The sequence below is a fragment of the Neopsephotus bourkii genome, unplaced genomic scaffold (genome assembly GCF_033783945.1).
Source record: "Neopsephotus bourkii isolate Nb327-2 ecotype Australia unplaced genomic scaffold, CSIRO-AGI_Nbou_v1 NB_196, whole genome shotgun sequence".
NCBI classification, from domain to species: Eukaryota; Metazoa; Chordata; class Aves; order Psittaciformes; family Psittacidae; genus Neopsephotus; species Neopsephotus bourkii.
The window spans coordinates 10,854,086-10,926,174 of NW_026900709.1; the positions used below are offsets into that span (position 1 = coordinate 10,854,086).

General features: G+C 38.1%; 1 protein-coding gene across 2 annotated transcripts; it reads left to right on the top strand.

Annotated features, from left to right (window-relative positions):
* Positions 1–16,893: 16,893 nt before the first annotated feature.
* LNPK (lunapark, ER junction formation factor) lies at positions 16,894–59,394 on the top strand. 2 transcript variants are annotated; one of them, XM_061380029.1, is made up of 12 exons: positions 16,894–17,006; positions 18,216–18,260; positions 19,506–19,693; positions 23,051–23,109; positions 26,898–26,938; positions 35,935–36,015; positions 36,104–36,155; positions 42,594–42,812; positions 48,704–48,809; positions 49,507–49,577; positions 50,849–51,019; positions 58,424–59,394. In XM_061380029.1, the coding sequence occupies exons 1-12, from the start codon at positions 16,980–16,982 to the stop codon at positions 58,618–58,620; spliced, it is 1,257 nt and encodes a 418-aa protein (XP_061236013.1). In that variant the 5' UTR covers positions 16,894–16,979; the 3' UTR covers positions 58,621–59,394. The 2 variants fall into 2 exon arrangements, with proteins under 2 accessions (XP_061236013.1, XP_061236024.1); XM_061380040.1 differs by having other exon boundaries at positions 16,896–17,006; positions 18,219–18,260.
* Positions 59,395–72,089: the final 12,695 nt, after the last annotated feature.

Consider the following 72,089-nt stretch of genomic DNA (forward strand, 5'->3'; position numbering starts at 1 on the left):
AGCAGAGGAGTTGTCCTTAATTTAGGGATGTTCTTTTTCCCAATTTATTCAATAAATAAGCCTCTTATTTCACAGATCCTGAGTGGCAATGTGTGAGGGCTTAGTAAATACATTTTCTAAAGATCTATCTGAAATGAACATGCTCCGCTGCCCTATGGCAGATGTGCTCACTGCACTGAATCTATACATTTTCAGAGGGGGGTTGAATATACTTTCCCCTTTCTTTGCTATTGTCTGTAGCTGTAATTGTGAATCACGTGGATCCAGGCCATGAAACTGAGATGTGGAACAAAGTTTCTCTTGAATTTCCAAGTTTCCAGTCTCTGTGAATATACCATGGGACAGAAAGTATGACGACACGGGAATGCCTATGGAGGACTTTGTGTGTGAGAAGGAATGTTTGAAGTAGGGTTGTTTGAGATGCCAAGAAGGTTAAATAAATAATAAAAAAAATATTCTGAAATCTTCATGGTTTTGTCTGTTTTTTCTGATAACCTATTAAGATTATAAAGCTCAATTTTTGACTTTTACTGTTTTCCCCTTCCGTCTACATTGGATCTTTGAGGTATAGCCAGAGCAACCTGTTATGGCAGTGTTCCCTCCTGACTGCATTTCTATCCTTTTTCTGTGTTCACATTCTTCTTTTTTGTGCTTTATTTTGTTGGATTTGCAGTGCTTTTAACTTTCTTAAATCCTGAAAATAGGGATCTCCTGTTTATCTCTCTTTTACTAAATGAAAAAAATCCCTTATATTCCTGATATAGTGGGAACCATCAACAACTTACAATCTTTTGACATTTTAAGAGAAACAGAAGAAGCCACGTGACCATTATATTTTTAATAAATCCCCTTTACAAAGTTTCTTAATTCTATACGAAATGCTCTTGGGATTATTCCCTCTAATCTCCTGAGAAAGCAGATTATTTGTATATTGCAATACCATCTTTCTTTTTCAGTATGCAGCTTTCTTTTCCAATGTTCTGCTTCAGTTTTACCTGGATGCAAAATGCTCTGATCTCTGCTTCCAGTCCTATTATATTGATAAGCTTGCCCACTCACACAAAAACTATGTCAGTCTTCACATTTTGCATTTCTTCTGTTAGGTGAATATTTTCCAGAGTCCAAGGGATGCTGAGGTACTGTTGCACCCCTCCTTCACTTCATCTGGGGGAACTGTCTGCCTCTGTGGTCAAATTTCTCCCTGGGAGTTTAGGTACCATTGTCACAAGTACTTTTTCTTTACCTTCCTCTGCAGCAAAGCTATTTAAGGACTTATTTCATAGACTTCAGAATTTCTCATAACACTTTGTTCTCAGGTTTTGTGGGAAGGAGGCCAAGATGCTGGAAGTTATCAGTGAATTTAGAGATGACTTCTAGTGTACTTATATGTAGGTAATTTACTCCCATTACTTTAATTAAAGCTATCTTTTTTTAATATCTTACCATACTATGTACATACAATGGCCATGAAATATAAAATGTGATAGGCTAAAGTTTGCCTTGGAAAAGGAAAAGCAATAGACTATTCAACTGAGAGATACATTACGTAGTGAGAAGCACAAGATTTAATACTAGCAGTATAAAAGAAGCTGCACATAAAGTTGTCTCCTTCCTCATAGAAATGTGACCTCAGAAGCAGCCTGGGTGACATCCTAACATTAGACATTGAAGTATGTCTACAAAGCATGAAGGCTAAATAGTTGCATTTCCAGAAAGCCGTAGTTTTCTCAGAGGACAGAGGTAATTTTTTGTTGCCCTAATAGCTGGCATTTAAAATTAAGGAGAGTTTAAGAAATATGGAGCAAAACCTGAACTAAATACCTGTGTAGGAATATTTATTTTGTAAAGACTGCAAACATACCTGTGATTTATCCCAGATAACTCACACTAAAACTAATAGTTAAGCTTTGATCTGCTATTTTTTTGATAGAAAAAAGAACTCTTTACCTTAATTTCAGTGTGGGTATTTCAAAGTGGGTATTTGCAAACTCAGAAAAAAAGACCTTTTCATTAGTCCATCATTTTGGAAACAGTCACACTAACCCACAACCACATGCAAATACAAAAATCCTAATGGGACTATTTTCTTACTAAGCCCGTAATAGTTTACATTCACCTAATGGCCTGGGGTTATAAGCAAACTACTCAATTAGAGAATTTAGGCTGGTTGCCCACATATTTTAGAGCAAATTATCCCTTCACAAATGCAGAACCCCCTATATAAAACGCCTAAACAGTATTTCCTGTTAAAAAAAGAAAAAATACTATTCCCTAAATTCCCACCTTAAGCCTACTAAGTATTTCTCTTTATGCTAGTGTAGCCATTTTATAGAGAAATATTTGGTTTTGCCTCACATACCTCAATCTAGACCCCTTTCCTGGAACACTTTTAACCTTGCAATCAGTGAAGAAATTCTAATGCAACTTTTTTTTTCTTTTTTTTTCTTTTTTATCCTGAGAGTAAGATTAAAAAAAAGAAGAAAGTGGTTTCTCACTTTCCCTACTGGTGATACTGGAACACAGAGGTCTTCTGAAGGCCTGGCATTTTGAAGCTTCAAGGGTAACAGATCTTCCTCTTCTAAGGGCACTCTGAATTCTGAGTTATCTTTTAGCACTTAGTATTTCTTCTACTGCTTCTTTCATTTAAGAAAGAGGTTGATGCTTTCATCTTATAAACACCCATTAAAAGTTCCTCACTTTATTATGCCAAGCTGCTGCTCCTAATTGCATGCAGCTGGGTGGATCTTTGAATTCTTGTGTCAAAGACAAAGATCTTACAAATACAGTGAACCAGATATCAATTACTCGTAACACACCTATTCTGAAATGGAGGTGTGTAGTTTTGAATGTGTACTGGGGATGGACATCTCCCTTGTAGTGTTTGACCACAGCAGGGTAAGATCGCTCAGGCCCAGAGCAAATGATCACTGTCATGAGTCTGATGGTACTGGTATAGTTTTGGGCTGTGGATGGAGTGGTTCCCACCTCTTTTCCTCGCACTCTGCCACCTGCTTAGATGATCGTGTGAAATGACTTTCTGGGAGATGCAATGTGAGCTGAAGGAACTGCTGGTTGGTGGATCTGGAAGTAGATGAGGCACAGACCCTTTGGGAAATGAAAATATTTTATGTATGAGCCATGAGTACTGTCACAATTATGAGCACCAGTGAAGTGCCCTTTTTCTTGTTTGAGACCTGGGGTAAAGAATGAGGGTGCTGCCTCTTACCCTAGGGTATTTTTGGAAACTTACGAAGTCTTTTTCCATTATTTCAGTTGAGACAGAAGCCTTGTCCTCTGGCACAGAGCTTGTAAATACCCTTACACAAAATTCTGCTCAAGTCAAAGAGCTCATAGGATTCATCTGAAGATAGAATTTAGATCACAATGTGGAAAATATATGCAACATGAATTAAGTTAACAATTGAAAAGCCTTTTGATAAAACAATGAGATAATGAAAAAATATTTGAATGCCCAAAGAGAACTTTGGAGCAGATGAGTCTACCACTTTTGATGTTTAACATTTTGAGTTCTAACTGGCTCCCCTCAATGCTTTATGTAGTCTATTCATCCTTATAAATCAGAATCTATGGGATTTCTCCACTATGGCACCCACTGCAAGCTGTCACTTTGGAAGGAATGCGTGTTATTAAATTAGATGACCAGAACAATCTCCTGCACCACTGCAAAGCTCAGTTAATACAGCAGCAATGATGAAAAAAATGAAAAAAACCCAGATGCTGTCTTGCAACTCTACAAGTCTGTAAAAATTGTGAAGGGCAAGAGTAGAAAGAATAGATTAAAATTACCAAGTCATAAGGAGTTACATGTTACAGAAGTATCAGAGGGAATCAGGTCTCAGTCCTGAGTTATGTGTGGGCCCCTACAACTGCAGAACCCTAATAAAGTTTTGGGAAAGCATGCAGCTAAAATATCCCACTTAGACTCTGGTGAAAGATTAGGATCTAATTTTGTGCAATGCTCAAAGAACAGAGAAGGTGTAAATTCTAATTTAAGAAAAACTTGTTAAAGAATGACAGACGACACATTGTAATAAAACAGTTAAGCACAGTGTGAAGCAGCAAATAATTATTTTAGAGATATACAAATGAATGTAACAAATAGATGTCAATGCACGTATTTTCTGAAAATGATGCTAAAGAAGTGTCTTCAGGAGAGCTTTAAAATCAGCAGACTGCAGGTGGCTATTCTATGAGCAGAGTGTCAATAGCTGTTCTACCAGTAGGGAAGAATATAGTCAAGAAAATTCTTAACATCACCAGGAAAAAAAAAGGTAAATATTCTTTCTCAAATGTGCTTTTTAAGCAGGATCTCTTCTATTAAGATGGAATTTCCTTATTAAAAAGTATGGTAAATTATGTTTAAAGCTAAGAATAATATCAAAGGAATATGAAAGTATTTCAGGACTCAGGATCAGACCAGAAATTCTGGAGCTAACTGGCTAAAAACAAAATGCCCAATCTCTCTGTGTGATAGAATTTGATTAAGGTTTATTGGCTTTTTACTACAATTTCCAATTTGACAGGCCCCACTAAAGCTAAAATTGAATTTCATATACAAAGCTTATGTGGTTATGTTTGTTATTAGCATTATCTCCCTAGAGATATTTGGATTTTGTTTAACTGAAAAATAAACAAGTTAAATGCTGAATTGCCTAGCTAAGACAGTTATATGATGTGGTCTTTTCCTTTCATTATAAAGATTGTGAGTTTTGGGATACATGTTTAGGAGTTTGTGGTTACTTTACTTTAAATCTAATACTGTGGACTTACAATGTTTTTGTTCAATGTTCTGCTCTTTTCATATAAAGTTCTGTGTCCTGGCCAATTTATGGCCAGACTTATCCAATAAACAAGTTTGTAGGAATGCATTTATAGATTGTTAGAAATATGTGTGGTGCCTGCACTTTTCTCAGCAATAATGATTTATTTTTACTGTTAATTTTTAGTTATATTGCAACAAAATGGGAAAATAATTTGCATATATCAGAAGATATTTTCCTAAAAAAAAAAAAAAAACAAAAAAAAAACCATGGAGATGCATATGTCAAGATTAAAAAAATACCTAATGAGTATGGGTGGGTTTTTCTGCTCTTGACATCGAAAAAGACTTAAGCCAAGCTCAAGACATTTTAAAAAGACTTGATTTTCAAAGGTTGGACAATTAGTACATTCTGAAAACCAGATCCCTTGCAGTATCTTTTCTGAGGCCACAAGACCTTTCTGAAAGTTTTCTTGGTAAATCAAAGAGTAAGCAAAAAAGCCAAATAGGAAAGCTTATGATTTGTCAATACATGTACTAAACAGTGTAATTTAGTACATTACAGACTAGGAGATGGAGTTGCACTGGAAGCTTTCAGGAATTCCAGGATGCAATTTGCTATTTGCGGGTCATTCAAGCATAAACCAGAGACAGCAACAAACTATTCCTTGTGAAAATGAAGAGAGGTTTTGATGTTTTGAAGAACAAACTGGTGAGACAGGCAGCTAATAAAATCGGAGTAAGTTTTCATTGTACTTTAGGTTAAGATATTTGGGATTAGCATCTACTTGTCTGTGAGTGAAGATAATTCAATGGCTGTGTAAAACTACTACTCTTCATAAATAACTTAAGTCACTGACAAGCATAAAGTGTTATAGCAGGTTTTTTCTGCTTTTCCAGCATGAAAGAACTGTTCTAGTACTGATAGATACATATTATTTAATAAAATAACCCAGACTTAACAAAAGGTATATTTTGCCCTAAAGCAAAACTCCTAGATTTCATTACATCTTATTTCTATTTCCTGGTAACCTCCTTTAATCTCAACAGGACTCAATTTGATGTGCTGCTTGTGCTGGAAAATAAGCCTTTTCTAATGCATTTTATTCTGGTTTATTTTACCTAAAGAACTGAAGTTAGATTTTTCTCCTTCCTCACATCTAGTCTGCATTTTACCTTTGACTCATTACATCTTTATGACTGGCCTTACTTTTCACTGGTTGATTATAGGTCCATTGGCTGATTATGGGTCAGTTTATGACTAGAACGTGGAAAGTACCCCAAATATGTGTAAAAAACCCAACTTATTGCTCTGAAACACCAGTTCCCAAACATGTTTTTAAAATTCAAGACACATAAATTTTATCTAAGCACCTCTATGTAACCAAAGCAGGCTTGGAATGACTTTGAATCCTGTCATTTGAAGTCATCAGAGTGATTACAGTAGAAGTTCTGCTTCTTGTCCATCTTCTATATGTATTTAATGATAGGGAATTTAATCTATATGTATTTAAGATAGGCAATAATTTTTTACATCCTTCTAATATAATTCATTAAAGCTCTGTTTCAGACATTTATTATTTGATATACTACAAGAAATAATGTTGCTTGGGAGTTTTGCATGTGAAAGGGTTGTAAATTCAGATCTTAAATTATCTAAACTTGAAACTGTCACAGCTGTAGTAAAGGATACTCAGTATCTGAAATATGTTCTGAAATTCTGAAAGCTTTCAAATTTCATGTTATTTGAAAAGTTATTTGAAAATCATGTATGAAAAGACTAACAGGTTATACCATTAAACATGAGCACAAAGCAACTGTTCATTGTCCTTCAGCTTGCAAGATATATACTTGCTTTCAAGGGGAGCACTAATATTTGTCATCTTTAACTGAATGAAATCACAGATACTTTTAAATGTGGATTTTATTATATGAATTGGTTTACAAGCCTGCTATTTAACATGATTGTATGAATTATGAACTGTGATTTTATTTCTTTTATAATCTCTGTAGAGCTTGCCCTTATTTTTACATGTCTATGTCTGGCATCAGGCACCTTTGAAATTGTGCCAGTAATATTAATTGTCCTATTTCTGGCCTTCTGGAACTCTGTGGTTCCGTTTGGTTTCCAACCAGAACAAAGCTTATTAGCAGATCCAGTTCTTGGTACTTTGCTGAAAACAATTTAATATGTAAATTTAATACTTCATTAAAGTTAGCTCTTGTGACAATCAGGAGTAGGAAACGCATTTAATGTAGGTGATGTTCTATCTACCATTTTGAGCAGTTAACAAAAGCAAAATATATGTACTAATTAGAACTTTCCTTCTCATTGCTTGTCTCCTCCAGCTTGACTAATAAGAAAGCACTAAAATGCAGTCAGGTTGAACAGAAATTCCTGCACTTGGCTGTGCTCTGTACACACGCACACAGCACCCTGAAAGGGAGGCTTGCTGCAATAAGAACAGCACGTTCTCGTTTGCCCCTTGGATTGTATTTACTTGGTTCCAAATTCCATTATTCTTAATCAAGTAAAAATCCTCTTAAGGTCAACAGGAGTTTCATGCAAATTACTTTGTAATTTGGCCCTCATTTGGTTGGGTTAGCTTCCACTTTGCCCAGTAGGCACAACCATATTAAAAAGGCTACTGGAAAGAATTCTTTATTATATTTAGCTTTGAGGAAATAGATGTTAATAAAATTTAAGGATGTATTTATGTGTTTATTAAAGAGGAGTAATCCTGTTGAATCAGAACTCTAATTTGTTTAAAGAGCAAACTGCTCCAGAAAGCAAAGATAATATAGCCAACTTAGGTACTAGTACAGCTCAAATACTCTCAGTAAGAATAATCATGTTTTCATTTGGAGACTGCAGAAAATTGATTTAGTATGTTTTTTTACAGAACATTGAGTTATTGTTTATACAGTCATTTTTCTAACTATAAACATATATTACTCAATACAACCATGAAAGAGTCAGAAGCTTGAAGTCATGCCATCAGGGAAGGGAATGTACTTCTATGTGTGTAATAACTGTTTCTAAATCTTCATACACAATTTGAAGCATAAGTTATCTCAAATAGGAAAAAAACCATCTTCCTGCTTTTCGTGACAAGTTCACATCAGGATGCTTCTGGTTTGTTTGTGAGATCTTAATGATAGGATAAACACATGCACTTCATTTTTTTTTATAATAAATGACTTCCTGATTCATTGTGCCACAAAATAACCCAAAATTTAACCATGTTCCTAAACATAGTGTCAGAGATTACAGCACTCAAATGAAGATGAGACTGCCATTCCTGCTTTAAACTTGATGGCTTTTCAAGTATGGAAAAGTTCATGCTCTAGTGTATCAATCAGAAGGTTTAAGCCACTAAGATTTTTTTTTTATTTAAAGCTTTTAAATATTTACATTTTTCAAAAGATCAATAATCATTAAATTAATAATAATAATAGTAATGATTGTAATAATAAATAATAAGCAATAGTAATATAACAATAGCAACAGTAACAATGACAGTAACGGCAATGGCAATAGCAAGTAATAGTGATAATAATATTAGTAATAATATTTATTATTATTAATCAAAAGCAAAGGTCTTAATCACAACAAGCATACTTTATGGAATAGAAAAGTTGATCTCAGCTTCTTCTGCTGATTGTATGCAACTGTTAGAAGATTTTTATATGAGCCATTCACTTGAAATTTTTGATCTGATGGATTGTATATTTCTTTTTGAGGTAATAATTTATCAAGAAGAGTCAGATGCAAAGGACTTCATGAAAGTCCTGCAGCATTCAAATGCCCGACATGATAAAATACTGAAAAGCTCAGGGAGTAAGAGGTAACTGTAAGAATAGAGGCATCTGACACTCCAAATATTACAGTTGTATCAGGACATCAAAAGAAGCATATACTGTTATGTATAAAAAATTAAATCGAAGTTATAATGTATTCAGTGCTGTTGTTGAAGAGTACATTTCTGTAGAAAGTACTCTGCAGAAAGTGCTTGCAGAGTATGATGTAACTCAGTGCTGTTGTTGCAGAGTACATTTCTGAAGCATGTCTTCCCAAAATATGTCCTTAAAGTCACCTCACTTAAGAAGTTCCAACCTTTTTGTATGCTCTGAAACAATTAAAATGTCACAGATTAAATACAATTTATTTGGTTAATCCATTTTTAAGCATTTCTTTCAGTTTTCAATTTGTATCTATTTGCCTTGTGGCTTCAGGCCTCAAATCTGCCTACCTCACCAGTTCCCTCTACAAGGGCTCTAAAAGTCTGTTGTCATCTAAAAAATTTTCTCCAGCTCTTTTCCCACTCCCAGTCCTAACTGCAACTTACAATAAAGTAAGACAAGAAAATAGTCTGCAGTTGTGGCAATCAGTCATGTCAGTTAAGAGTAAAGTGCAGGTCTGATGTAGTTTTTACTACATATATGCTCACAAAAGGAAGCTATTAACTACATGTGTATTTTCTTCATTTTTTTTTTTAAGTTTCTATTTTTTTTTTTTACATGAAAGCTGAATTGTGCAGGACACTCGGTGTTCATTACTATGTAGTTGTCATTTATGAAATGCCAGCATGCACTAATTCCATTAAAAATGCAGAGGAAATAGAGTAGCAGAGTCCAGGCCTCAAGACACATGATCCGTTGTTGACTCGATTCAGTTTTGGTTTACACTAACACCACTGGCTGCGGGATGTTCAGCTGAGGATGGGATGTAAGGACACTGCAGCAATTCAAGCATCGACATCAACTTCATTCCACCAGTGGCAGCAGAGTAGCTTTGCAGCTGGAGAGCAGAGTCATAGTGAGGAGTGCCTGCACTTTGTCCCTAACAGCTCGAGGTTGCTTTAATCATTGAGGTGCCCACGGGGCACAAGGAAGTGGTCTGAAGTGTAGCTGTGCTCTTGAAGAATCCCCTGTGGTGTACAGCAATGAGCACAGAATAGCTAACTGAAACAGAGTAGAGCACAGTACCAGAGTTTTAGCCTGAGCAATGAAGTATACAGCAACACCTTGTCCCAGACTGCATGGAGCAACACTGTAGTCATAAAACTGGTGAGATGGCAGCACAGGCCTCAAGACCACAGTCAATAGTGGAATGGGTAGTGGAGTTTGTGATCTTAAAGCTATCTATGTACCTTCATTTTTGCAATCATATCTGCATTTGCAATGTAAACAATGGTTCTGTTTCAGCATTTAAAATTTCCCAGCATCCAAATGAGTTAAACTACATGGACTCACTAGCCAGAGAAGTCCAAAAGGGTCTACTTTAAGAGAACGCTGAATATACTTTGGAAGGCTAAATAAAAAAAATTCAAGTAAACACAAAATAGCAACATCAAGCTTGTAGGGGCCCATATATTTATTCAGAAAAACAAACTGAATTACTAGGCTACATATATTGGTAACATACATGTGTTACAAATGTTGCCATGGGAAAACTCTTCTTGAAGGTAAAACATTCTTAGGCTGTGAGACCAAAACATTTTAGAATAAGCTAATTACTGATTGTTCAATGTCTGTATATAGAGGGACTGAAAATGCTAAATGCTTTCTTTGATGCTGAGGAAAATTCTGAAGATATACTGTCCTATTGGAGTGGTTATGCAGAATCAGATTAAGCACCAGTTCCACTAATAATGAAGGATTTTGAAGGGAATTTATTTAAGAGTTTTAAATACTCTGTAGGGGGCAGTTTTGAACCAGATTAATGAAAATTTTAAGCTGACTGATTCAAAGTTATGGTTTTATACTCAGTTTTATTACCGTCATCAGGTACATGGGCATCATTTCTTGTAGGTAAATCTTGGCTCTGAAGCAAACAGGTAGCTGCATATAACATAACATCATAAGCTGATAGACTTAGTCAATCAGTTCAGTAACCTAACAATACTTCTTGTTATTATACTTTTAATGTAAGCAGCGATTAGAACTTCATGGAAGAGGCCTGCACAAAAAATAGTTCTACAACAGGGCCCAAAGACAGAAGTCTGTGATCCCCTTCTTAATTCTGGTTCAGCTCTGAATCAGGACTGGCTTTTGTGGTGACTTTAAAATGTTTATGAACATTCTGGAAAAGAGAAAGAAAGAAGCTTCATGGAGACATCAGTATTGGCTGCAGCATTTCAAAAAGCCTTTAAAGCTAGTAGTGTCATGATTTGGGTTTATTTTAAATGGATACTATGCCAGACCATGGAAAACGATGCTAGTTCACTTAAATCATTGAAGATTTAAATCAGCTTCTCTCCAGCAATATACCACTTAGAAGTATGAAAACCAGGAGCGGACCATAACTGTATTTCATCTGAAACCAAAAAGGAAGACATCCTCTCAGCAGAGAAACAGTCATTGCTATAAGGATTTAAGTAGATGTGGCTCTAGAGTGCAAACTGAAGAGAAGGAGAGGCTCAGTCACTGTGTCTTTTTTCACTTGGAGAGGAAGGTGCAGCCTAGGTCTCAATGAAGAAAACAAAGCTGTAGATATAGGTGACCTTTGAAAACGGTAGCAGGGCATTTCTAGTATAGTCAATGGCTCTGCACTGACTGCCATTATTGTGCTTTCAATGAACTTACTTGAAGCCATGATTAGCAGCTAAAGTTGTTACCTGGCTGATATTATAACTAGGTAATAATGTAAGGCAGAAAGATTCACTCTGAACACTGGCAGAAGCTAAAAGGATTAATTTCCCAATGTCAAAACTAAGAATGAATGTCTGGCAGATGATCAGACCCAGCAGCTCTACTGCTTAAAGCTTGAACCTGATTGTGTTGCCTGGAAAGGTGGTGGGATACCTTGTTTGTTCTCCCCTGGCCTAAAAGCCTTGCCAATTCCGTTTAGATTTGAATTCTTTTTAAAATTGATGCACTGGGTCTGGCTGGGAGGGAGCTGATTTCCTTCCCAGCAGCTCATATGCTGCTGTGCTTTGGATTCTGTTACCAAAACACCACTGGAAACACAGCGATTCTTTGGCTATTGCTGAACAGCAATAGCACTGACACTTGCACAGTGTCAAGGCTTTCTCTTCTTCATACTCTGCTCCCTTGGTGAGCAGGCTGGAGGTAAGCATGAAGCTGGGAGGGGAAACAGCCAGGACAGCAGACCCAAATTGGTCAAAGGGATATTCTGTACCATATAACATCATGCTTGGCAATAAAATCAGGGTAGCAGAGTAAGAAGGTGGGGGGTTTTACCTTTCAGGGTAGACAACTGCTTGAAGGCTGTCTGGGCATCAGTTTGCTTGTGAGAGGTGCTATTTCCTTGCATAACTTTTTCTTTCCGTCACTTATTAAACTCTCTTTTACACAGTCGATAAGCTTTCTTACTTTTACTCTTCCTAGTGTCTCCCTCATCCCGCTGAGGGGGAGTGAGCAGGAAGCTGCATGGATGCTTTCCTGCTGCCCAGGGTCAACCCACCACGACTGGAAAACCCCAACATTTACAGGCTACACGGCTGAGGACACACAGCTTCTGCAAATAAATGTTAACTTCAGGATACTCTGAGGCACCTTCTTCCACATCTGTGGACCTGCTGCTACTTGTCTAGCCACAGCAGTAACACCTCTGAGCAGGGCAGTGGAGACCTTGTGAGAAAGGCAAGGCAAACAGAGCAAGTATTCTCTGTTCCTCACTCCTCTCGGCATGGGACAAGCGATGACAGGCACCAGCCAAGAAACGACACTGGAAAACTACCCGGAGTGAGGGCACTGTTACAATGGCAAATACAGAGCACTGCTTCACCCCAAGTAAGTTCAACAGTTGCCTACGGGAAGCAGCGAGCAGGCACCTCCTGTGACCCTCAGGCGACTCAAGCGCCCGCCGCCGGGAAAACACATCCAGCTCGGCGTCTGTCAGCACCCATTTCATCGGCAGAGGCTGAACATCAGCGTCACGAAGCTGCTGCGAACCTCACACGACAGCCCGACCCTCCTGTTCCTACGTTTTGGTGTTAAAAACTCTCTTTTTTCCTGCAAATCAGTATCAAAGAGAGCCGCAGTAACGACTCGCCCCCCCCCAGCCCGGCCCGGCGGCGCAGAGCTGACCCCCTCCAACACCGGCCCGCTTTCCGTCAGCTCGGACGCACCGAGGTCTGAGACACAGTCAACAGCCACCACCCAGGCCCAACGGTCCGCGGCTCGGGCCCACCCCTGTTCCAAAGCGCCTCGCGGCACGACGCGCTGATTGGCAGCCGGGCCGCGCATGGCCTGATGGGAGCACCGTCGGGATGCCCGGCCCCTGTTTCGGCGGGTGGTGGCGGGATGCGCGGCCCGAACTGCGACAGGTACGTGAGGGCGGGGGAGGAGCGGCCCGGTCCGACTGGATCGAGCGACTCCGTGGCAGAGACCGGCTCCGCCTTGGTGGGGCTGCGGCGGCAGAGGGGCTTCCGGCGCTGCCTGCGACCCGGCTCAGGCCCCGCGTTTTTGGGTGCTGAAGAGAAGCGGGGCTGCCGGCCGATGCACCGCCTTCACCGCGGGCAGCCGGGCGGCTGCTTGGGAGCGGGACGGCGGCGGGGCTCAGTGTCGAAAGTGGAAGCCACTGGCTGCAGGGTGGGGGTGGCGCTCTGTTTCACTGCTCGCCCTGGGGCCGAGGGAGCTTTGGGGGTTCCAGGGCGGCCGGTAAGGCAGGCGCCGGGAGCTGAAGCTGGCCTTTGCCGCCGTCCTCCCCGGCAGCGGGCCATCAAGTTTGCTTCCCGGGCAGCTGGCTTTCGCGGGCTTCAAAGCAAGGCTGGGCTTCAAAAAGAGCGCCTGACCCACCCACTCCGTGCTCCGCCGCGTTGGGGTCTTTGTGTGGGAACCAGTTTGCCTTTCTAGCTAAGGCTTTGCAAAGTACAGGACCTCTTTGGGATGCCTTCCGACAGAAACAGCTAAAAACGGACTGAAGAAAATTGAGTATCTTGTTCAAATTGATAGGTTCTAGGACAGGCTACGTGGTGGGTGATGCTCCTGGTTTTGTTTTGCTTGTTTCCTTGTCCTTTTATGGACTTTTCGTATTCACTGTGGAAGTTTCTGGGGTCAGTAAATTGTGTGATAGAGTGAATTTTCGGTGGAAATCTTGTGAGCAGAACTGGAGATTCAGTTGGAAAGGCAGAACTTATGTTCTTTATAATGGTAAATATCTGAAAATATGTACATAAACTTAACTAAGTTTACAGGAAAAGTATTTAAAGAACATTCCCTCTTCCTTCAGGGAAGAGGCCTGTATGGAAAGCCTCCATTTCAAGTCTCTAGCTTCCTTTTTTCTTTTAATATTACTTGTCTTGATGTTATTTAGTCTTGAATTTCAGCATGTCAATTATTAAAACTAATTTCAGAGGCTTTGATTTTTTTTTTGAGACCTTTTAGTCTTTAAACATCGACAGCAAGCTTGAAGAAATCTGAGACTGACTTGATAAACTGTAATGAGATCATACAACTATTTTCTCCATCTGAATGAATAAGTTGGTGGATGACTTCTGTAATTGTGCATGATTCATCTCTCTTTCAAAAGAAGCCTTTTTGGTTCTGCTACTCTTACTGTGGCACTTTTGCTTTGCTTTTTGCTAATTAACTTGCATGTTTTTGGAATAGAGATGTTGCTATCAGAATATTATTTTAAGAGCCAAATAACAAAATTGGTAATGTTTCCTTAAGCTTCTACATTGTGTTCTTTAACACTTCTGTTGTCTATTTTAAACCTAGGGCTAAGAAATGTTGCAGCTGTCTTATTTGTGTATTAAAGCAGTGATAATCTTTGTGCAGCAGTGCTTAGTGAGTGGAAAGGACAGCTCTGCACTTTGGAAAGAAAAAGTGCTGTGCAATAGTTTGATGGTTAAAGCATGGGAAGGAAATGAAGAGATTTCTGGAAGGAGGACTTACCATGAACAGTAGGATTAGTGGTAGGTACGTGGAGTAGCAGGTGAGGAGGAACTAAGTTTGAAGCAGTTGAAAATTTGTGTAGTCATGTCAAAAAGGTGAGGCAGGATGGAGGAACTCCACAGAACTCAGAACACATCTGAGGCACTCCATAGAAACCATGAAAGTTTTCCATCTCATAACAAAGGATTACTCAACTAAACTATGAATCTGAATCTTGTGGCCCTAATCTCTTAATATCTCTCTGGGGAAGGGTTTTGGTAGTATTACTGACCTGCAGAGCAGCGTACATAAAGCCTGTCAGCATCATGGTTCATGTAAAATTATACATATGATGACACTTGTCAAACCTGTTTCTCTTTCAGGTACTTGCCAGGCATTTTAAACATATGTAGTAATAGCACTATGAATGTGTTATTGACAAAGGTCAGTGTCACCAATGGCTCACGGATAACGTATGCCCAGAAGATCCTCCAACGCTTTTGCTGCAGAGGTTCTCTAATTATGGCCTGAAGGAAAACAGCATACAGGCCCTGTGAGCATCTCTGTCTGTAACAAGAGCTGCTGTTGCTCCCAACAGCTGTGGAAACAAGCTAGATTTGGGAACCTTGTGCTAAGTTTGCAAACATCTTGATTGGCTATTTGACATAGCTTTCATATTGTTTTTCAATAAAGCTACATAGTATGTGTTTCTGTAGAAATAGTTGTGAAGGAAGTCACTGCATAGATATTTCTGTAGAAATATTTGTGAAGAAAGTATCTGCATAGTACCTGTCATGCAAAAACTTGCCCGTAGCTACAAAGTGGCAATTGTATGAAATTCTCAGTGTTATGTTGTGTGCTTGAAGAATAAAAATACTGCTGCTGTTTCACTGAGTTGCTGTAGTAGTGATTCTTTTGAGAATTTACTCAAGAGTCCAAGAGGTAACTGGGCATTTTCTGTAGCTCACCCCTTTGTGCTAGTAGTTTGGTGGCAGCAGAGCCACCTATTCTAGCTTCATTTGGTGTAATTTCAGGTATGGATTTCTTATTTTTAAGCATTGGTTTTGAAGTCATAGGGCCTTTAGCTCTGGATTCTGAAGTCGTTGGCTTTCTTAGAAGGTGAAGAGGTTACCATACTACAATAGCGCTTGTGCTAGTGAGCAATGTGTATCCTTTATTATATTAATTTGTTCTGACAGCCACAGACGACTTGGAAACAAATTTGGATTGAGATTAGGTTTCTTTATATTTCAGGTTTTTGCCAGAGGTTACTTAATAAATAAGATAATCACTCTCATTTCTGCCTAACTAGACCAGTGCTTTATTAAATCTGACTGTTTCATTCCAGAGTTAAAAAGGTTTGAGCCCTAATTGGGAATCAGCATTAGTTTACTGTGCAGGTGGCTATTAATTGTAATATTTTAATTCACTGAGTAAAAACTTGTAAATTAAATGACTGGAGGGAAATCCTGCCATCCTAAGGTTCAAAAGTTGATTCCAAGCTGTCAGCTGATTCCAACCAGTTGCTGACAGGAAGTTGTTAGGCTTTTTGTTTCAGGAACCTAGTCCCAGATCATCAAGTTATTGCTGTACATGGGCTGCAGATTTGCGTAGGGTAAGGTGAGCTACTTTTGCACTTTTGGAATTGCTTTAGAGCCATTTGATATGCTGGTGACTGCTCTGTACATTGTGTGTAGGGAAGACTTGCCAGTGTAGTGCTTTCTTAAAGCAGGCGAAATCTCTTTGAAACTGATTATTTGACCTTGAAACTGATTGTAGGAAAGAAAAACAATAGTGCTATCCAATATGCTCTTGTGGTTGAGAGCGTGAGAAGGGGGTATATTTATGGGAGATGAACTTTCTCATGAATAGTGGGATATTAGTGCTGGATGCCTGGAATGACAGATGAAAAGCACATTGAGTTATGCTTATGAGTAGCAGATGAAATAATCAGAAATGAGTTTCTTAATCCTGTTTAATAATAAGTTTTTAAATTGTTTTTCTGCTGGAGGATTTTGGTACCTTTTTTTAGTAGTTTTTTTTTATGCCTCTATTTTTGGGGACTCCCCTCTGGTTAAATGTTTCCAAAGTAAAAATAAGGATAGTTGCATTAGGGCTGATCATCAGCTGACTTATAGGATGGCCTGTGAAACAGACTGGATTTTTAAATAATTCACGGGTAGATAACTAGCCAATGGCTTTATGCGATATTTTGATTCCTTTATATATTGGAATAAATACAAGAGTCTTGAACTATGCTGTTAGATTACTCCTAAGTGCTTAATGCTTCACTTCTAGCTGTGAATTCTTGTAGAAGATTGATAGCTCTGCCAACATTTGTCCACAGTAGAAGATGGGTGGATTAATTTCAAGATGGAGGGTAAGTAAAATTGCGTAAAAATACAGTACTCTTTCATCTAGAAGATGGGAATATGAAGGATGCATTTCTTAATGTCTGTTAGTTGACTATTAATACTGGTTGAATGTTGGTGCTAAACTTTTCCCTTTAATATCTCATTTAAAAGTCCAGTAGAGAGACATAATGATAAAAAATGTTTTCTGGCAAATCCTTAAACTGTGAAACTGTGGCTCTCCTTTATTTCCTTTGTAGTGCCAGGCCTGGCACTGGTTTGGTTAACTTACAAAAATATAATTTTAACTGTTCCTGTAAATCTAAATATCTTTGTGGTGCTTCACTGGGTTAGATACAGCAGCATCTGTGACTTGAAAGATTGGTGGCTGTTTTAGGTCAAAGCATGTCTGTTCTGACAAATATTTTGGTAGCTATGTATGCAAGTCTTTCTTACTGCTTTTATTAGTTTGTATATTATTAAATGGTGTATTGAGTTTGTGAGGAAGAAACATGAGGTTTTTTACTATTCTCTTGGCAGGTGTGAATTGTTTGAATCTAGGTTTCCCTTTACATATTATCAATTGATTTCAGAGCCTCTCATACAAGACTTTAAAGGCAAAAGTTTAGATGAAACATCAGTTCTGTGTAACAAAAAGAAGCTCATTTTCATGGTGGTACAGTATAGGGTATGGTTTCTGAATTTGTGGCTTGCAGGGTGGGAGAAAGACAGTGGATTTATCTTAGAAATGAGGAAAGGAGCCTACAAGGTGGATTTCAGGTTGTTCCTAAGGGGAATTTTAGTGGAGATGGTAACACTTGTTTGCAGTCGCACTGTCTGTGTGTGGAATGAACAGTAATAAAAAGCCTAAATTCTCAAGTTGGGGCTTCCTGTGTATATTCTCTTTGTTTTGCCTATTCCTTCAACTCATCAGTTCTGTCCTTGTTTTACTTACCGCAAACATCCATTATTGCTGTACATGCATTATAGGTTTTCATCTCTTTGTGGTGTAGGAGCAGAGCCTTCAGTTAAGAGCAATACCAGCTATAAAATAGTGATTCATTACAGTCCCTTCTATTTGTCATTATTAAAATAGGAAAACTTACCTTTATGTAAAGTAGGTAATACATTCATCTGTAATGAATGTCTTTTTGTTATTAAACTGTTTATATATGGTAATCATCAAATTTTTTCTTTTTAAAAAGTGAGATCAACATCTTTGTTTTTTCCCTTGTAAGCAGGCAAAGCCTTCCACTGTAGAAGTATTAGAAAAAATTGATAAGGTATGTATTTGTGTTTGATTTTTGTTTAGAAATATACATCCTTTTTGCTGGCCATGTATTTCTTTCACATTAGGTAAAATACAGTAATGGATTTTTTAATTACTTTGATAATTATTCCAGCTGGATGTACTAGAGACTGAGTTTCAGATGGACTGTTACCTTTTTCTCCTACTAGTCATTAGCACCTCCTCTCCCTGCAAAAAAAAAAAAAACACCAAAAAACCAAAAAATTCCCAACCAACCAAGAGAAATGCTGTATAATGGACAGCGGGACACTACAGCTTGAAAATTTATTTAGAGAGCCCGAAATGGGAATGGATGTGAAGTTGGATATGTTGGCTATATTGCACAATATAGTTATAACTAATGGTTAAAATCCCATGTAATGGAAAATGTCACTAACACAAAGTTCCATTCATCAGACTCATTAGAAAAGCTTCAGTGTATGTTTTAAGTATAAGAGTTGAAACTGTAGTGGTAGTAAGATCAAGGGCAGAATAACTGAATAGACGGTTCAGTAATCAGTTGTGATTTTTAGCCAGCATTTGACAGATGTCTGTACTCTGTGGGGAAATTAATGGTTTTGAAATATGCTCTTCATAGTTTTTGTTTTCCTTTTATTGAAAATACTTTCCTTTTATTGTGAGTATTCCTGTTGTTACTTGAAATGCAGTCGAAATGGTAACATAGCAGAGTATTGCTTGATCGCTTACTAATATGTCAGAAGCATCATACAGATGTTCAAGATTTCACTCTTCATGTGAGGGAAATTATGAAATTAAAATATGTGAAATGATGAAGGAGTTTCAGGCATTTCCCATGTTAGTAGAAAAGTGTTAGAAGCATTTGAAATTCCACGGGTGCCTGATAAAAGTTTTAGGATGCAAATTATGGTTGGTAGTGATTTAGTGATTGTAAAGACCCATTTGTAGCATTAGTATTTTCCTTTCGTCCCATATAGACTAAAAAATTATAAATAGAAAAAAGTGCTGATTTGCAATATTTCTCCCCAGTAGTGATGTGTTACTGCTAATACAGTGCAAGTGGCCTATATGACAGTGTTAATAGTGTAATGTATTTATGTTGTGAAAGTTATCTTTGGGCAAATCTTGTCATTTAGCAAAAAGTTTGACTTTTCTAATCAAGTATCAAATAGATATGGCTAATTTTAGAAAACACTTGAAGGCAGCTTAGTAAAATCACCTACTAATTTCACTGATAAGTTTTAACCCTTTTTATTTACAGGAAATACAGACATTAGAAGAATTTAGAGAAAAAAATCAGAGACTACAGAAACTATGGGTTGGAAGGCTGCTTCTCTACTCTTCCCTTCTTTACCTTATTACCTGCTTAATTGTATATTTGTGGTGTCTTCCTGATGATTGGACAGCAAGGTTGATAATGACACTTCCATTTTTTGCATTTCCATTGATGTAAGTAAATATGCCTCTTATGCCTCTTCCCCCCCCCCCCCCCCGTTCCGATGTCTCTAGTAAAAGGAGATGAAAAATGCATCTCAGCAGGGGTTTCAGCTTGCGTTTGGCAATCCTTGAGTTGTCATAACTTGCTGAATTTTTTTCTTTAGAGATAAATCCAAGTAGTTAGGTACACACTTTCTTTGAGGGAAATCTCCCTCATGGGATAGGTTTAGTGTTGAACTAAGTCTTACCATCAAAAGATGTTAGCATCTAAAGTTACTTGGCTTTTTATTTATATTATTAGGGCTACAGGCTGAACAGCTTAAGCCAACGTAATGTAATGTAAGCGGAAGAGCATAATTTTGGGTTTTATTTGTACTGCTGTTTGGGAAAGTAACACTGCTGTGAGAAAGTGGCTGAAGGTATGTCACCTGTATATAAAATGCACTGTATAAAATTATGGGGGAAAATCCCCCAAAGCAATAATGAATGGAGAAACTTGTATATTGGGTGATTGTTAACACAGAAGTCACCTGAAGGTCATTGGACTAAATATGTTGTTGCTTTTACATAATTAGCTGCTTTCCTGGAAATTAATTTACAGTTTTTATCAACCAGAAAATATCCTAACATCATTGGATCCAACTAGGAGAAAATATTGTCTATTTTCTTGTTTCACTGAGCTGATTGGCAGCTTGTGCTCATGAATGGCTTTTGTTTTCTAAGAAAACTACTTTTGGCAAAACAGGCTCCCACCTCACTTAACCAGCTGCTTCCCTGTCTCCTCTTCCTGTAGACCATTAAGGAAAAGAAGCAACCTACTGAGCAACTTGCCTGCCATTAGGAAACACAGTGCATTTACTAATTTGCTGAAATGAGCATCATAAATACTGTCCGTATTTGTATGGCACCTGTGTATGAAAACATGACTTGTCAGTGCCCTAGGTTTATATTTGAAAAGCAAAGTAGAATCTAAGTATTTAAGGCTTTGCAAGTTTGTTTAGTGTGGGTCAGCATAACATGCAAAGAAACCCCTTGAAGATGTTTTTTGTGCATCATATTGTATGATGCATAACGTATTAATGTGCTGCTGTTATGGAATCCTGTGGAGAAGATACATGGGCAGCGGTATCTTGACTAGAAAGGATTAATATAGAAATTAACACTCAAAATTAATCTTTGGCAGCAACATGAATTGACTTTGCACTTAAGGACAAGGATTTATAACTCTGTCGTTAGCATGCGATGCTTGCTTGTGCTAACAGCAAAGGCTTGTAGAAGAGGAAGTATTACCAGCCTCCCTTCACAAAGGTGTGTTAGGATTTGTGTAGAGATTAAAACTTCTGTTGCTGAAGGTGATGGCTTCTAATGCTGTGGAGTGAATTTGCACAAAGGACTTTTATTCTCTAGTTTGTCTTCCAATTCTTGTTTCTTCCTTTTTTTCTTTTTTTTCTTTTAAAGGTGGGTTTCTGTAAAAGTCTGAATTGGATATCGTCTTACTAACATTTAGAATTAGACTGTTGTTCTCTTATGACTTGCAACTGTTTATCAGGCTTTCCCCTTAAGCTATTCCCCTTCAGTTTTTTTTTTTTGGCAGATATGAATGGCAAGCAACTGCCAGCTTGTCTTTGTTCTCGGTCAAGAGGTGACTCCACGCTGAATGCCTGGTGCCACCCAGTAATAGCTCTAGAGATTTTTCAGCCCTAATCAAACTGGAATATGTCTGCCTTTTCCAGCTTGCAGTCAGTCACCAACTTATTTCTGCCTTAGGTCATTCCCTCAGGATCTCAGCAAGTTACTGATGCTGGTAGAGTGAGTTAAGTTCTAGGAATATATAACATTATTACTTTTAAATGCATACTGAAACATCTGAAAAGTTGAAGACATATGTTAACATGTTAGAAGGATGCTTTCCTTAAAGTGACTTTCATTTGTATTAGGTTGATTCATCTTGCATATCTGATTTTCAGAAAAATATGTATTTTGTAAAATTGGTCTGAAATGGTCTGCTATTAAATTTTACCTCTTTCTTTAAGGTGAATGTTCTTTAATTTCATGAAGTCCTACCATAAATCTGTTAGCTTAGAATACAGCTTTAAGTAGAATAGTTTTTATTAAGCATACAGTAAAAAAGAAATAATGCTTTTGTCTGTGTAACATAGTCTTTAAGGCAGTTAAAATCCTGTAAAACATTTCTTTTGATACATTATGGAGAGACGCATATTGTGTAAGTGGACACAGCCATCCACAGCACACCTTTGAACATGGAATAGTTACATTTTTCTATGTTTCACTGTTGTGTGGTAGGTTAGTGTTGCATTCCACTTGTCTAACTTCCCTAACTCAGGTTGTGGTGTTAATACTTGAAAACATTTTGCACTGGGCAGCCATTATGTAAATGCAAAAGATGTTCCTATAAATCAAGTAGAAGCTACTTGAAATCTTGTAGTACTAGCAGTTTACTTGCTTTCTTACACTAGCTGTTACTCAGAAAACTTTTCTTTTTTCCCTACCAAAATGAAACATTACTAGTTTAAGCTTTATTATATAGTGCTTGCCACTAGGAGAGTTTTGACTGAGATGCTTGGAGGGGCTTGAAGTACGAGGTTTGCCACTTGGCTTAGGTTGAATAACTTGCCAGGGAAAGTGTCAACTTAATAATTATAAGCAATTCTAAGCTTTGAAACAAATGAAGTCCAGATGATTGCAGAGAGACCTTTCAAATGTAAAATGGTCATAGACCAGTTTAACTTTATCTTGAGCACAGATAAACTGCTCCATTGTTTGAGTTAAGTCAGCTGAAACCCTGCAGAAACTGAGTAGATTCAGAGTTCTGTAAAATTGCCAGGAGTCAGGTCAGTTAACTCTGGGATACCATTTGTACAATAGCTGAATCTCATGGTTTTCATTGGCATTAAATTCTTCTGCAAAGACCTTCTCCTGGGTCTTAATTTTGGGCCTTAGCTGATAACCTTGGCTTTCTGGACAACATGCATCATAAATCTATCAAGTAAGATGTGATGACTAAGTAATTTTCAGCTAGCTGCACACACCTTGATTTTTAAAAGTTCCCGCTGAACGTCTGAGCGAGTGATCATGTTACTTGCTGCTCTTGCTGCCTTAGTATTTCTACCTATAGTAATGCTTGGTTAAACTTTAATAAAGAGGATGATTTTGTTTAGATCAACAATGATGTCCTGTTGACAAGGTAGTAATTGAATTCTTAGCTTTCTTTATAAACGTTCTAAGATTATTGTTCTTTGTATTTGCAAAATTAAATCTCATTTGGTAAGTATTCTGTTTGCTAAATGACTTCAGAAATGGTTACTGTAATATATTTTAATTAATGTAATTTTCCTTTCTATTTTAAAGAATCTGGTTTATAAGAACACTGCTCATTTTTTTCTTTTCCAAAAGGACAGAAAGGAATAGTAAGTATTTTTCTGTCTTTTTTTAGAATATGACCTAGTTTAGAATGACGCTTGCTATGAAAATGTAAATATTTTTGATAACTTGGCTTCCAGGAAAAGAGTAGCAGCCTTTTGGTTGATGCTGAAATAGGTAGCATTAGCTAAACTGTTGTTTCTCCCACATGGTTCTTGAAAGAAAAGGAAGGAAGCTACTTAATTTTTCACTTACTGAATTGTAGTAACTTTCTCCTGTCTTTGCATGTTTCAAAGTATCATGGAATAAAATGTAGTGTAGGTGTGAGGGAAAAGAAATATAAGCAATAGTAGTAGTTCCCTCAATACTTGCATCTTGCAGTTATATCCAATAGTCTTTGTTATCTTCATGTATAAGAGAAAAGACTTAGAACAGATCTGTTTAATTTGTTTGTCAGTAGAGCTTTTTTCTCCCAAGTTCTCCAAAGCATGCTTATATTTTCCTGAGTGGAGAAGGGATAAGCAGGTGTTTCTGTGCTGTTTTGAGAGCTAAGGAAAATAGGGAGTCATGTAACAAAGCCAAAAAAGAATCATAGAATGGTTAGGATTAGAAGGGACCTTAAAGATCATCTAGTTCCAACCCACCTGCTGTGGGCAGGGAGGTGTTCAAATATGTATAAAAAGTTAACATGCAGATTCATTCTAATACAAAATTGGAAAACTGCACCTGTGGCAGTTGTCTGCAGTAGTTAGAATTCATTTGAGACTTCCTTTGAAAGCAGTCCAGCCTGTAACAGTATTTCATAGTGATGTGAGTAATAATACAGGAAAACCTCAACGCTGCACTATGTTTTATGACTTGCAGAACAACATGACGTATTTAATTTGTGACAGCTTACGAGTTAAATATCACTTTTGGAATTTTTCTTAAACTTAATGTTTGCATTTGATATGCAAGCATAGGACATACATTTTTATGCAGAAATAAAGTTGTCCATATCTTCTGTGGTGCTGTGTGATTCATTTCAAAGGTGAATGTATATTTACATTTCATGCCTGGATAAGAAAAAAAGTATGTTTTTTTCTAGTTTGCTTAAATGTGTTTATTGTCATTTTTAGCATACAAGCAGGTCTAGTGCTTTTGTTGAACTTGTGTATAAAGAGTTTTAGTAGATGTGAGAACAGAAGGAATTATTTCTGCATTATTCCAGAGATTAGGTAAAAATGAAGCTTTTTACCTCAAAGATACGAGTCCTGTATTTGGAGAAGAGAAATCAAATGAGCAGTGCAAGAGTAACAGCAGTAAAGCAGGAGAAAATGTAGCTCAGAGAGCAAACTGGCAACTGAGTGGGTCAGAGCTAGCCTTTTACTTTGGGGAAAGTTAATACAACACACTGATTCACTGGAGATGATTATTTAATACTCTAAATCTCTAAAGAGGTTCTATGCTGGATAACTAGAATATACGACTTCTGGGAACTGTGCTCTGAATGGGGAAAAACTGGTAGTGAAGACACTAAGAAAGGTGATATGGAGAGATTACAGAATTTCAGGTTTTAAGATTGGTCAGGCGAACAACTGTTGACAAAAATTTAGGCTGATCTGTCCTAAAATGTGATAAAAATAAATGAGGTAGCTTGCAGGTTTTGACTTCTCTAGTATGAATTATTTTTTTCTGTAGGCTTGATTAAGATAAGACCTCACTTGGAGTATTGTGTACAGTTCTGGTGTCCTCAGCATGAAAAGGACATGGAGCTGTTGGAAAAAGTCCAGAGGAGGGCCACGAGAATATCAGGGGACTGGAGCATCTCCTGTATGAAGACAGGCTGAGAAAGTTGGGGCTGTTCAGCCTGGAGAAGAGAAGGCTGCATGGAGACCTCATAGCAGCCTTCCAGTATCCGTAGGGCTGATGGGGATGGACTATTTATTAGGGACTGTAGTGACAATACAAGGGGTAACAGGTTAAACCTTAAACAGGGGAAGTTTAGATTGGATATAAGGAAGAAATTCTTTACTGTTAGGGTGGAGAGGCACTGGAATGGGTTGCCCAAGGAAGTTGTGAATGCTCCATCCCTGGTGGTGTTCAAGACCAGGTTGGACAGAGCCTTGGGTGACATGGTTTAGAGTCAGGTGTCCCTGCCTGTGGCAGGGGGGTTGGAACTAGATGATCTTAAGGTCCTTTCCAACCCTAACTATTCTATGATTCTATATTGGTTTTTTTGAGTGTATTTTGCAGTAATTGCCATTTGGCCATGTCTGAAGTGGCAGGTGTTCCATGAGGTTCTTGCTGAACGCGGGATATAAAGTGATCAGAAACAAAAGCCCACACTTTAAACTGATAACATTGCTTTGTGGGAGGCTAGGGTTGAAGACGTTTTAGTCATTTCTGCATGTTTCCTAAGTAACTGGTAACAGCTCATGGTTTTGTACTATTTGTTTGGCTATGTGATACCACGCTGTTGCAGTGTATTTCTGGTATATGGCTACATGAGAGGCGATGTTCTAATGTAAATGTAAAATTTGGTGGAGGAAGATACCTTATTAATGTGAAAATTTACAGTTCCTGGAATTGTCTATCTTTTGTGTTCCAACCTAATGCTAAATGTGGTCTTGTTCCCTTTATCATTACTATATATGGGATTGTTATAGTTAGCCTTTCATTGCACAAACTTTCAGGTATGTATGTGCCCAGTTTTAATATTTTATACATTTAATACAGTGTCTTAATCTACCAAAATAAATTTTACATTCTGGAACAGTTGAAGTAATTATGTGTCCACTTCATTTTGAGTAGCAGTAGTGTTCCTGAATTAACTTCAAAAAGTGTGCATAGCATACTTACATATATACAAATAAAGATACAAAATAGTATATATTTAGTTTGCTGGGCTTTGTTTTTCTTTCTTGTAGTTCTATGAATGTTTTCTTTCCTTTTTTGTTAAACTGAAAAATGGAGAAAAATAGGTGTATCTGACAGGAAATGAACTGCTGGTGTCCAGCGGAGCTGGAAAGGGAAGAAGTAGTAAAGTTTTTTTGTTAAACTCTTCTTCGTGTGAAGGAGGTAGTAGAAAGTGGGTTATCAAGAGGATACCTTCTATATTAGGTGGTGGTTAATTACAATGACTTTTCCGTCAGTGCCAAGCTGCAACATTGACTTAAAGGAAAATCACACATGCATTTGACCTTTCTTCTTTCCTGTCCTTTTAGAGAGATTAAGTGCTGTGCCTAGTAGTTGTAACAGTCTCTCTTAATATTTAGTAATAAAATGATCTTCTAGTAGCTTTTCTTACAAAACTGGGGTTTTGTTATAGTATTGAAACTTGTAATAGGTTGAGAGTTGAAGCTCAGAACTCACCTGGCATTTGAAACTGATGTGTCTTAAGGCTTACATGAAGTACTGAAGCCAGTAAATCTGGTACTTGGTTATATTAATACTTAGACCTCAAGGCTGGATTTTTTTTCCTGTAGTTTGACACATGAGATGAAGCATATTTGGTCCATTGCTGCACCAGTTTTAATGTGTATCAAAAAGAAAGGCAGTGGCTGCAATTGGTTTGTTTAATGAGGAGATGGTACATAAGACTATTTTAAGTTGTAACTGTAAAGTGATGTGGGCTGTAATTTATAATTTTCAATGTTTAAATGTTTAAAATGAATTACATTTTTTTAATGTCACAAAAACGTCAGGTATTTTATGCACCGTTTACTAATGTTGTAGGGTTGGTAGTGGTCAGTGCATAATTTTTCCTGATTGCTCAGGATGAAATAACGTTTAGAACGTGCTGAAATTCTCTTACTCATATATGAAAACTAACGTATGATGTCCTTCTTTGTAGATGATGCGCTGGAAGATTTAAAATCTCAAAAGAAAAAAATAGTAAGTAAAACTTCAAGAAAAGCGAGTTGTTAGGAGTTTGATTATAATATATAGATGAAGAGGGGAGGGAGGAAGGGAGGGAGGGGAAACTATTATACATTTCCTAGTACCATGCAAGGTTTTCCTTACCCCCAAATTATAAAGGGCTGCTTACATGAGAGAATAAATTGTCTGCTTGTATTTTAACTAAAAACCTATTGTTTTAATGTTACTAGATCTATGTAAAGTGATTCCATTTTGTCAGAAAACAAAAATGTATGCTTTAACCTACTCATTGCTGACTGCTGCTTTTGCTTTTGTTGCAACACTTAACACTTAACAATCCTATTTAAGAACATAGAGTACAAGTATATCTTTGATAGTTAGTCACTTAATATCTTCTCCATAATTGGCAAAAAGGACTTTAATCTAGATAAGATGAAGTTATCTTTCACGTGACAGATTGTTTACATCTTAAATGCATCACCTCTTAGTTCCCATCTTCCTCCATCTTATTTTTGTGCTACATATTTCTTCCATTCTTTCCTCCAAAAAGTTGTGTATCAGTCCTATCAGTTTTCTTGATGTCATCTATTTTGTGAGCTGTGTGTATGAGTTAACAGTATAAAACTGGTGTATGCCAGGTGCTTGCTTTAACTGGATCAGCAGTTGATCTCGGACAAATTTAGGATGGAAAAGATTCCAAGTCTTGGATAACTTGCACTCTTTGCAGATTTATTTTTTTATTATTTTTTAATAAATTTCTTCTCCACTTAATCATTCCAGAGGGAAGTTTTCTGTTTACTTATGTTGCTGGTTTCATCTCTTGCCTGGCAAAGTTTTGCCTGCAAGGCAAAAAATTTAAAACCCACCACCACAAAAAAATCCCAACAAATCAAACCCCAGACACCCTCCTTCTCCAAACAGTCCTTCCTACCCCCAAAACCTCCAAAAGTTGTAGTATGAAGCTATGTTGTTGATGAGTTTCCCAAAACCTGCGAAAGTTGTAGTATGAAGCTATGTTGTTGATGAGTTTCCCAAGTGTTCACTTCATGCCTTCTGGATTTTGCCATGGTAGCTAAATTAACTGAAAACCCACAAGAAAGCTACCAAAACTGTGTCTGGTAAGAGTCTGATATCCTATGCCCTTTACAGGGGAAACAGCTTTCACTGATCTTCCACTGCATTTTTTACATATATATTTTTTACTTTTAAAATGCAGATGTAAAAATTATTAGCAAAGAACAATGACATAATTAGGTTACAGGTTAAGAGTATTTGCTGACATTTACGTATGCTATTCTTTGTATTAAGGAATCTGTTAGTAGAAGTGTTCTTTGAGTGCGGTGATAAAAATGGCGTTGGAGAGGTTTACATTTTCTGAGAACAAAATAAATGAGTATGACAACTGTGTTTTTAATTCTTATTTTATGAAAACTGCTTAACTGAAATTAGTCTTTCTGGTGTATGTAATCGGATGGCTTTGAAGGGAACTTTCTTGGAGCAGAAAAAGCATAACGGAGAACAAGTCAGCTTTTGGAATCTTAAATGTGAAGCCTTCATTTTGGTTTAGTTTTCCATAATCATGAAAATCCTCATATTTATTCTAGAAGAACTAACAATACTGAGCACTTCCTTAGAGAAAAGGCATTGAAAAAAAGAAAACTAGTAGGAAGAAGCTGGTTTATAAAGGGGAGAGGTTTTTGTGTGTTGGTTTTTTTTTTTTCTTTTGGGAATTGATGCTCTTGAAACAAGATGTAAGTGTGTATATTGCATACACAAAAAATTAAACCCAACATTGTAGAAGAGCAGGCAGTAGTTTAATGTTAAATAACTGCATGGATGCTTAGTGAACAATATAGAAATTATAGTGTAACTATGGAGAGTTTAAACCTGGAAATATAAATTACCATTAGTATATATGCATGTGAAGTTTTAAACATTAAAGAGAAGCTTCTAAGTAAGATTAGTAAAACAGAGTTCTGGGAAGTACAATAAGCTATAACTCAGCTGTTTTTCAATCTGAGGGGAATTAAAAAGTCCATGGTTATTTCCTAATCTTGTGAGTGCCTGGTTCCTATGAAGGAACCAGAAACAGAAGACGTATTGCAACCTCTTGAATCAGCAGTGTTGGTATTTTTTTACTCAGAATATTGACTCCTGATTTTCATAATAATTTAAAGATATTCAATTAAACATTAAAATTAAATAGACATACATGAAACCTAGCATGTTAAAATGAGCTGAAAGTGGATGCAGGTAATGAGTCAGAATATACTTTGTCTTTTAGATAAAAACACTCATTATGTTCTGTAAAAATTTGGTTTTGATAATATTTCTTTTTATTTTGGATTAACTTTCTTAGCACTGTCTGTGGCTATGAAGACCTATAGCAACACGTACTTTTTAGTAAAAGCAAAAACCTTCAAGTAAATTAATGTAAAGCAAGAAGGAAAGGGATTTTTTTTTCGCTGTTAGATTCTGATTTGCTACTGAGTTTGCAAATAGGATTAGCTAATAAGATACTTAAATTGTGATCCTCAAAGTATCGGGATAAGTAAATTATGTATTTCCTGTTTATTTGTAATGCAAATGGTTTTCTAGGCATTGTCATGACTTTTCACTTCATTGCAGCTCAGATACCCATTGCTAGAGAAATCTTTATCTTGAAGACAATTATTCTTTTGAAAAAATGTTACACTACTTGTGTCTTACAGGCTTGTGGTCCACCTTTTCTCTAGTGACATTACTTAGGTGCTGAAGATTTCCTGTAATGGAGTAAGCTCCTCATCTATTATATAAAATGCCCTGGTGGCTATGCAGTGAGCTGCTCAATAGAACTGAAGTTCTGTTTGGTGGCATAATCATGTGGCTGTTCATGTGGGTGAAATACCTGACACATGCAAATATAGATATTTCATCTGGAAATGCCTGTTAATATTTTCTATCCTGTACTTTTTGACACAGAGTTTGCATAATACTTAATTCTACACAGAACTGACTCTACGATATTTTTTTCCTAGTGAATGCTTTTTTTTCTTTATGGATTGGGGCTAGGGATTAAGTTCATTAGGTATAATTAAGGCACTACAAGATACAGCTTCCTCCCCCCCTTGATTGTAAGATGTGCTCTGGTTGTGTAGCTGTAACTTTGGCTTTAGAGTTCTTGGTTCATGAGGATGTCAGCCCTTAAGCCTGAATGTATAGATGAACAAGTTCAGAGGGTTAAGCATATTAAAGCAAGGGCACAGGACATCTATTAAGCTGCTACAAGGGGGAATTAGTGGAGACTTTACATGGAGCAGCAGACTAAAGATGGGATAATTATTAGCCTGAGGACAGAGTTGCAAAGATACTGTAGTAATTACTTTGCTAAAGTTAGAATTAAGCTTTGCTGAAGTTTGCTCAGCTACCCTTATAGCAGGCTGAGTGTAATATTAGACTTGAGCTGCCTTCCTAGGCATTTCAGGTAAGAATTTGGAAAGTTGCTTCTGTTAATTTTCAAAATAAAAAGAAGTCTGATTTTTGAGGCTGCCTTAGAGTTAACACCATGTGTGGTGAAGATTCAGCATATGAATTTGTTATTTAAGATAACTACTATTTAATGAACTTTAAATTTTCAACTTTCTAAGCATATGTAACTTGTAGATACTTTGATAACCCTCAGTATGTGACAGAAAGTACTGGGAGTTGGTTGTTGTATAAGCCCAGTTTTCTCTACCCAGTATGTGCTAGGGTACTCCAAATGCGCAATTGGAAGCTCCAAATACAGTTAAAAAAAGTATTTATTGATGAATGATAAGTATTTCCTTCATGCAGTGTTGTAACAAGACAGTTCATAGAATCATAGAATAGTTAGGGTTGGAAAGGACCTTAAGATCATCAAGTTTCAACCCCCCTGCCACGGGCAGGGACACCTCACACTAAACCATGTCACCCAAGGCTCTGTCCAACCTGGACTTGAACACCACCAGGGATGGAGCATTCACAACTTCCTTGGGCAACCCATTCCAGTGCCTCTCCACCCTAACAGTAAAGAATTTCTTCCTTATATCCAATCTAAACTTCCCCTGTTTAAGGTTTAACCTGTTACCCCTTGTATTGTCACTACAGTCCCTAATGAAGAGTCCCTCCCCAGCATCCCTATAGCCCCCACTTCAGATACTGGAAGGCTGCTATGAGGTCTCCACACAGCCTTCTCTTCTCCAGGCTGAACAGCCCCAACTTTCTCAGCTGATCTTCATACGGGAGGTGCTCCGGTCCCCTGATATCCTCGTGGCCCTCCTCTGGACTTGTTCCAACTGTTCCATGTCCTTTTCATGTTGAGGACACCAGAACTGCACACAGTACTCCCAAGTGAGGTCTCACGAGAGCAGAGTAGAGGGGCAGGATCACCTCCTTCGACCTGCTGGTCATGCTCCTTTTGATGAAGCCCAGGAGATGGTTGGCTTTCTGGGCAGCGAGCACACACTGAAGCCGGCTCATGTTCATTTCACATTGACCAGCACCCCCAAGTCCTTCTCTGCAGGGCTGCTCTGAATTTCTTCTTTGCCCAGCCTGTAGCTGTGCCTGGGATTGCTCTGACCCAGGTGTAGGACCTTGCACTTGGCATGGTTGAATGTCGTGAGGGTGGCATCAGCTCACCTTCCAAGTGTGTTGATTTCCCTCTGGATGGCATTCTTCAATCAACCGAACCACACAGCTTGGTGTCATCAGCAAACTTGCTGAGGGGAAGTTTGGGTTGCCCTCAATCCCACTGTCCATGTCAGCGACAAAGATGTTAAACAAGACCGGTCCCAACACCAATCCATGAGGGACACCACTCGTTACTGGTCTCCAGCCGGACACTGAGCCATTGACCATAACTCTTTGTGTGCGGCCATCCAGCCAGTTCTTTATCCACCGAGTGCTCCATTCATCAAATTGATGTCTCTCCAATTTAGAGACAAGGATGTCGCGTGGAACAGTGCAGAACGCTTTGCACAAGTCCAGGTAGATGACATCAACAGCTCTACCAATGTCCATCAGTTCTGTAGCCCCATCATAAAAGGCCACCAAATTGGTCAGGCAGGATTTCCCCTTAGTGAAGCCATGCTGGCCGTCACCAAGCACCTTGTTGATTTTCATGTGCCTTAGCATGCCTTCCAGGAGAATTTGCTCCAAGATTTTGCCAGGCACAGAGGTGAGACTGACTGGTCTGTAATTGCCCGGGTCATCCATTTTCCCCTTCATGAAAATTGGGGTTTTATTTCCCTTTTTCCAGTCACCGGGGAACTTCACCTGACTGCCATGATTTTTCAAATATGATGAACAGTGACTTAGCAACTTTATTTGCCAGCTGCTTCAGTACCTATGGATAGGTTTCATCAGGTCCCATGGACTTGTGTATGTTCAGGTTCTTAAGATGGTCTCAAACCAGTTCCTCTCCTACAGTGGGCCCAAGGTCTTCATTCTTACAGTCCCTGCATCTGCCTTCCAAGACTTGGGTGGTGTGGTCAGTTACTTTGGTTATTTTACTGTTTGCATGGGTATTGCAGAGTATACTTGATTATTGTGGCTTAAATGATTTATTTCATATTTTAAGGAAACTTTTGATGTGTACTAGCATATCTTACATGGTAGACTGAAATGAGTCCTATGGCTTTCTGTGAACATAAATGACTTGCCATAGTCAGGCTTGACATACCAAGTAATTCAATGTAAGTACTCATGTGGTAGTGTGGCAAATAAGTAGCTTGCACTGTGCCAGTACTTCAGACTTCCAGTGGCTAAATATTGTTTACAAGAATCTTAAGATATGTTGCTCATATTACTCTTGAGTATAGGCAACTGGTGTTGTTGCCACAGGAATTCTGTTTGGTTGCCAGTTAGAAAACAGACCATCCGTGCAGTTATTCATAGGAGAGAATGCAGTGCATGACCACGATTCTTTATTAAGGTTAATTCCATGAAGTAAGTTTGAAAAATCCCTGAGTACGCTGGTATTAACTTTCATAGACATTTCATTTGTGATCTCGATTACTTAGTGTTTAAGTTTGATAATAATAGACTGTGAATTAGCCCTTGGAATAAAGTAGATCTCAGAAGTGTGTATTATAGAGTAAGAGCAGGGGGTGTTGAGCAGTTGCTGTGTTAGTGAGCCAGTGCTCAGCACTAGGTTAACTTTTACAAGGTTATGCTTCAGGATGGTGAGTAATCCCGAAGTCAGTACGTTGATTTGCATTTATAAAGGAGATTGCCATGGCAAGTGCGTAAGCCACTTTCTTTTGCTATGCAAGTATAGAGAAAGTATTTCAATTTTACATGGGCCATTATTTACTTCTAGTAATTATATTAATTTACTCAAAGAGTGATTAAGGTTTGACCTTTTTGATTCCTAATTTGATATTGTTAGCCAAATTTAATTTTAGAAAAATGTGTCCTGGAAGTGAAACCCTAGGAGCTGTGAGTGTGCTTATAGTAGTCTTGACAATTTCTATACATTTTCAAGGAACTTGTAAAGAGTCAGTTGTGAAACTGAATTCTTGTTCAGCTTGAGCTTTAGTAGAACTATAAAGCTATATATGAATTTCAAAATCTGAAGAGTAACTTGTTGAATTATCCAATAAATATATAATGGGAAGATGTTGTGGTTTAACCCCAACCAAGACAGCTTGTGCACTTACTCCCAGTGAGTGGTGCCAGGCTGGAAGCAATCGAGGCCCACGTTAGTCCGTCCCCCCCCTTCCCCAGGGGCTGCCCCCCCCTTTCCCCGCTCCCAGAGGGATGGGGAGGAGAATCGAAGGAATGCAACTCCCACGGGCTGAGATAAGAACAGTTTAGCAACTAATGTACAATACAAATCACCACTGCTACCACCAAAGACAACAATGATAAGAGAAAATAGCAAAGGAAGGGAGTACAATACCACGTGCTGAACCACCAGTCCCACCCGGCCAACCCCCTGTCCTTCCGGGTACCTCCCAGTTCCCCCCTGGGCATGACATGCTGTGGTATGGAATACCTCTTTGGTCAGTTCGGATCAGGTGTCCTGTCTCTGCTTCCTCCCGGCTTCCCCTCCTCCCTGGCAGAGCATGAGACTCACGAAGTCCTTGGCCAAACCAAAACATCATTTTTATCAGCTTTGTTCCCAGCCCGAAAGTCAAAACACAGCACTGCACCAGCTACCAAGAAGGAGAAAAAATGACTGCTGCTGCTAAACCCAGGACAGAAGAACAACTATTTTTTTTTTTTCCATTTGAAAGTGTTACTGTTTTTGAAAACTTGAATATCCGCAAATAACTATTGTCCTGTTTAATACTCATGGCAAGAAGTCCATTAGATAAAGAAAGCTTAAAGTAATGGTGGAGCGTTCTGTTTTTCCCATCCTAAAGGTCACTGTCCTGCAAAAGGCTATTTTTTTATTTTTCTGTGTTGCTATAAGGACAGCTGCATGCATGGCTCAGTTTTTTGTTTTGATTTGGGGGCAGATATTGACACTGACTGTTCACACTTTCCCAGTTTGCAGCTTCACCTCACTAACCTTACCCCTTCATATAAAGTTCTTCCTTATGGTTTTTACTTTTATAAGCAATAAATACTCAATTTTTCCTATTAGACCCTTATTTCTGATACTGCAGTGTGTAACGTTTCTTTTACCAAGTTAGTGAGTTAACTGCAAAGTTCTGGTGAAATACAAGTTTAGGAAATTGATTTTTACTTCCCTTTTCTCACTCCCTTTTGTTTCAGTAGTGATTAACAGCCTGGATAGTATTCCTTGCCTTAAATGTCTGGTACAGTGTGTAAGAGTGAGTGTTAAGTTGATACTATGTATCCATTAAATTGAGTGAATTTTATTTATCTTCTGAGGTCTGTCTAAAGATAAACCCCCCTGCAAAATCTGTATACACAGAATGGCTGAAATGTTAATTTCTCACTAGCTAAATAATGGCATAAAAGTCATGTTAACCTGCACTATTTGTTATTTTAGCAATGATAGATGAGTTTGCGAGAACTTAATTTTTTGACCACTGACCTTTTCAGTTTTGCAGTTTATGTCAACAGCAAACTTGAGAACAAACACCCCCCCCATTTTTAGCTGAACATGGCCACTAGTTGGTATATCTAGGAGAAAAGGTCTGCTTAAGATACTGTAAAATGCATTATAATTTCTATACCTATTAGCTATTTGTCATAAATTCAGCTATCTCCATTTTAAAGTTAAGCTGCTTCTGATGTTGGCTGTTAACCACTAAAATGATACTTTGCTAGTGATTACTTTTTTAATTAAGCCCATGTATTAACTATAAAGCCACTTGAGTGCATTGTAAATAAAATGCTGTAATAATGAAGTGCTTTAATTACACTCCCTAAAGTATGCATAGTTCTCAGTAAATTTTTTATTTCAATTCTTAGCATGTTCTTTTTTTCTGAAAAGCATTGGAGTTGCTGTAAAGACGGAAATGCAGTCTTTAAAGTCATTTGAGCAAATTCCATGGCTGTTCTCTAGTTAGTGAATTTTCAGTCTTTGCAGCAAGCTAATTGCTTCTGCTAATAAATAATCTAAAATCGATGCTGACAGCAGTTAATTGGCACAGAGACTTTATTCTGTAAAGCACTTGGCTAACGACCTTCCTTAAATTAATAGCATTAAGTACTATGAGGAAATAAATCTAAGGAATTGCCTGTCATTTGCTTGTCATGGCCTATAACTTCCAATAATGATGGCTGATAGATTTTTGCACATTCCATTATTGAAGTTGGTGCATGTAATTATTCTCCTCATTATATGTAAACAATTAGCAATATTTGGTGTTTCCTTGCAATAAAGCTGTTAAGCAGAAGTAGCCCATTAGAGTTTAGAAACGATTTTTGAAAGCAAAATTTCATTTCCATTGAATAATGCAAATCTGTAGGTATTTGAACATGCTACTGGTCATCTGTTGGTGACATTAGTAAGTTGCTTGTAAATGGGAGGATAGAGAGGGTAAAATACTTTGAAGAATTCTGTGTTGATGTGTGGAACCTTTTGTTTTCAGCTTGAGGAAGTAATGGAGAAGGAAACATACAAGACTGCTAAATTAATTCTTGAAAGATTTGATCCAGAATCAAGTGCAAAGGTAAGAACCTTGATAATAATACTGATTTAAGATGAAAGGTACTATGGAGCTGAATATTCAAATAATGTTATTTGTAATTAATTGGCAGGAGGCTGAACTGCCATCCTCAGGAACATCTGCAACCTCAAGACCTGGACAAGGTAATAGCCCTGTAAAATGGGTGCTCCTTAGCATAGATATTTGTCTTTCATAGCAATTTCCACTCTAGAAGTCTCTCTGATAAAATTTGTAGATCAATTGACCTTTATTTAGGGTTAATAGACTTTTTATTAGACTATGCCATTACTATTCTGTATTTTTCAGATAAGGGATCTATTGCTAAAGGCCACTACTCTTCTAGTCAGCAGGATATTTAATGCTGCTTGGTGCTAAAGCGGAGAGAAAACTAACTTCCTGTGGCATGCTAGCAAGTTTTCTAGAATAATAAGCTGCGTGCATATCTGTTCATTGGCCTAGTAGGTCAAATTCTGTATTTGGTGAGTTAGACCTGTCCTAATGCAGTGCTTAAACTACTTACATATGGTGGATGGAGAGGTTCCACAAAGCTAGCACAGAAATAATTTCATTTAGTCATCCTGGTATTGAAAAGATATCACCATCATTTTTGAAACTCCTAGTAAGTCATATGGTGGTTGTCTTCCCATCTGACCAGGCTGTGTAAGTAGCGATGGTGGCAAGCTAGTTGTGGAGTCTGTATTAACTAGTTAACTAGTCTTGTGTATGCTTGGGTTTACAAAGCATAGTGTGCTTTTGATCCAGGGTTCTGAATTTGTGCAAAAGCAGATTAGTTGGATCCAGTATATGGATTGATTTTGACTTCACTGGTAATAGAAGGGCTGTGAGGGAGAGGTTTTGAGAGAGAAGTATTTCTGAGAGCCAACCACTATAGACTGGGGTCTGCGTTAGTAAGTGTGTAATAGGTGTAGATTTGTAAAGTGAAACAGTTGTTGCTGAGGAGTTTGCTCACACTGTGTATGTTTAGGGACTTTTATTTAGGGCTAGCTGTAAATTGCTCTCACGGACCTGGTGAAGGGCATCTTTCAGTTCAGTTTCATTTGAGAAGAATGTAAGTGCTGTTCTCTGAGACTTTTGCGGTTTGAACCAGAGACCTCTTAAGTTGGGACACATCTGAAAATATAAAGTACACTTCTGATACAAACATTACTTGACTCCTTTAGGTACATCCACATTAAATAAAATGATTTATTTTATCCTGAATAAAAGTTCAATTTCGCCTTGGAAAAGACTTTGGAAAATAAATTTCATAAGTTACCATGGCTTATGGATGGATTCAATGATCTTAAAGGTCTTTTTCAACCTAAATCATAACATAGAATCATAGAATGGTTTGGGTTGGAAGAGACCTGTCATGTTAAGGGAACCCCTTAACATGATGGCACCTTAAAAATCGTTGCTGCTCCTATGATTCTAGAAAATGTTGTTTATGTATGGCACAACTTATTTTTTTCCCTTAACTTGTTCTTGAAAACATTTTGATTTGAGAATTGGTGCTGCTTTTTGTTCATGTAAAAGCAGATATTCAGACTGTTGTATTTTGTAGATACATTGTAGTTCAGGAGGGACTTGCTGTGTTTGGCTTGTGGAGACTTGTAAAAAACCTGTTCCTGGTATGTGCAGCAATTATTTAATTTTTTAGCTACCAAAAACCTTATATATCTACCCAAAATGAGTATTTGCTTCTGTTCTGTGCAGTAGATAACTTACTGTAAGTAGATGGCACCTCAGTGTGGATGTGATAAAATTTTTATGCAATATATGGCAGAATTATAGTGATCTGGAATACTAAACTATCTGTTAACAAGTTAACATTAAAGATTCTCTTCTCTTTGTTCACTTCGGACACAGACTAGCCAGGCAACAGAACTCATTATCTTGAGCTCTGTAATTGAATCTTTTTGAAAAGAGGGTAAATAATGACCAGTGTGTAATCAGATTGGACAGTGACATGTATGAGGCAGCTGATGAAAGGTTAGTTGATATGTTTTTGACTTACCGATTGGAATGGAAACTTGTGCATCCTACTACTTATACAAAGATTTAATCAGCATTACATAATATTTGGTTCTCAGAAAAACAGCTGTTGGTGCCCCAGTTTTTGTATTTAGCTGCTCTTGCAGGTTTTGCGGTTTTGACGTGCACTTAAATAACTGGTTTTAACAGATAATTCAGGTGAACCTGGAGTTTGGTGTAAGAAGGCACCTGGAAATCCAGAAGGAAAAGAGTTTGAAAACTTAAGTACAATTTTATCTATTCAGAAATGTTTTGAGGAATAGAGTTAATGAGCATATACTTATGCAGTACTTCGGCTGTATGAAAAAAAAAATCAGGGTAAGTATATTTGCAGTGGACTAAACATTGAGAATATTGTGTTATTAGCTGCTTGCTTCATTGCGCTAATACAACTGTTAGCAGGTCTGTATTGTAAATGAGATAGCCCCATGACCAGAATTTCATGCAGTAGGAGATAGTTGCAACCTGTGGGATAGGTACAGCCATGAGGAAGAAATAAAATGTTTGGTTGGTCTTTGCCAGTAAAGCCAACGAGTTATGTGAACTATATATTGACCTGCAGTGTCTTTTAAACTTAGCTCTTTTAAAATATGTATTCATGTCTACAAAAATCAAGGAATTCTGAAGTGAGGGAGAAATAAAAAAGTTATGCTTGTAAACGTGAAAAACACAGCTGTCTCACCACTGGCAATTTCTTAATATTCTTTAAAAGATCATACTGGATCATCAGTTGTGAGTAGTAGCCCTGTTAAGTAATGCATTTGCTTACGTGTCTGTATTATTCACTGCCAGTAACTATAGAATTTGGACTCCAGTGTGCTTGAAGCGTGGAAGTTATGTTTTTGAGTTACTTATTTGTCTTCATACACTTGGTTTGTGGATGCTCAAAAAAATCATTAAAAGAAGAAATAAACCTTGGAAAATCATAAAACTTCATTAAAACTACATCAGCAGTAACTGTATATTGTGCTAGCATTGAGACCCAGTGGACAGGTTACTTGGCCAACTTGTGGAACTTGAGTTATGGAAATCTGAAACTTTGCAACAGGCTCACTATTAACATTTTGCATCTCAACATACGGCAATTTCAGAAGTATATAGATCATATACAGTTACTGCAGAAGAATATTAGGGCTGTTATTGTCGAAGCAGAAAGCAAGTTTAAAGGAATTAGAGGAATTTGTGGGCAACAGGGTTCATATTTGATACTAAAAACGATTAGAGAAGGCTGTACTCTCTAATGTCCCTCACAATGCATTTGTGGATCCTGGGAGTGGTATCAGAGGTGCAGGCAACAGAAATAACTCGGGTTTGTGTGTTATCAGTAAATAACATTGACAGTGGGATTGCGTGCGCTCTCAGCAAGTTTGCTGATGACACCAAGCTGTGTAGTTTGGTTGATACGCTGGAGGGAAGGAATGCCATCCAGAGGGACCTTGACACGCTTGTGAGGTGAGCTGATGCAAACCTCATGAAGTTTAACCATGCCAAGTGCAAGGTCCTACACCTGGGTCTGAGCAATCCCAGACATGGCTACAGGTTGGGCAGAGAAGAGATTCAGAGCAGCCCTGCAGAGAAGGACTTGAGGGTGTTGATCGATGAGAAACTGAACATGAGCCAGCTTCAGTGTGTGCTTGCTGCCCAGAAAGCCAACTGTATCCTGGGCTGCATCAAAAGGAGCATGACCAGCAGGTCAAAGGAGGTGATCCTGTCCCTTTACTCTGCTCTCGTGAGACCTCACTTGGAGTATTGTGTGCAGTTCTGGTGTCCTCAACATAAAAAGGGCATGGAACTATTGGAACAAGTCCAGAGGAGGGCTGTGAGAATGATCAGGGGACTGGAGCACCTCCCGTATGGAGAGGCTGGGTTGGACAGAGCCTTGCGTGACATGGTTTAGTGTGAGGTGTCCCTGCCCATGGCGGGGTGGTTGGAACTAGATGATCTTAAGGTCCTTTCCAACCCTAACTATTTTATGATTCTAACATCTACAACCAGTGTAAGAGATGGAGTATTGGAATGGATGGGCTGTTGGTCTCTTCATGGAGAGCGTTTCTCATTTTCCTGTAAGTTCTAGTAACTTTTTTATTTGGGGAGTAGCAGAGTGTTGGCAAGTTTTCTTAAACATGAAGGGAGTGAAAGCTAAATGAACTAATGTACTTCTAAGTGTGTGTGCGTGAGCTTTGTGCATAACTTGATGCCATTTTGTGGAAACTAACAGTAAGTCTTGCATTCTTACTTCTGTGATGAGACTAAAACTACTGTAGCACATCTCTCCAATACTGACTATAAAGCACTTGGTTTCAACATCATTGTAGGAGCAAAAATACAGAGAAAAAGTCATTAAAGTAGCAGTAACTTTAAAAATTGAAAGCCTTGTTAAAGGAGGCTTGCCAAAAATGACCCTTCAGAAAGAACAGGCCAAATGCGCAAACTCTTGCAGGTGGCATGAAAATTGCTTCAGAATAGTGTAATAAAGACTTGGAGTAAATATGAATATATCCGTGACCTATTGAAACAATCAGAGCTGTTAAGCAACCAAAATTGATGTGCTTAAACCACATAATGTAGGAAAACAGCCTTCAAAATATGGAAGTAACATCCATAGGTACAAAGTATAGCCATGATCTTTGACATCTTTATATGTAAAACTGTAATAAAGCAGGCTTTGTAATGAAAAAGAATGAAGAAAATGTTAGCAGTGCATTAAAATGTCTTTACAGATACTTAAAATGATCTTGGAACAAGTGAATTTAGGCTTCATACTTACCACTTCATTTTTTAAAACCTGTGGAGCTGAAGAGTTGAGAAATTGCATACCTTTACTTGATGTTTTGAAAGTGGTACAGGAGTGGAAACTATAACAAACTTGAAAATGTGGATAAATCGTGGGGCAGAATCGTTATATTGTTTGTAGGTAAGTCATGCCTGTTGGTCAGAAGGTGTTGAGAGGATGATGCAATTATTGTAATGTAGTTAGACTTGAAAGGTTGCTAGTAAGGTCTCTCACAAAAAGTTTTCCAAGAAATCTTAGTAGTGAGGTTTGTCGTAAATGAATTCTTGATTAAAATAAAACTTTGAACACACGAGCAGTTTTCAAAATAGAAACAAGTCACCAAGGAAAACTTAATGGAGTTTCTGCAACTACCTCACCAATTTATCCTGTTTTCCAGATTCTGAACAGTTTAAGTAGTGAGGGGACTTGCTAAAACCAAGTTCAAGTACAGAATCATTATACCCATTGGGTGATCTAACTTGGATGATAAGGTTGTGTGAGGCAACAAAGCCAGGAGCACGAAGGTGAGGCAAGGGAAGGGTAGTAATTTATTCTTCTCTATAGAAAACTGGATTAGGTGGACTTTTAGCAAGACTGTGCAGTTGTAGTCTTCGGATTATATCAGAGTGTTTTTATTCGTTCTTATGGTGTATATTAATCTTACTTATATGCACAGATAAGTAAGCAAGAGCATAGCCTACGTGTGTTGTAATTTTGTGGCACTAGTCAGTGATTTTTTTCCAACAGAGCTTGTGTTAATACTCCAGTGATACTAACTTTGTCTTAGCTAATGCAAGTGAAGTACCACAAGAGTCTAAGCTGTCACTTGTTAATCATGTTAATGTCAGCAGCCCTGAAGTGAAGGTTACATTTTGGTTTGGTTTGTTGCAATAGTGTATTGCAAAGGCTGCCTGGAGGTGCTGAGGATTAGATGGGATGATAATGACGCTGCTGTTCAGTAAGCATGGCTCATGAGCATTGTTCCTTGTTTGGTTTGGGAAACAAACTTCTATATAAATATAATGGAACTTCGTGTTTGCATGAATAGTATCCAAGCCTTAATTTATTACTGGAATTATATTCCCATTGGTATTAATAAGAACTGAAGAAACCTATTTTTCATAATATCTATTTAATAGTAACTCTCATAGTGGAATGAGAGGAGGTGGAAGTAGGGACATGTTCCATCAGAGCCTGTTCTTGCTTCATGCCAATCTAAGCACATAACTTGTTCGTAGGATTGCTGAAGCCAGTGAACAAAACAGTATGATTTAAATGAAGCATTATAGTTTCTTCTTGCTTTAGAATTTTTTCCATCTACCCAAAATGAATTTTTTTAGTAACTCCGGGCATTTAGTGTGGATATTTTAGACATGACTGGATAGCTTTTGTTCCTGTGGAAGGCTAAATACTTGGAAGCGTGTTTAAATCATAAACAGTGGTCAGTTCTGTCTGTATGCTGTAGCTTGACCCTAGCTGTTCTGATCTTCAGTATTCTGCCTTAGAGAACAGAATTGTAAGCTAGCTATCTGCTAATTTTCTTCTAGAAGAAATTTGCCCTAGGTATTTCGTGGTTAATTATTACTGTATTTTAAATATAGGATTCTCTGTGTGGGTTATTTCTATGGTATGCTCAGTCAGGCAGATTGTGATCTTTAGTTATAGCACTTCCTGGTTTTGACTAATTTGCTGGTTGGAATAATGATATTAATGTGCTTTTATTAATCTCTTATAATGCTAGATAGTAAATTCTGTGTGCACATATTCTTGTTAGAAATACGTCAGAGGACCACAGCTCAGAGAAATGCTTCTACACCCCCGCCTGCAAGTCCTAAACAAGGCTCTCCGAAATCACTGGTTCCAGCACCTCCTAATCTGCAGAGAGATGCATTGCCTCCGAGTGGACCCCCAGAAAGAACTGTTGTGGCACCCTTGCAGTCAAATGTTTTACCAAGACGCCCTGGATCCCCTGCTACTTCAGTGTCTGGAATGGGTAAACAGAGCACTTAATGTTATTTACAGTTTATATTGTTTTCTCTGGTTACCAATAAAATAGGCCATTTTCAGACAGTATGGAAATGGCATTTCATTTGGAAATAGGAGAGCAGTTATCTGATTAAGCAGGAGTTCCATATTCAATTAGCCATAACTCTCTACAGCTGGCACCTTTTGATGCTGGAACCTATTGCCTTAGCTCATTTAACTGTTATGGCTTTTTTGTTTAAATGGCAATAAAACTTTGCAGTATTCTGTAGTCAACAATATAGCATACCTTTTTATGTTCTTAGTTTAGAAGAGCTCTACACTTAGATAAATCAGATACAGAGGAGAACACTTTCAGAATATATTCATGTTTCTCACTAAACCCTGCACATTTTTTTTAACACATATCTTGACATTTATTTAAATTTTTGCTCTAGGAGGTATAGTCATGCAATCTATACTCATAGTGTAAAATATCAGATACACTGAAAAAGTTGCCTGTTGTAGCTGAATTCTTCTAAAATGCATTGTTATTTTGGTAGAAGAGTCAAAAGTTCAGCAACAGGTTGAAATCTGGTAGAAATGAATGCTCTGTAAAATTTGTTTTTGTATCCTGAAAATGCTTTTTCCTTGATTTCTGGATTGGTCTTCAGATAGGATGTATTTTATTAAACAGAACATCAACTAAATAGGAGGGATGGCAACATTTGTGAGTTTTGGGTGGGAGACATTTTCATTCTCCTCATGCATGGTAAAGCTGTGTATGGGTTAGTGCCAGGACTTTCATTTTTTGCAGGATGTCTGGCAAGTTGTATCGCAAGGCAAGAAAGGAGATCAAATGCTGTCTTGAAAATAGAAGGGATTCAACTTGCTAAGAATCTTCTAAGCACCGCTGTAATGTGGAGTAGTTCTTTGCTCTTTACAGTGATCAAGAGTATTTTCTTCTGCCCTGTATTCCTTTTTTTTAGCTTGGAGTTACCGAAGTCTTACAAACTGGATGCCCTTGCTTGCTTCACTTTCATGGTACAATCTTAAAGTAGGACTATAAATAATATGTTGACATTCAGTTTCTTAATGGAAGATCTTGGGCAGCTGAATGTTAAAATGCCTGTTTGTATTGCTTAGTGTAGTGGAATACACTTGTCCTGAAAAGCTGTGATCTCTCACTTCTCTGCAGAGTTCATTAAGGCTAATTTTTTGTTAGTAATTGTTTACCTGTATTATGAAACTGCTAAATTTGTTTTTATCCCTGAAGTGAACTGTAAAGGCAAGTTATTACTAAGTCTTAATTATCTTGAAGTACCAGAAATCAACTCTTTGCGCCAGGAAATTGGTCATTTGGTTACAAATCATGTTTAATGAAACCTGCTTACTGAAAATTCCTTGAAGAGTTTAAAATCACATGTTCCTTCTTAAGAAGCTGGCTATATAATAGGGTAGTATTTGCTATATAACAGTTTTATTCTTAGGGGAAGGTTAGGGCACATTGACTAAGCTGGGCAAAATTCAGCCTTTACTGCAGAAAAACTTTAGAGGAAGAAAGGGAAAAAAGTAATGGACTAGTTTGAAAGGACAGTTACCACACCTGTTAGTTAAAATATTTAATGTCGTTTTTGTGATAATGCCTTATATGGACATCCCCCCTCCCCACTCCCCCCTCCAACCCCCTCTAGCAATCCCCTCCCCCCCCCCCATTTGGAGCAAATGTATTATTTTGTTGTAGATGGCAGTGGAAACGACTGCAATTGTCAGTTGATGGGGAAGCCCTGTTTTGTCTGGAATTACCCCCACTTTCAGGCATATAAAATCTCAGTCATGTAGCTGTAGTGGAAAGTATGTCAACTCAGTATCTGTAAGAGTAGTATCATTATATCTAAGTTTATGCATTTATTGCAACAAATGTAAATAGCCTTAATTATCTCTACTTTAGAGAAGATTAATAATTCATTTTCATTATACTATATTTTGTAGAGGAGAATCAATTTAATATGCATTACCACAGAGCTCCCATATGTTTGAAAATTAATAACCAGCAGGTAGTTGAGAGTTTGCCAAGCTTTGCAGAAATGACCAGTCTTTCTACAATGATTGCTTTTGATGTTTATATTAATTACTGGTGTCCATAACAGCATGAAAACTAAGATGGTTGGTTTGAGTTATTAGTAGGCAGGTAATTGAAGTTCTTGAAGTGTGTGATGATGTTTCCTGCTAGGTAACTTTCTTTAATTTTTACATTGTTTATTAACTTCCAGAAACTTTTCATATATTTATGATAATTAACTCATACAGAAATTTGGTCTTTTGAATATAGAGCTTAGCCAGGTATTCACAAAATTAGTCTAAATGTAATTTTGTTGCAGATTGTATCAGTGCACCAGTGTATCAACCTTTACTTCACATCTATGTTGGGTGTTGCCCATTCACTTATTTTTTTAATGGAAGTATTATGTCTTTTGGGTATTCGTGAAGCTTTTAGGAATTGCATTTTGCCTGAATTCTTCTCAGGACAGCTTGAGAGTTTTTGTAATCTGGGTTCCTGATTGTTGACAGAATACAGGAATAATTTGGGAATGCATTTTCTGACATCTCCTGAATTTAATTCTCTTGTTTGTGAACATGAGGGTTATTTTAAAAACATATGTCTTGAGCATCAAACTTATTTGTGCTTATTGAAGAGTTGTAAAATGCAGTATTTTCTAATCAAATGTTATTGATTAGAAAGGTCCTCCACTTGGGTTGGAGCAATCCCAGACACAGCTAGAGGTTGGGCAGAGAAGAGATTCAGAGCAGCCCTGCAGAGAAGGACTTGGAGATGGTGGTCGATGAGAAACTGAACATGAGCCGGCAGTGTGTGCTCGCTGCCCTGAAAGCCAACCATATCCTGGGCTGCATCAAAAGGAGCATGACCAGCAGGTTGAAAGAGGTGATCCTGCCCCTCTACTCTGCTCTCATAAGACCTCACTTGGAGTATTGTGTGCAGTTCTGGTGTCCTCAACTTAAAAAGGACATGGAACAGTTGGAACAAGTCCAGAGGAAGCCCGTGAGGATGATCAGGGGCTGGGGCACCTCCTGTATGAAGGCAGGCTGAGAAAGTTGGGGCTTTTCAGCCTGGAGAAGACTGCATGGAGACCTCATAGCAGCCTTCCAGTATCTGAAGGGGGGCTGTAGGGGTGCTGGGGTGGACTACTTATTAGGGACTGTAGTGACAAGACAAGGGGTAATGGGTTAAAATTTAACCAGGGGAAGTTTAGGTTGGATATAAGGAAGAAATTCTTTCCTGTTAGGGTGGAGAGGCACTGGAATGGGTTGCCCAGGGAAGTAGTGAATGCTCCATCCCTGGTGGTGTTCAATGCCAGGTTGGCTAGTGCCTTGGATGACATGGTTTAGTGTGAGGTGTCCCTGCCCATGGCAAGGGAGGGTTGGAAATATATGACCTTAAGGTCCTAACTGTTCTGTGATTCTGTGATTCTATGATTCTGTGACTCGCTCTATGATTCTGTGATTTATGATTCTGCTTGTAAAGATTAGGACAGTCCATTTAGGTCAATTGTCCAGTATTGATGAGAGCTGCTTTGAAAGGCTGTACTGTTAGAAATATTACAACCTTGATGGCAAGATTAGACTATGTGTTGCACTTAGAGAGGGCGCTGCTGAAAATGTTTGATTCCTAGTTTCCGATGTTTGCGGTAGAGGATGGAGGTTAGCTGTACATGGCATTCAGCTTGAGGTTTACCACAATGTAGCACATTCTGTGAAGATTGAAATGTAGAAAGCTTGAGATGATAATTATTGGCAGCTACATTTAATGTGGTGTTTAATCTTAAAGCCCATCTTGGATCAGCCTGTAGTGAGACTTGCTGTGTTGTCTTTGCCTGTGTAAACTCTACTTGAGGTATGTGTTACTTCTGTGCATTTATGTATGCATACGTTTATGAAAGAGTATCAGTAGCGTTTGGAAGCTGTGACAGTGGATGTTCTTCTTGGTGCAGTACCCAGCTAAAGTGCTACAAGAAAGCTAGATCTGTCTTCTAAGAAGCTTGAAGTCCATTGTTTTTTCCGTAGCATCTTTCAATTAAATGTCTTTCTAAATTAGTTCAACTTGCTAACAAACTGTACTCTCCTGGGAGTACATTATTTGGATTTTTAAAAAATAATTTTTACATCTTCAGACAGTGGATTTAGTTTGTTTTACCCTTTAGCTTCCTCTTTGTTTATTGTGCATCACTGGGGATTCTGTGAAACATATCTTCCTAAGAAAAATACTGGAAGCGTACAGCAAATTGAAAGAAAATTGAAGGTCAAGTCTGTTGTTACTAGGAGCCTTTCTTTTAAGCCATTCCTTTTGTATATTTTGGTTTTACTGGTTATAGTGAGAATAGCTACAAGCTAGAACTCTTCCCTGAGAAAACGCTGGTTACTTTTTCTACCTTGAGACTTTTATTTCTATGAAATATGCTTAGTTCTTGCATGCCTTAAGATTACCATATGTTCATCTCTGTACAAAACCTACTAATATTGGTTGATTTTTTTTTTTTTTTAAATGTATAACCTTAACTATCTTGTGCTTGCAAAGGACTTTTGCATTGTTACAAGTAAGCTTGTCATTGGGTTGAACTGAGTCTTACCGGTCAGGTTTCATAATTTTGTCCTCAGGTGGCTTGAAGCTCACCATTTTGTCCTAGTTTCAGAGTTCTGAAAGGACTGTTTTGTTGTCCTACTAAGACAGTGGTGTTTTTTTTTTTTTATTATTATTTTTTGTGGCCTTTGGATGTAATTCATAAAGGTCTTATGAATATTTACTTAAGATATTTTAAGTCTTCTGTTGTCCCTCCTACCTCCCAGTGCTCACGTAAATATCTCTTGTTCAAGAATGACTATGGAGTCTGTATGTTCAAAGTACTGTAGCTTAATACCTTCTGTGCTTGTGTAAAAGTATGTCTTGTTCCAGGAGTGTGGCCTTGAGAAGAAGGTTCAGTTATTTTAATGGCCACTTCTGAACGATTCAGTCTTAGTTTCTTACTAAATCATGTTTTGCTCATTATGCATAGAATCTTTTGTTTTAAGGCTGGAAAGAAAGGTAGGCATAAGAACTCAAAGCTACATAAATTGAAATTGGTATCTTGCAGTGGTCTTGTACAATAAGCCAGATGTTTTAAAACTTCTTGGAATGATGGGTTTGGGCCTCTGATCTGTTTTAGCTGCAATACGTGAACATGTGGAAAAGGTAGTACCAACTACTGCTGTTACCTCTTGGTAGAGTTTTGTTTTGATACTAATTCATTAAACACATGGGATATGAAAAATGATATCTGAATAGTGGCCTTCTGGTTTCTTTGATTAAACATAAATCTGAAAGTATCAAACTGTCCATTAAACATAGGGTTACCAAAATAGCAAATGGCTGGACATATTTAATGTGTAGACTGAATGCACACTGAGGGCATGATTAATGTGGTATAGTAATTACTCAGAAACCAGTGGATGCTTCTTTGGTAACATCTTTAGTTCTTCTACTGTTGCAGTTGGTCTTAACAGATTTGTAGCTGGGAATTTCAAGTGTTGAATGTGCAAAGTTGAGAGTATATGAAGAAAACTCAAGGAGTTTTTCTTTGCTTAAGAAGCCTCTATTTATGAGTAATTAAATACTGTTGATGCCTTAAGTTCTTTAGAAATTATGAATGTAATTACATATGCAAAGTGTAAAAATAGGTAAGCTAAAGGAGAAGAGAAACTTTCAACTATTGTGGGTTTAAAAATCTTATAGCTTTCCTAGTGGAATAAGAAATATGGCCATGTATATTAAGTAGGTGCAATTGTTTTATAACACTAGCATGCACAGTGAAATACCATATTTCATGTAATAGTATAGTTGAAAATTTTGACACAGTTGTGTCTTCCTAGGTCTTCACCCTCCAGGCCCTCCTTTAGCAAGACCTATTCTTCCTCGAGAAAGAGGAGTTGTGGATAGAGTTATTGAATATTTGGTTGGTGATGGTCCTCAGAACAGGTAAAATGTTGCTAAAGGAAATTTCTAAATTCTCAAGAAATAGGAAGCTCCTTAACGTTAAGCCACATGTGTCAAGGTTAAAGAATTGCAAATGAATTTGTCCAAAACTTTTGTAATGAAATGGCCCTTTCTCAGTGCTTCATCTGAGATCTCTTTGTAGGAAAAATGGTAACATTTTGACAAAATTAACCTCTGCTTTGGTTGATATTAATCATATAATACCAAAAGAAAAACCTGTGCTCATGTAGGTGAATGAATTCTATTTTGAACTAAGAAAGAAATAAATTTGATTATCTTAGAAGTTCAGATTTATTGCCGTTATATATTATTTCAGATTTCTTTAAGAACTGTCCAAACATACTGTAACTTCCATGTTAACAGTGGTCACTTTTCACATTGACTGTATTCTAATGATATATAAACTTAATTTGGATAATATTTTCTGACAATTGCATTTAATATGTTGAGCCATGAGATTTAGGTTGTAGCTAAGAATATTTTGCTGTTTATAAACCATCTGAAAAATTATTATTTAATATACAGATTGTTTGCTCTAAAGCATAATAATTTCACTGTGGAAATTACCTTTTAAGAGTAAATATCAAAGTTATTAGTCAGTATCAAAGGTGGAATGCATCTCACTTCAGTGTGTTTATTATTTAAAAGTATGTAATTGTATATTATTTATGTTTTCTAGGTACGCCCTTATATGTCAGCAGTGTTTTTCTCACAATGGTATGGCATTGAAGGAGGAATTTGAATACATAGGTAAGAGCTGTTCTGTGGTAGACTATTAGTTGTCTTATGTTTCATAACTAACATGTATCATACTTCATTCTGGCTGCAGTTAAGTTCTTAACTGACACTGAAATACCACTTCTTATGGGAACAGTTTATGCTAACTTATTACTCCGTACCTTAAGATTCACTTCAGGACTTAGAGAAGTACTTTATCGCAGCCTTCAGGCCAAGGATTTTATGTGTGGAAAAGTATTCAGTAGAAATAAGCCTCTTCCCATACATCCCTGAGAATTGCTACTGGCTATGAATGGTTCTCAGAAGGGTTTTATATTGAGAAACTATCTGACGTTAAAGTATGGCTCTTTTACCAGAACTTAAACAAAATTTTGCTTTGGCAAGAAGATGCTGGGGAGGTATCGGAAAAGGAATAGGAACAAGCCCAAGGGGGCTATATGTGAATTTATGGCTGACAATAACTTAAGACAGACACTGCTCTTTATTGAACACAGATGTTTTATTTTGCTTCCTTTCCATCACAAGTGTAAGCCTGATGCTTAAGAAATGAGGGAAACTTAGATAAATCTCTTTTTTTTTTTTTTTACTTAATAAACATTTAGTTTTGCTGAATTTTGTGAGTAAATATACAGCATTGTAAGAATAAGATAAGATAAATGTTTCCTATGGAACCAAAGATATTTGATCTATATGTCCTCTTATCTCCAAGTGAGTTCACAATTCAACTGTGCAAGAAATTGCCGCTTCGCCTCCTTGTCTAGTGGGGGAAAGGAGGAATTTAACTATTAAGTGGTATCCAGTGCCTCTCCAGGATAAAGCTGCATTTTCTTAATTAAGTATCATTTGAGCAGAATGCTCCTCAAAAAGCAGAGACATACCTTGCAGAATTCATAGCACCTACTTATTCAAGGGGTGAGGAAAGTGGAATCTGAGGGTGCGGGGAAAGTCATTTGCCAACTTAATTCTTTTGTAGGAAAGAGCACTATATGGGAATATCTGGTGGTACTGAATCTTGTTCATTGTGGCCAAATCTTTCACAGTGGTGGGCAGTACTCATAAGTGTAGCAGGGTCGAGAGCAAACAGGTTTTTAAGAGGCAAATGTACACTGAAGTTAAAAATGATACTGTGTGTACATGCTTGTGTAAATTGTATGGAGGTTCTCTAGGTACTGATGGTCACTCATTTAATTCTCTTAAGTATTTCAGTTAGAATATAGTATAGGAATGAAGGTGAAAGGTGAAATTAATTAATGATGCTACTTTTTGGGTGTGCTTTTGTGTAGCATTTAGGTGTGCCTACTGCTTTTTCCTGAATCCTGCAAGGAAAACTAGGCCTCAGGCACCACGACTTCCAGACTTCAGTTTTGAAAGAAAGCAGTCTACAGAATCGCGGTCTGCAACTGAGCCTCTAGAACCTAAAGAGAGAAAGCCCCAGGAGACTCAACAGACAGAAGGTATATGCAAATCTCATGAAGTTTTTCTCTTCAAGTCTAATGAAATCCTCCATGTCATCTAGCTCTTGGTTTAGGTGAGCTTGTTGTAAAAGTAACTGAAGAGCTCAAGTACTTGAACAGGCCTCTTAGTGAGTTGGTTGATGCCTTATGCCTGTGAACATTTGGACAATGACCTTAATAACATGTTTTAACTTTGGGTCAGGCAATTGGGCAAATGACGGTTGGTCCCTTCATTTGGTCTAACTTCATAGTGGGTGCAGTTTGTATTTTTTTTTTTTTTAATTCTTGTCCCTACTTCTAGCTTAGCTTGTTGATACTATTGTCTTCTCTCCGGTACTCTAAAATTCCTTCGTATTAGGCAATATATCTCAAGCAAATCATGGCATAACAAAATTTTTCTGTCTGATGTTACTGATGAACAGATGGAAAGTAACACTGTAGATTACAGAAATAGTTAAGAAGGGAATATGTACCAAAGTGGTTAACTTTCACTGTGTTCAGCAGGTCATTTGATTGAGGTGTGCTGGAATTTCTGCCTTTGTTCCTTTTGCTGTTTTCCTCAGGGCAGGAAAATCTAGTAAAACTGCCTTGTTTAATTTCAGGGAGTTCAAAGACAAATTGTCAATTTTAATTTAACGTAGTTCCTTTTGAAACGTTTTTATAGTCTGCAGATACAGTAGGCATCTGGTGTGCAGCCAACAGGAAGATGCAGTATGTTTTAAAGGGGTCTAAGAATTATAATTTCCAACCAGTGAAGCTCCAGTTAGAGGTGCTGTTGAGTGTTTGATGGTATTTTACATCAGTTTAAACAGGAATCATGGGGGGAAGTTAACCGAATAGTGTACAGCCCTGAGATTCAGGCTAGGAGCACACTGACTGTGGGAAACTATCATGAGTGTAACAGACTGCTTCTGCTTATCTTTAACAGAGAGTACAAAATGGCATTGCCCCTCAGTTTGTGGCATGAGAAGGCTGCATGAGACTGATAGGGAAGTCGCATCTAACTGTAGCCATCTCTGGATGTGGTCTTGATGCGGGTGCATTACAGGGAAAACTTGACTGGTTTCTTTTCCTGCACCATAGTGCACTCTTTCTTCATTAAAAGTACTATTACTAGCATGAAATAAGACTGAAATCAGATGCATGAACTAAGATGATTGCTACAACTTAAGATCCATTGCTACTGTTACAAAGCCATCAAACTTAACACTACTTAAAGCTACTTCTAAAGATTTCTATATCCCATTTAGTAATTTCGTGCCCCCCCCTTGTCTCAATGTGAATTACATCTTTGCCCTCAAGTAATGTAATTATCTTGTCAGTGAGCAGATGGTAGGCCAGTAGCTTCTTGACTGCTTCTAAAGTTAGAAGGTTCTTATAGAAAAGACATTATTTGTTACTGGGTTCTTAAAAACTCTTATTTTCCCCTGTGTGAATCAAGTGCAGAAGTCTTTAAAGATGGATATGCCACTCTTGGAGGTGGGTTCCTTTGGGCTTCTGAGTATTATCCGTAACTGCAAGTTCTCAGATGTTTTGGGAGAGGATGGTCGTAGTTAAACTGATGTTATCATTGAAGGAAATCTTTATCAAACTATGCCTTTAATGGGTTTGAGCTGCTGAGTCAGTTTATAGGTGTTGCAAAAATGTAAAGCCTTAAGAATGAGTGTGAGGGTTTTTTTTGTTAGGCGTTTGAGATGTAGGAGTGACAATTCTGCAAAATAACTTACACTTTTTTGAAAGCAGGATTTGCCAAGTATTTCAGGGTAAAAATAGGGTGGTTTTATTGCAATAAATGTGATTTTACTCATTTACCTCTAATGCTGAAAATTACTTTTTTTTGTTGTTGTTGTTGTTGATGGTGGTGTGGTCTTGTATTAAGGTGCTGCTTTATTTAAAAACAATGACAAACCACTGTGGGGTTGGTTTCCCAGTTCTTTTTTCCTGTTAGGAAGTGTATGGCAAAATATTTTGGAAGAGGCAAAAGGAGTAACTGATTTACTGACTTTTAGTTTTATCTGGTTTAAGTATCTGATCTTTTATTTGTTTCCAAGGTGATACAAAAAGTTCTGTCTTTATAATTACCAAGCAAACAGAAATGGAGTATATGTTAACATTTTATGCAAGTAATATCTGAGAAATGTCTTGAAGTACAAGATGTATACCCTATCAGTTTGTTACTGTGCATTATCTGCTTGTGACTTGCCACAAGGTAATCTCTCACGAATGAGAAAATAATATTTTCAGTAAATCACTTTTTCCATCAGAACCCTAATTTGAAACATAACATACATGGAGCCAGGCTTGATTAATAAATGAACATATTCCTTGATTGTAAGTTTAAGGTATAAAGCTATCGAGGCATAGCTCCAGGGAAGGCTTTTGTTCATTACAGTAATACAACTGCTGTCATAGCAAGAATAGACAATACTTTCACTTACAGATGTAGATAACCATTAAAAACAGGAAAGCAACTTCACTGCAATGTTGACAACACCGGGAGATCCAGCTTTTATCTGTAACTCATTTAAACTGTAGTTATATAGCTCAAAGAACCTGCAAGCTAATGTGATACAGAAGTGCTATAAACATTTTTTTTTTTACCAGTCAGCTACTTCTACTAATGAGTAGAGCATCAAACTGAATCTCTTTTTCAGCTGTGTGCTCGTGCAGTGACAAGCATGTTATTATATGCAACTCCTGTGGATAAGAGATCTGAAGAATGGTTATGGAGAGTGCTGTTGGCACTGAACCTTGGAACCTCTAGAAATACGGAGTTGTCGTGCTTTCTTATTCAGCAGAGTAACTTGGGAAATTTTAATACCAGAATGAAGCAATATACTTGGGTTCTCTTTTTACCTTTTACTTAAATGGCTCAATCTTGATTTTTAATTTTTTTTTTCCCCACCAAAGACTATTCAGTTTTCTTATGCACTTCTCTTAAAAGTATTAATGTTTGGATCATATTGAAAAAGCCAACAGGAGCCACGCTTATCCTCTTGATTAATTTTGTCTTGCCTGTATTGGTACTGGTACACTGCATTCTTCATTCAGGTTTAACATTTAGCAGTGTTTCAAAGGTTGAAAAAACTTGATTGCTTCAGTATTTTGTGGTGAATATCTATCTGGTACTGATCTTCAGAGGTCATCATTAGATGCCTCTGAGCTTCAGATTTCAGCATGGTGGTCAGCACTTTATGGACAGCTTCCTGGGTTGTCTCCAGATTTTTGTGTAATTCCTTCACCATCTGAGTGAAATATTTTATGATGATTTAATGCTCTGTCACTTCTAAGGATTCTGGGAATACAGCAACTGCTAGTATGTTTGTAGGGACTTCTATTTAAAAGGCAAATGCAGACACTTGGTTTGTTGCTCAGCAGATGGATTCACAGTAATGCTGCAGAGTAATGCCACTTCAACTGCATGCTTATTTGAGTTCTACCTAAAGTAGGGCTTGGGTTTGGGCAAGTGTTATAGGTGGAGCAGAAATTTCAACTAGGAATAAAACTGGTTGAGGACAGAGGACTAAGAAATAAGCTTGAGTATTTGTTCTGATCAGAATGGTCTGAATGTAGTGGTTTTGTGGTGGTTTTTTAATTGTTTTTTGTTAAACTGGACTGGAGGCATTTTCTGTTTGAGAGGTTTGGCTTGCCTTCTTAAGAAATATGCTCTGCTTTTACAGGACAGCATGAGCCTGCTATATTTTTTGTAAACCATTGTTGCTTTTCAAAGATGTGAGTTTCTGCCTGCTGTGCTCTTTACTTAGTTCAGCTACTGTGGCTAGAATTCAGTGATTTCTCAAGCAGGCATGGGTCAGCTCATCCTGAGTTTAATGACTTGTTTACAAGTTCTTTTGGTTTAAAAATGCATTATATTTCCAGTCTACCACAGCTCATTTTTGCTGAACAGCATAGTTGGCTTTTTTTTCTGTAGGATGTAAAGGATACAGGGAATCAAATGCTATGCTATTATTGTGCTGATTTTTCAAAAGCTTCACAACAGCTTTCTGTGATATCAAAGCCATGAACAGAGAATACTGTGAAGCACATGTTCCTTAAAGGTCTTGAAAGTACAAGTAAAGTAGCTATATTTTGTTCAGTTATTTTACACAATTTTTTTTGTTAAGTTCCTGCATAACAGATATATTTTACTTAATAGTGATGCAGTATTGTGATTTCACTGCTTACACGGTGAAATATTCTCTGCAACAAGAAAAGGGGTAGCTGCCTACTTAAAATGTGAATTATATATGCTTTCTAAGTACTAAGCATTAAGCAGTATTGGTGGGGAGGAGGGAGAAAGAACTGCTTGCTGTAGCCAGGAGCAGGCTTTTTAAAGTTGCATTGATGCAGCTCTTAAATTTGCCTCAGAATCTGTGTAGGGGTTTTTGCTGTTGAGATCATGTATGTGTAGCTACATTCTTCAGTTTGATTATAGATTAAGTATAATTGTCAAGGACACCAGGTTTTTTTTTGTTGTCTTTTTATGGTCAGAGCTTTCTCTTGTTAGGTACTGTTACAGTAACTTAAATCATGTAATATTGTGATCAATTTGACTTCAGACAAGCTTTCCGTTAGTTGGTGTATTTAAAATGGAATCACTGTTTAAGTTTAATGAAGGTTGGTCATATTTATAGTTAGTAGCACCACTTACTATGATTGCCCTGACTACTCATTTAAAGGACCTATTCTTTACTTCCTTTCAACTTATCAGTCCTGATTGTTAGACCAAAATTTTCCTTGTAAGTTTGTTTTAACTGTATATTTTGGAGAGCTTCTTCACCCTTCTGGTGAAGGGAAAAATCTTGTAATACCTGACTTTTTTTTTTTTTTTTTCTTAGAGAAAGTATTTCCATACTTTTAGTAGAATATAAAAATGGAATCAATGTCTTCCTCCTGTTCCTTTGAATATAGATAATTAGAACTCAGTCAGTTTTTCTCCTTTTCCTCAGAAGCTTCTGCTTGCTTCTGCTAGTGGCTGATTATCTCTGGAGTTGTCCTCAAACATATGGATGATCAGCATCCTCCTGATCAGACGGAATCAATAGTCTCTTTACCTCGACCAGACTGAGTCACTTCTGCAGATTGCTAAGCATTGGGCAGTTGAGGGCTGAACCATTGAAAATAAGTAATGGTTGGGCTGTGCTACATATGAGTTGAGGGCATGGATTTTGTTTCATCCCAACATCCTATACTTTCTTTGACTCAAACCTAAACAGCGGCAGTAAAGAAGGAATGTAACTCAAGTGTGGAGGGATTGTAGCAGGAAAAGACACAAACTTATTCATAGAATTTGAGGCTGAAGAAAAAATGCAGAGATGAGACAAAGCTGACAGTTGAGTGATAAAGATTGAGCACAGGCAGGGATTAGGTCAAGATAGAAATTGAAGAGGAGGAAGGAAGAGTGGGATATTTGGGAAAGAAACTGGGAAATTAATTTGCTTCGGCAGAAATAGGGCGATTGACCATCTGACAGATGAGTCCAGAGAAGTTTTGGAACAAGAAACCAGGGCAGGTGCTGAGCAGCCTGTGATTGAGGAAGCAGGGAAGGAAGCTGAACTGGGAGGTAACTTGGTCTCAAACTCTCTCAGGTTGGAGCATCAAATAGGAGGAAGAAATGGAGCAGCTGGGCTCCACTGAGCAGTCTGGGATGAGCCTGGAACTAGCTAGATGGAGCTCTGTGTGAAGAAGGGTCCTGAGTTCTTCATGACAGATGGCAGTTGTACAGGTCTGCTGGGCAAGGATATGCAGCAGGTACTCTTGTCAGTTGTGATCCTGGAAGCCAGAGCAATGGTTTTAGAACTTTCAAACCTGCCCTAATTCTGTGAATATCAGCTTGAATCGATCCTGTTACTTTCTGATACTTAACATGTTTTGATAAATATGAACAACTGCTCATGAAACTCAACAAGGCCAAGTGCAGGGTCCTGCAGTGGGGTTGAGGCAATCCCAAGCACAAATACAGGCTGGGTGGAGAATAGATTGAGAGCAGCCCTGAGGAGAAAGACTGGGGGAGGTGTTGGTTGGCAAGAACCTTAATATGACCCAGCAATGTGCACTTGCAGCACAGAAAGCCAGTTATATCCTGGGTCGCATCAAAAGAAGTATGACCAGCAGGTCAAGCAAGAAGATTTTCCTCTTCTACTTCACTCTTGTGAGACCCTGTGTTTAAGCTCTCGGACTTCTGAGAAATCTGGAGAGGGACTTTTTACAAGGGCCTGTAGTGACAGGACAAGGGAGATTGGCTTTAAACTGAAACAAGGTAGATTTAGATTAGATACGAGGAAGAAACTCTTCATTGTGAGACATTGTGAGTTGCCCAGAGAAGCTGTAGATGCCCTGTCCCTGGAAGTGTTCAAGGCCAGATTGGACAGGGCTTTGAGCAACCTCACCTGGTCTAGTGGAAGGCATCCCTGCCCATGGCAGGGGGCTTGGACCTAGATGATCTTAAGGTCCTTTTCAACTCTAACTGTTCTATGAAATACAAACATTTGGTAAGGTTAACATTTTTGAGCTTTAACTTTGCGTTAATTTTGTAAATTGTCTGCCTTCACAGTATGCATTAAAGCTGTATATAGTATTGACTAATACTAATCACTAAATAAACTACCATCAAAAGTATAATTCTAGAGTACCTATGTGTCATTTGGTGCAACATCTGGTGTTCAGTTTTTCAGTGCTTATGCTTCCTTCAAAATGTGACTGTCTTATTTCTCATATATTAAGGAAATGCTGTTGGGAAGCTGGAATTTACTACAATAGCAGTAGTACTTACGATAAATATTTTTGACTGATCTTCAAAATATGCCTATTTTCAAAGAAACTCCCTTCCCAGGTTGAGAGTAAAGATACTCCTGTGTATCCTTCTTACACTTGCCGTGGGAAGACTTAGAATACACAATAATTTTGGCTGTTTTGAAATGGTGAGACTTATATAATTTTTTTTTTTCTGGTTATCTGGCTCTTTGTGTTTGAAATAGTTTCCACCAAATGTTTAGGTTCTGTGTACAGATTGAACTCTTACAGAAAATGCTATACAGTTGGTAAAACTTCCATTACCAGGCACAAAGTAGCTGAGTTTACCATCACCTCTTATTTATGTCGTTGTCTGACATTAATGAACAGGCTTAGAAAGACTCTGTGGAAGGTGAACATGTGAAATAGTAAATACTTTCATAGTGGTATCTGAATTCTTTTCTGTGGTATTTTCTTTTTTCTTAAATTGCAAAGGTTTTACCTGTGACCCTCCTGTTAGAAAAATAAAACAGGTTTTAGCAGTTGAGAACTTTATGTGTGGCTGGTCAAGACCTGTGTGTGATTGCAAAATGTTTTTTCATTTGCTTTTTAAGAATATTAGGTACCTCTTTATTTCTGGAAATGGTAATTTCATCATTTTTCTTTTCACAGAATCTGAAGAAGACACAGCCCAGATTGTTGAGACAAATGAGACAGATGATAAAGCACCAAGTGATGAGCAGCTTAATGACAAGTTAGCTGAAGAGGCTGAAAAAGAAGAAACAGAGAACATTTCAACAACTGAAGACTCTATTTCAGAGTCTATTTCAGCTGAACAAAGTGAAGAATCTTTAATGAAAACAGAATAAAGTACTCAAGTGCCTTCTGTAGCTAGTTTTTAGCTTTGTTCATGCCTGTTGTTGCTCTTCAGGTGAGCTTTTTTTTCAATGGTACAACTTCAAAGTCTCGCTTGAGCTTAAACTGCCTCAACTGCCACAGTATGTCAAAGCTATTTCTAAAAATAGGTATTGTAAATAAAGCATGTGTCTTTAAATAAGTTAACACAGAATGTGTAGTTGGCTGAAGTCTAACAGTAGTAGCCGTTGTTCAGTTTGCATATTAAAAAAACTTAAAAATATAAGTTTTGCTAAGGGTGACCTATAATTTGCCATCTCTTCAGCTGCCATGTGTAAAGAGCAATTACTGGCAGCACCTGACCTAGTAAGTTCAGTTTAGTGAAATCAAGATAGATTATTTTTTTTTTTTAACGCTTCCCTCTTAAAATGAATTGAGTACATTTTAAATACACAGATGTTTACAAGCTAAAGTGTCACCCGACATTTGACTTAAGCGTATGGAAATGTCATTACAGTGTTGTTAATGTTATTCATTGTCTAACTTTTCCACAGAATTCAGTTAAATGGCACTCGGATAAATGGCATCTCCTTTATTTGCATTGCAAATGAACCGGAGGCACATACATACAAAACTGTTTTGTGTTTACATAAAATATAGAAAAGTCTCTGCACTTGATTGTACTTGAATACAAAGCACTATTTATACCTGTACATTAATGACAAGATATAAGTGAATTTTGTGCCTTTGTGTATTTTGTTAAAGAAAATAAAGACATCTAGCAGCAATACTTGCTTTGTGATTCCTAGAACTGAAAAGAATTTCTGTTCTGCTGTATGCAGCTATTCTACAGTTACTTTGTGGAAGTTCAGAAGGATTATGGCACCTTAAATGGAACATAGAATTACAGAATCATAGAATAGTTTGGGTTGGAAAGGACCTTAAGATCATCTAGTTCCAACTCCCCTGCCATGGGCAGGGACACCTCGCTCTAAACCATATCACCCAAGGCCTCGTCCAACCTGGCCTTGAACACTGCCAGGGATGGAGCATTCACAACCTCCCTGGGCAACCTATTCCAGTGCCTCACCACCCTAACAGGAAAGAATTTCCTCCTTATATCCAATCTAAACTTCCCCTGTTGAAGTTTTAACCCGTTACCCCTTGTCCTATCACTACGGTCCCTAATGAAGAGTCCCTCTCCAGCATCCCTCTAGGCCCCCTTCAGATACTGGAAGGCTGCTATGAGGTCTCCACGCAGCCTTCTCTTCTCCAGGCTGAACATGTCTATATGTAGCTAGAGGTGACTTTGGTCAAAGAAAGAGGTCCTTGCTCAACAGGGGAAGTGCATGTGCATTTGCCATAAGACTTCCTGAACTGTGCCTGAAGCCTGTTGATGCTATTTATTGTTATCATAGTGACGAATAGTTGATGCTGGATTAGTGAAACTGTACTTGGTTTTTTATTTTATCACTTCTCAAGCTAAGGAGGCTTCTTACACGTTTCCTGTTAAATATAACAATTGGTAACCTGGTTGAGAATTTTTCTGGTGCTGAGAGGTGAAGTACCTAAATCAGAATTTTTTGCTGACCATGTGTAACTTGGTTGATTTAGTAGTAGTTCTGAAAAAAGTTTTATCTGTGATGTTCTCTGCGTACCTCACTATATGGAGGGAAGGAGGAAATGTCAAAAACACTTTTAATCCATTGTCTTGGTCCCAAGGTGAAGTGTTTTACCATGTAAAGGCAGGAGACAGCTCAATCTTAGCAGCTGGAAAACCCTCTACAAAAAAAAACATGTTTGTAAATGTGATGTTAGTATCCATGTCTTTATATGAGACATAATTGTTACGTGAACAGCAGTGATTAATTTTCTTTTCCAAATACATGCTTTATTTTGTGATACTTTGGGGTTAGTTTTGAAGCTCAACCCTTATATCAGTCAGAATCAAGTTTGGTCTGTATTTAGATAAATGAGGATTTTTGTTTTCTGGTTCACTAACTAAATTGCAATTCATATTAATTAGTAATCCTAATAGACAGAATGTAGGCATGTGATTAAAGGAGTACTTGAAGGTGTTTGGCTATATTTGTATAAACAATTAATAAAACCATCTTGTGACTTAGTTGGGAATACAAAGAAAACAGTCCCTTTTCCAAACATGTGTTCTTTGTACCGTATATTCTCATATGGTGATAGGAGAATGCATTGTTTAATATATTCCTTCTGCAAATAATAGAGGAACCGACAAGGAGAGGTGCCATGCTTGACCTCGTGCTTACCAACAGGGAAGGGCTTGTTGGAAATGTGGCGCTCCAGGGCAGCCTTGGATGCAACGATCACGAGATGGTCAGATTTGAGATCCTTAGGACAGTGAGAAGAGCGTGCAGCAAGCTCACTGCCCTAGACTTCAAGAGAACAGACTTTGGCCTCTTCAGGAACCTGCTTAGTAAGGCTCCATGGGATATAGCCCTAGAAGGTAGGCGGGCCCAAGACTCTTGGTTGGTCTTCAAGGATCACCTGCTACAAGCTCAGGAGTGTTGCATCCCAACTAGAAGGCAGTGCAGCAGGAGGGCCAGGAGACCTCCTTGGATGGATAAGGAGCTGCTGAGGAAAATTCAAATGGAAAAAAGAGTCCTATAGAAAGTGGAAGCAAGGACAGGCAGCCTGGGAAGAGTACAGGGATGTTGTCTAGGAAGCTAGGGAACAGGCTAGGAAAGCTAAGGCCCAGTTAGAATTAAACTTGGCTAGGGATATTAAGAATAACAGGAAGGGGTTCTACAGGTAGTAGCAAATAAAAAAAGGACTAGGGAGAATGTAGGCCCTCTCAGGAAGCTCTTGGAAGAACTAGCTACACAGGATTTGGAGAAGGCCGAGTTTTGAATGACTTCTTTGCCACGGTCTTCTCTAGCAAAGGCTCTGACAGCACCACCCAAGTCTTGGAAGGCAGACGCAGGGACTGTGAGAATGAAGACCTTGGGCCCACTTTAGGAGAGGAACTGGTTCGAGGCCATCTTAAGAACCTGAACATACACAAATCCATGGGACCTGATGAAACCCATCTGTGGGTACTGAAGGAGCTGGCAAATGAAGTTGCTAAGCCGCTGGCCATCATATTTGAAAAATCATGGCAGTCAGGTGAAGTTCCCGATGACTGGAAAAAGGGAAATATAACCCCCATTTTCAAGAAGGGGAAAATGGATGACCCGGGCAATTACAGACCAGTCAGTCTCACCTCTGTGCCTGGCAAAATCTTGGAGCAGATTCTCCTGGAAGGCATGCTAAGGTACATGAATAAACAACAAGGTGCTTGGTGACAGCCAGCATGGCTTCACTAAGGGGAAATCCTGCCTGAACAATTTGGTGGCCTTCTATGATGGGGCTACAGAACTGATGGACAGCGGTAGAGCAGTTGATGTCATCTACCTGGACTTGTGCAAAGTGTTTGACACTGTCCCACACGACATCCTTGTCTCTAAATTGGAGACATCAGTTTGGTGAATGGAGCACTCGGTGGATAAAGAACTGGCTGGATGGCCGCACACAAAGAGTTATGATCAATGGCTCAGTGTCCAGCTGGAGACCAGTAACGAGTGGTGTCCCTCAGGGATCAGTGTTGGGACCGGTCTTGTTCAACATCTTCGTCACTGACATGGACAGTGGGATTGAGTGCACCCTCAGCAAGTTTGCTGATGACACCAAGCTGTGTGGTTCGGTTGATACGCTGGAGGGAAGGAATGCCATCCAGAGGGACCTTGACATGCTTGTGAGGCGGGCTGATGCCAACCTCATGAAGTTTAACCATGCCAAGTGCAAGGTCCTACACCTGGGTCGGAGCAATCCCAGGCACAGCTACAGGCTGGGCAGAGAAGAGATTCAGAGCAGCCCTGCAGAGAAGGGCTTGGGGGTGCTGGTCAATGAGAAAATGAACGTGAGCCGGCTTCAGTCTGCACTTGCAGCCCAGAAAGGCAACCATATCGTGGGCTGCATCAAAAGGAGTGTGACCAGCAGGTCAAAGGAGATGATCCTGCTCCTTTACTCTGCTCTCGTGAGACCTCACTTGGGATTATTGTGTGCAGTTCTGGTGTCCTCAACATAAAAAGGACATGGAACTGTTGAAACAAGTCCAGAGGAGGGCCATGCGGATGACCAGGGGACTGGAGCACCTCCTGTATGAAGACAGGATGAGAAAATTGGGGCTGTTCAACCTGGGGAAGAGAAGTCTGTGTGCAGACCTCATAGCAGCCTTCCAGTATCTGAAGGGGGGCCTATAGGGAAGCTGGGGATTGACTGTTCATTAGGGACTGTAGTGATAGGACAAGGGGTAACTGGTTAAAACTTAAACAGGGGAAGTTTAGATTGGTTACAAGGAAGAAATTTTTTCCTGTTAGGGTGGAGAGGCACTGGAATAGGTTTCCCAGGGGGGTTGGATCTTGATGATCTTAAGGTCCTTTCCAGCCCTAACTATTCTATGATTCTGTGATTCTATGATTCTATGAATATTTTAAAAGAATGTATTTTATAATCCAGATCTTCTTTAAATAGAAAGTTAACAAAATTGAAAGTTAACAAAGCTTACTTATTATTTTGTAAGTGTTTCAGATGTTAATCTGTGCATTTTTAACCTCACTAATTTATCTGTTCAAAGGCTGATTTTTTTTGAAAAAAACACCTCATAAAATACTTTGGTAGTTCAGCACAGTAGATTTTTGGATGTAGTTATATTATAAGCACTAAAACCAGGTAAAATCTGATGTTATGATCCCTCATATGGCATACGAATGCATGTATTACTGTTGCTACAGAAGTTAAGGTTACTCTAAGGCCCATTTATTATTTCCTTTTAAAAAATCAAATTTTAATATGAGTTTTTTTGTAGAGTAATTATGAATGTTAGTTCTTCCCATGGCAAGCAGCCACTGAGCTGTAATGCATATCGTATTTATTGAATTGACTGAGAAAACCTGTTGATATTGGAGCTCTATATTAGTTTCATTTCCCTGGAAGATGTCTATTTTCAGATCTCCTACTTTTGTCAAGGAAACGTTTGCTTCTTAGGTGGTGGGGAATCCAAATCCTTTCTGAAAAAGGAGAGAGTCATTATCTGGTATGGGGTGGGATGTTATTTCTCCCAACATTCTTAAATGTGGCATTAGCAACTTGCTACAGGAATGATTGGTGCCTTGTTTAGTATGTCACTGAAGGATCAAGTAGAGATAATCAACATGATGTGAAAAAAAAAACTTGCTAAAATCTGAAGCCTTAGCTTTATGAGACCAAAGACTATCTAGAATTTTTGAAGAGGAGAAGAATAAATGACATTAAAGCGTATGATAGATGTTTCATTAAAGACTTTCATACTAAAAAAAGTGTCCAAGCAATTGTTCCCATTAATTGCTTCAGAAGGCTCGAAAAAGACGTTAAAGATGTGCTGGGATTTCAGTAGAGAAATATTTATTTTTAACTGTATAAATTGTCAGGGTTTTCAAGTAGCTATAGTAAATGAAGGTAGAGGGTTAATTAATCTGTGTGTGAATTTTCAGGCTCAGGGAGATATGAGAGTAATAATAGACTCTGGGCTTGCCTCAGTGTACAGTAAGCATTTGTATGTTACTCTTGCCAAGTATGCGTCTTCCAGTCCTGATATGAAGGTGAGAAGAGTATTCTGTTTCTACAGCAGTTGCTTCTTGGCTTCTGTCTACTGCAAGTGTGGCAATAGTAAAAGATGCCTGTTCACAGGAGTTGGATTCAAATCTAAAAATACCTGTCAGTGAACAGCAGTAGCCACACTTAGCCATGTTTTTGTAATACCAAAAAACTTGGAAGTAGGAGTATGTAGAGCAAAATATACAGCAATTGTCAAGTTACATTTAAACCAATAAACCAATTGTAGACTGACTCTGAAGAGGTGAGAAGGAAGAAAGTAGGGGGAAAATATATAACATGCTGTGGTTCTGTGTTTTGTTGTCTTCTGACTTCCTAGTAGGTTCTTGATTCATATTTTTCTCAGGAGGACTTAAAAGCTTGGTCTTGTGAAAATGTCACTTCTGAGTGATGTTACACAAGCCCCATTTCTTCTTGTGGTTTGAATGAGAAGCAAAATTGAGTGGGGTAGTAAAGTAATAACTTGGCAAGCTTGTTTGTGATGTTTTTATTGCTTCTGAAATATCATGACTAGTTGTGATTTTATTCAAAAGTAGTTGATATATTAGGGAGGTATTATCTGGGCTGTGTAAAATTTGCCACAAAAGACAGATGTTTGTCCTGGTTTTGGCTGTGATAATTTTCTTCCTAGTAGCTGGTACAGTGCTGTGTTTTGTGTTTAGTGTGAGAACAATGCTGATAACATGTTGCATAATGTTGCTAAGTAGTAGGCTTAGCTTGATCAAGGACTTGTCAGGCTCTAATGCTTTACCAGTGAGGAGGTGCACAAGAAGCTGGGAGGGAGCACAGCCAGGACAGCTGATCCAAACTATCCAAAGGAATATTGCATGGCACAGAACCATCATGCTAAGTACATAAACTGGGGGCAGTTGCCTAGAAAGGGCTGATCACTGCTTTGGGGACAGAGTGGTTATCAGTCTCTGGGTGGTGAGCAATTGTATTATGCATCACTTTGGGTGTTTCTTGTTCACCTTTCATTATTATTTTACTTCATTTTATTTCAATTATTCAGTCCATGGCTTCAGTCTTCTTTGAATGTTCTCTATCCCACTGCAGGGGAGTGAGTGAGTGGCTGTGTGGTACTTAATTACCAGTTGGGTTAAGCCACGGTAGTGTTCCAGTTCAAAATACACGGAAATGAGTCAGAGGGTCAAACTTTAAGTTTTACTAAGAAGCCTACAGAACGTGGAAATGAGGGAATGTTACTTCAAATTCTAATACTAGAGAGCATAATTTATTACCCTTGGACATTTTAACAAAAATACACCATTTAGTTGAATCTTGTTATGGTTTGTTGCCAAGCTGATCAGCCTACATCCAGGGAAGGGCAATCTGATGTGGAAGCTGACAATTAATGGACTGGTCTAGAGGTTATCCGAATCATGTAACTAGGGGTGTGTATGGTTGCCTTGAAGTCAAGAACAAGGTTGAACCCCATGTGGTATCTGAGTAGAAGCCAATGGAAAAATGAAAAGGATGGCAGAGTGAAATGGGTAGGGAAGGAAAAGTGGTTTTGTCTGCCAGAACAAGGTCTCAAGAGTTAAAGAGAAGAAGAGCTTGGAAAGATTTTTCAAGAAGTGTAGCTGGACATGGCAGTACATATCCCAGGTTAATATCCAGTTCTTGTGTCAGAAGAGAGGATGCAGTTGAAAGTGAATCATATTGGAGAAACTTTGCATTTTAGAATTAATTCCAGAATAAGCAGAAGACAATAACTTGGTAGAGTAAGATTGTCTAGCTATTAGTAGAGGTGATGGTACCAAAGTTGTCTTTATCCTTTTAATTTAAACGTAAAAACTTAGACATTCCTTTCTACTTTTAGAATTAGTGAAACTGTAGCAGTAATTTATTTTTATAACTTTATTAACCTGCAAAAGCTAGGAGAAATACTTATCTGGTGTGTGGTTCTGAGCTTAGCAATATTTGTATACTAGTGCATCTGTGGTAATGGACAAGTAGGCAATAGGAAACTTATTCGGTAGTCAAGTCTGCTATCAGAAACTTCAGAGGTCTTAATTTGCATGAAGTCTGAATATGTTCAGTAGAAGAGGATGGATGTAAAGAAAGTTCTAAATAAGATGCTTTTGGAGTGAGGTTTTCTTAGGTCCTCTACAATGAAGAAGACTGCCTGTGGGACAAGGAGTTGCCTTTCTGTGAGTGTTTCACTAGAACAACAATGTTGAAGATTCAGTTTGCATCTTTGGCAAGTAATCATTTGAACAGTTTGCTGAGTGTTCCCAAGCAGAATCTTTAGTTCCTCATTTCCTTCCATATCTTGTGGATTGTTGTTTTTTTTTTTTTTTTGCTTAGTATCTCTAAGTTTTTTTTCCTGTACAGTCACATAGTTAAAAGTCTGTGCCTCAGATCTCAGCATTGCATGTTTCAATCACTTTAATGAATTAATGAATGCAAACCTGTACAGATTTCTGGTGTAGTGAGCCTCTGAAGTTTCACATATATATTTGTAGTGTATAGGAGACCATAGAAAACACATCCCTAATACAATCTAGTTTTACAAAAGGCTCCAAATACATCAAGTGCATAAACAGTAGGAGGAAAGTAAGTTTTCCATAAATAAAATGTTTGGCAGCTTGAGAGGTCCTAGTAAGTTGAACAGCCTTGTAGGTATGATTAAAAAGGAGTTTGCGAATGAGGGGGCAATAGATGATAGCTCTGAACAGTGGATTCTTTCTAGTAGTGTGTGCCTTTCCTGTTTTTGCTTAAGAATGCATTAAATGACTGGATCTGTGTGATGGTTCATAAGAGATTTGTTGCGATTATCAAAGATTTGATGCACTGAAAGGGAAGTGTTTTTGAAACTGTTAATTACTGATCTGTGGCAGTGCTTCTGTCTTCCAGCGTGTGGGCTTTAGGCAGAGTTCACAGGTCTCAAGTTTGTGAAGGGAGATGAAGGTGAGGAATTAGAATTGATTCTTCTAATGCTACTGTTCCTAGGGGGCTGATCGGCATAGGTCTGTTGGCTTCCAGGTCTTGGTGTGTAGTAATGCACCAAAGCTTCTGTCAGAGGACAAACTGTAACTTCCACCTGAAGTGTGTTACACTTGAGATTTTATGTTGGAGTCTGAAATTAATTGTACTTCATGCTCTGGATTCTGGCTGTTTGGAGGGAAAGGATGGCATCCCAAATAGGTGGGAATTTTTTAGCAATTGGTGTTTATGCAACCAATATAGTAAGTTATAATAGCATGTAACAATAGGAACTGCTACCTTCTGGCATTAAAAAAAAGAAAATATTGAGTTGTCCCTTAAGATTGTGAGTCTTGAGGAATTTGACTTCTTTTCACCATTGGCCTTTGATTTGTGAACCTCTCCGGAGTCTTGTCAGGTCACATTCAATCTTTGCTGCAAGAATAAGACCTAGAGCAGTGTATGATAGGCAGGATAGAGAGAAGGGTTTTAAAATGAAATGTATTGATTACACAATAATTTGCTCCCAAACCATGGGGTTTTAAGATTAAAGCAAACTTCTAAGATTCTTGATAGATGATCTAACTTGGCAACAGTGCAAAATCTAAAGCACTGAATCATAATCCTTTCAAGGCTGCACAAAATCAGTTTGATCATGACTTAATTTTTGCATGGAAGGGAGGGTCCTGACTGATTCTCGTAATACTAGTTATTTTTCACTGCAGTCACTGTGGGAATAAACCTGTTTCAGGATTGCCTCTATGCATACTTAGCATTGTACTGCTAGGATTCTCAGTGATGTTTTTCAGGAGGGCTTCATAAGCCTTTGCCACTGTGGAATCATGTATTCTCCTTTACTGTGTGACAAAAATACTTTGTGAAAGGGAAATTGCAAGTGCTAGAGAGAAATACATGCAGCAAAATCCTGAAGTAATCAGATACAGGAGAAAACAAGGGGTGCAGATACTGGAGATTTGTCAATTTTGGGTGTTTGATTTGTAAATTCCAAGTAAGCTCTAAATTTGTAACTTATACTGAAATAATGCTTTCTCTCTTTTTCTCCATTTTGCTGCCTCAATGAAAATAGAGATGCTGGTTTTGTAGAAAACTCAAGCAACAAAGACCTTCCAGCTCTCCTGAAATGATCTGTCCCCTTAATTCCTTTCATTGTTCAAAGGAGTTCTATTCAGTTGATGAAACTTAATTTGAAAAGCATTTTGTAAAACCAGCAAGAAAATTCATTTTAAGAGAACTATGATGCTTTAGAACAAGTGTGAAAGTTGGTATTTATTAAGGAATGTTTGAATTTGTATTTTTTTGCATAATGAGCTTTTATTTAAACAGCAGAACCTATATATTTATTGTTTAAGTTCTTATTGTAATAGCCTTGTTTTGTTTCATTAGTAAAGGGTATGTGTATTTATGTACTATAAATAGTACCTCCAATCAGAAGTATCATTTTAATCCTAGCTGTGGCCTTGACCAGTAGTTGCATCACCTGCAGCTGGAACTCTAAGATCAATGGCAAAGACGTTAATTAGTGTGAATTCTCAGGGTCTAATAGACTTCATTAAATGTCTGTCTTAGCTTTCCTGCTTGTTACTGAGAAAATATTTAAACTTGTGCTCCCCTTTTGAAATCTAGTATTTTACCAAATGAAGCTAATTTAAGAGTGTGAAATTAAAGCATACAGTTTGCTGTTTGAATACATGATTCCTTTGCTGTGTATGTAACTTCTTGAGGAAAAACCTGATCCTGAAAAAGCTATTGAATGTTTGTCTGATCTGGATTATGATGATGGCCAGGGTAAAAGTCATGTTGCTCTTCACGTGGTAATGGTTTATGGTTTTAAGGCGGTAATTCTGTTTAGTAGTTCATTAGGTGCTGGCTGTACTCAATCAACTTGGACTTGATATATTCTTTTTTTGTAAAGGACCTCATACGTTACCAAAGCAAGGATAAGGGTGCCCCAGCTTCTTCAGTGCAGCCTCTGCCCTCCCCAGCTGGACTAGCATATGTAGGAGAAGAAAATTGCTCAAGGTTGAGTAGGTTCTGATAAGACTCATTTATCTGTGCTACAACCAATTGTGAGAACTCCTGGCATGAACAGCCAGCTACCCACCCTCAAAGGTCAGGCTGGCATACGACTGCAAAACTGTGTGTGTGCAATGAAGTAAAGGCATGGAAAACCTGCATTGACTCAGTAGAAAAAAAATAAATGTGTAGCAACTTCAGAGGGGACCATGCAGTTGTGGAGATGCTGACTTTGGCCTGCAATTCCATAGACACTTCAGGGTGGGTATTACAGGTTTTATTGTATCTAAATGGTGATTTATGTCCTTATTCCTGCATTATTGTCCACAAGGTACTGCCCTGTGTCACAGGCCTGTATCACCTAATTTTTTCAGACTGTTTCATTTTCATTAGTGCAGCTGCTTTAGCTTGTGATCGGTGTACTGCACCTCATTGATAATCTAAGAGGGTATTAGACGCACAGAAGTGACACCTAACCCCGTCAGTCTGGCTTGATTGACCCCTCAGCTTCCGAAACACGGGTTCATTTTTTTTAAAACCCAGGTTAGTCCCACATCCATTTTCACACACATTCTGGGCAGTTTAAAGGTTGGTCAGAATCAAATATTGCTCTTTCAAATTTGATAATGTATGAGTACAGAACTGTGACCTTTGATACGTAGTAATACATCAACATGACACAAGCAGTAAGTGCAGCAATTACCTTTACTACACTTGAGATTGTGTTTTAGCTCTCATCTTGTAAGCAATTATTTCAGGGAAAAAAAGGATGCCTCTAAGTTAAATATAATTTGCAAATAGTGTAAATGCAGAAATTAATCTTTGGGGACCTTTTGATTTACAGGTAAATGTTTTCAAATGAATCTTGGCTTTTAAATTAACTTTGGTTCAGTGGTAGAAAGGAGTCCTGTGCCAGTGGCTTATTTCACAATATTTTTTTCTGGGAGAGTTTCTTTAACCCTTTTTGTTGTGTTCTAATGTAATCTAAGTTTCATAATCTGATTTATGGCTGAAACCTGATCCTGCAGGCAGTGGACACGTCTCTGTGTTCGTGTTGCTCCTGTGATAATACTTGTAAGAGTTGTTTACGTGTGTGATGATAATGCGAGTTTACGTGCTTTTAAATGCCTTTCAGAGCACATGAGAACATCTCAGACCTGCACCACACATTGATTTAAAAGATTGTTTTAGCTCCTCCAGTAATGTTTCATCTTTTCCCTGAGCAGATCAAGATACATTTGATTTAGTTTCCAAGTCCTCTTTCTCACCTGTTGTTATAAATTATTTGGATAATGATAGTGCACAACCACTGCCTGGGAGGCACTATAAAAGTACAAATCAATACTCCTTGCCAAAGAGCATAAAGCCTTGAGGGGACTGATAGCAGTTGCAGCTTCTGTTCTGTGGACTAAAAATCAGAATAAAATTACTGTGTCATTTTGAGCAAGCAATTGAATAACCATCGAATGGTGACTTTCTGTCAATGCTGTCTGTCATGACCAAAACTCAAAGGAATGATGTGAAGTAGAACTTCTTGTTCCTCTGAAACATCTGCTTCCTCAGCAGCCGAGCCCTGAGCAGTGTTGGTGTGCTGGACTTAGGCACTGAACTTCAATTCAGGAGCTGGGAAAATACTTATTTTGTTCTACATTGAGGTGAAATCAACACCTTTTGGAATGGTTTTCTTTAAGCTGTCAAAAATCTGAACCCCTAGTCCCCAGTACTGTTTGGCTGTACTAGGACCCAAGCACAGGAGGCAGCTGACCCAAGTGGGCGGCGTGGGATAGAGACAGAATGGAGCCCATCTCTTCCAAATCTACTATGAGCTGAAGGGCAAGTACTTTCGAACTCCTGGCTGTGGAGATTGCATGCTTGTTGTACATACACACTAGTCATGTATTGACAATAGACCTAAAACCTTTTCTAGTTCAAGTTCCATGGAAGGGTCCCTAACAGATTTTCTTACTTTTTTTTACTATTGACAGAAAATTCTTGACTATCTCTGGTGGTGTTTGTTCTCTGTGAGGAAAAGCAAAACAAATCTGTTAGACCATCACATAAATTACTCCTAATCAAGCTCTTGGCTATAAAACCTATTTTGCAAAGCCACAAGGAAGGTGTCGCTGGGGAAATTGCACGAACATGTTTCTGTGGTGCTTCTTGCTGCTTTTGACCTGTGCCATAAGGGCACTTGGGCCCTTAACTCCTTTGAAATAATAAAAACCCACCTTAAGCTTTTTTGCATACTTTCATTAAATTTTAAACACTAGCAATACTAACTTATTTTGGGAAAAATATACGACTTACTTTTGTGCAGTATTTTCCATTAAAACGTATAAATGGCATGTATATGGAAATCTTGAGTCTCTGCTGCTGACTTAGCAGATGAAGGTGATTGCAACAGCTCAGTGTTCAAGTTCTTCAGCTGGGCTCCATGTCTGTAGGAAGTTCCTTGTGGTGAAAGGATGCCCTTGTGAAGGCAGGTGACTCCATGGGTAGAGAAGTGCTACAAGTAACAACAGCAAAACAATGGCACCGCTGTGCCATTGCATGTCAGTGTTGAAGATCATTTGTTCGTGCTGAATTTATTACTTCTGGTAACACATGCAGCATCTGTATTCTCTGTGTTGTACATTATCAACCATTTTTTTAAGAGCTGACAATACTGGTATTCCCCAACAGTGGACTCCCTTTTATAATATTTGGAGAACATTTCCTGTCTCTCATACATTACAGAAGGGGGTGAAGGTAATATTTCTTCCCCACTACTGCAGCAATATGACTAGAAGTATTCATTTCAAAAAAATGCTAGGATGTTTGTTCAGCTCTTTGGCTGCATCTCTACCTTGCTGGGGCT

What these genes read in the sequence shown, in the direction of transcription:
- LNPK (XM_061380029.1), top strand. Translation starts at nt 16,980, where the DNA reads ATGGGTGGATTAATTTCAAGATGGAGG. An exon ending in GATTAATTTCAAGATGGAGG is followed by an intron (nt 17,007 to 18,215) that starts GTAAGTAAAATT and finishes TTCCCTTGTAAG; the next exon opens with CAGGCAAAGCCTTCCACTGT. An exon ending in GGAGACTCAACAGACAGAAG is followed by an intron (nt 51,020 to 58,423) that starts GTATATGCAAAT and finishes TTCTTTTCACAG; the next exon opens with AATCTGAAGAAGACACAGCC.